At 37.1% G+C, this 72,089-nt stretch overlaps 2 protein-coding genes across 6 annotated transcripts in view; both read right to left on the reverse strand.

The window, feature by feature from the left end:
• Positions 1 to 1,254: 1,254 nt before the first annotated feature.
• LOC149077182 (solute carrier family 35 member G1-like) lies at positions 1,255 to 39,995 on the reverse strand. Of its 5 annotated transcripts, none has more exons than XM_089244919.1 (4): positions 39,906 to 39,995; positions 37,195 to 37,283; positions 9,856 to 9,914; positions 1,255 to 4,084 (listed from the first exon to the last, which is right to left on the reverse strand). In XM_089244919.1, exons 2-4 carry the CDS (start codon positions 37,250 to 37,252, stop codon positions 2,894 to 2,896), a joined length of 1,308 nt encoding a protein of 435 aa, XP_089101045.1. In that variant the 5' UTR covers positions 37,253 to 37,283; positions 39,906 to 39,995; the 3' UTR covers positions 1,255 to 2,893. The 5 variants fall into 5 exon arrangements, with proteins under 5 accessions (XP_089101045.1, XP_089101046.1, XP_089101049.1 ...); XM_089244920.1 differs by having other exon boundaries at positions 39,710 to 39,918; XM_089244923.1 differs by lacking the exons at positions 37,195 to 37,283; positions 39,906 to 39,995 and adding an exon at positions 20,214 to 20,341 and having other exon boundaries at positions 2,425 to 4,084.
• Positions 39,996 to 59,896: 19,901 nt separating this feature from the next.
• LOC149077183 (uncharacterized) overlaps positions 59,897 to 72,089 on the reverse strand; it is a 19,514-nt gene continuing 7,321 nt past the window's right edge. Inside the window, exons 4-6 of the mRNA XM_089244924.1 lie at positions 70,484 to 70,704; positions 68,431 to 68,635; positions 59,897 to 61,290 (exon numbers count right to left, since the gene is read on the reverse strand). Coding sequence (XP_089101050.1) covers positions 60,398 to 61,290; positions 68,431 to 68,635; positions 70,484 to 70,704 — 1,319 coding nt within the window. The 3' untranslated portion in view covers positions 59,897 to 60,397. The remainder of the gene's footprint in view (positions 61,291 to 68,430; positions 68,636 to 70,483; positions 70,705 to 72,089) is intronic.

Genomic DNA, 72,089 nt, shown 5'->3' on the forward strand with positions numbered 1-72,089 from the left:
CAGCCCAAGGGCGCTGTTTGATTCTTATCTACCCATCTTTAAATCAACATTTGCCCACATTTACCTGATTTGTGATTCATAGCTTAAGAAAATTATCGGCTGAAAAAAAAAAAGTATAAATATCAAATTCTGTGACAAAGAAAATTTGCTAAAACATGCGGCCTCATGTGTTGGCGACCTGGGAAACAGTGAAAGAAATTCTGCAGGTAGGGGCATAACCAATAAATACTTAGAAATATTTTGCATAACATGTATATATACAGATTTTATATATATAATTTTTACAAAAATATTTTTCACACTGATGAACAATACATATGCATATTCAAAACTAAACCATAAATGACATTGAAATTAAATAGAAAATTTTCTTTTGTCTGGGAGCGTATATAAAGCTGCGGAAAAAAAAAAGATTGCATCGCAAACTTAAGTAGATACCAGTTTTGAACATTCGTAAAAGCTTTAAAACAAATTAATGCTTGAATTTCTTGATCACATGCAGCTGACGCTTATCATAACAACCCACCATCATTCCGTCAAAAATAGAAGTTATATTGAAAGAAAGATATATAGGGTAGTCAAAGAGAAATAGGCCTCTTCTGGATATTATGTCGAAGTGAATTATGAAAGTCGCCTGAATTCTGTTGGGAATTGAACTCAGGTACTCTTGCAAACTGGGCACGCAAGCCATTGGTTTGCAAAAAGACCTGGGTTTGATTCCTGGCAGAGACCAAGACTTTTCTTTCCAGGTTCACCTCGACATAATATCCAGAAAAATGACTATTTCCTTGATGTATTGGTCTGAGGAACAGCTCTTTCTATATATATGTGGGATAGTCATTACATAAAAAAAAATATATAAAAGAGTAAGACAGTATAAAAGATAAGGTGATAAGAATGTAGTTACGAAGTTGGATTTATTTTCACTCTACCTGTTCTCTTTCACAAGAAAAATACATCATGTGTGAGGGCGAAAAAAATTGCTATCAGGGTATACAAAAAAACCGAAAGGAAAAATTTTTTAAGGTTGCAACAAAGCTTCGGGATGATCAGGAAAAAGAAAAGAGTAAACTTGTTTGAACTGGCATTTGGACGCAATATTACGTCCTTTGATCGTAAAAGGATTAAGCGGAGTGAGGGAGATGCATTATCAGGAGTTGTATAACTAGAGCCTGGATTATATGCATATTTTGGCTTTTTATAAAATCTTGCACTTTATTTTTTCAAATGAATAATGCTAATATTTTCATAATATTGTTTTTTTTTTTGCCCATGCAGATAATATTAAGTGATTTGTTTTCTCTATCAAAATATAGCACGATCAAAGTTAAAATATAATTATGAAGTTGAATTATATTTATGTAAGCACAAGAAATTGGATAATTTATAATAGTTTAATAAATGTGTGTTGCGAGCTGGAAGATTTTTCGAATAAACCCTCAGTAAGTTTTCACCAAATGGGCCACTACTGGAAAAGCCAGATGCGTTATTTGCTTGCCACATTTTTTGAGTCAAATGGTTAAGTTAAATATGAGGTAAACAAAAACTTGCTATTTTTAACGTCAATACCAGTGACAAACATTTTTATTACTGATATTTCATTGCTGAGCAGCTACGACTAACTAGAAAAATTTAAAAAATGTCTAAATAACAAATATATAGACGTTACATATACACGCGTGTGTTGTGTGGATATTTTTTGTGAATGAATGCACTAAGAAATGGAAAATATATGCATTTTAAAAACACGTTTTTTCTGCACGGCGATTTATATAAAACTCTTATTTTCTTATTTTTAATACACGTCAGAATTTTTAACTTTTTTCAGGTTTTTTATCGCATATTTTGGGTTTTGTTATATGCATATTTTGGTATTTTTATAAGTGCATGCTTGCATATAATCCAGGTTGAATTAATAACATTAGAACGCCATATAGAGGGCAATCAGGCTTTATTATTATTACTGGACCAGCGTTCTCTTGCTTCAATGCCAGAGTGAGCAGAGTCTGTCCGCAGAAACTGAATATGCCAAGCAGAACGACGAGCTATTGCTCCAAGCCACAGGCCGGAGCCGTGAATAACAGGAGCGAAACATCATCCGAGTGACCCACCAATGCAGTTTCATTGTAGATTGGTCATTAAAATGAGTGACACACACAACTCTTATTTCATTAAATTTGACAATTCAACTGCTACGGTATAATCCGACTCCAGCACTATCCCAATAGGGGTTTGTAGCAATGGATTAGATCTACAAAAAATTCACTGATAAAAAATTCTGCTTAATCAAAAGAATTCAGTAATCGAAGTTACTTGCAGTCTTGATTAACTCGTATTAGTGGAGCTCTACCATATTCCAATTTCATCATGAAATCCTTCAAAGTGGACTAAACTTACGGGAAAACTTGGATGTACTTTTTTCCCCCCCAATTTTTACACTTTACAGATACATCCAAATAAGACAAATCACAATTTATTAGTCTTTAAATTTATGAATTATCGCTCATTTACAATGAAAATTTAACTACCCGAAAAGTATTTTCCAATAATAGACAAAAAACCAACAAAAAACAGTCAATGGAAATGGATTGTTTGATAAACCGAATAATAAATAGCGTTTTAAGTATGTGACCAGACAATACCTGAATTCAAATATTTCAACAAAACTCAACCGTTACCGATAAATTATCACATACATTAGAATCTTTCAGAATATATATCTCTCAACAAATTGATTAGTTAAATTAGAATATCAAAATAATAACGGGAAAATAAAAATACAAAGCAGCGAATATGTAATGTGAAACAAACGAAAAATTAGGTTTTTTATAGATGTTTTTAAAAAAGACAAATAATATACATATATTTATATATGGACACATATATTGTTTTTTTAACGGGTTATGAACATCAATTTTCTCTTCAAACTAGAGTTTTCGGGCAGAGACATGACCCATTTACGTACACTAATTAACACAACGCAGGAACTCACTAGAAGTGCTCCCGAGATGCTGTAAGCATCCGGGATCTCGTAAAAGAACCATACCTGCCAGAAAAACGCTAGAATAATGTCTGTGGCAGCTCTCACGACAGCTACTGGACCAGCGTTCTCTTGCTTCAATGCCAGAGTGAGCAGAGTCTGTCCGCAGAAACTGAATATGCCAAGCAGAACGACGAGCCATTGCTCCAAGCCACAGGCCGGAGCTGTGAATTTGCCGGTAGCAAAAGTCAGTGCCACCGTTTCGATGATGGCAACCCATCCGAAATTGAACATAATGACGGAGTGGTGGATTCCAGTCATTTTGCGGATGACTATATATACACTCGCACCAAAGATTGTAGACCCCAGTGCACCGCACACTCCGTATATGTACTCTAGCGTATAATTTGCGATTTGGTCAGCCAGCAGAACGGGTAATTTAGTGATAAGGATGATCCCTAATAAAGTCATGAAAACAATGAAAGAATGAAAAAAGCCGCATGGCTCTTTGAGAAAAATCTTGGCTAACACAGACACAAAGACAGGAATACTAAAAACAATGACAGACGCATCTGCGATCGGGAGGTAACGGAAAGCTACGAAGCGGAGAAATAAACTTGTTGCCCCTACAATGCCCCTGAAGATTAAGAGATGGCGCATAGAACGAGGTCCGAAAAGCTCTTCTCTACTGTATATCACCACAGGTAGTGTGAAGATAAGGATGCCAACAAACCTCAAAACGGCCAACTCACCAGGAGGTATATCTTTGGCATACTTGACAATCACAGATGACAACGAAAAGAACACACTGGACAGTGACGAATACAACAGCCCTTTGTACAGAGACAGATTCCTCCGCCAACCACTTGTTTCTAACTCATCACAGGTTTCAACATCTTTGGTTCTCTCATAGCTGCTTGTTTCGTGACTGTCGGCAGCTTCTCCTTCTTCCAGATATGCATCGTATTGGTTACTCTCATCCGACACTAAAGGCTGCTCCTGGATTTGTGGTTGAGATTTGCGTGTCCAGCGAGGCATGTTGGGGTCATCACAATTCACGTCAGTAGTATTAGGACAGTAACTGCAAGATGGTGCACTGTAATCCTAAATGTATAAAAAGACACATAACTTTTTAAAATTTCACGCATATTTCTAGAATTCAAGTTACACATGTAAATTCAATTAGCAGTGCAACTTCTAATAAATGAAACTTCAAAAACTATTGACGAATACAGGCTCCCACGACTGGTGTCACGCTTAAAAGATATAGGCACTGAACAGCCATAGTAAAAAGGAAGTATTCCCAATCTGTCTATGAACAGCCAAAACGATTTCAACTATGCCTCAGTCTACAACAAGGATATTTGCTACAAACTCTGTACTATACAGTCGAATCCTGTTATAGCAAACTCTGAGACGGGAGAAATCACTTTGTTAGATTGAGACATCGTTACAAACGAATTCAACATTTTTGCATTGTTCTTTATTCTTATCTGAAGGATTAGAAAAGTGTTAGTTAAAACGAGAATTTGGTTATAATAGTTTTCCGTTAAAACAGGATTCGACTGTATATAATAAAATGGCTCTCTTCAATTCAGAATCTTCTAATCGTAAGAAATTAGAACCACTCATAATTTTGGCTATATATGTTACCAACAGCTGGGTAGTGGTAGCCATAACTCAGATTGTCTTTTGTTGGAAGATGGCTCAAAACCGATCATGCGACTGAGGAAATTGTTCTTATTGTGTTGGCAGGGCTGTCTTAACACTAGGACCAACATTTTAGTTTTACTATGACAGATGCTGGTCAAAATGAAGGTTGATTTTCACTATAAAAAAATCTCGATTTTCATGAGGTTGTTTAAATGTAAATGAGTGTAAGTAAGCAATACAGTCAGACCCACTTGTAGCAAATATTTTCCCTTTTCTTACCCAGTAAACACAAAATATAACATCTTTATGTATAAACATGTCAAACGTGTTTCATATAAAGGATTCCCTGATGAATTTCACGCAAATTTTTTTTAAATATTATACCTACTAAGGTAATATTATTCTGCTTCAGTATTTCAACAAGTATTAATGAAGAAAAGCAGTGGCGGCTCATGGTTGGATATTGGGGAAGGGAGAACAGATTCCCAAAAATTTACTGCCACCTATCAGTGAAAATATGTAGTCAAGTACATGCATTTACAATTAGTAAAGTATAGCACTGCAATGAAAACTTTGTTTATCTCAAGTTGTTTTTCACATTATCTGTAGGCCTATATCTATACAGTACAAAAATAATGCTCAATCAATGCAATATTAACAAATAGTTTGTGCAGTGAGATCAATTAAGATTGATAACTTAAGTTCAGCAGTTGAAATCTGCAATAGTTTTTTGCAAATTGTGAAAAAATTCATATTATTCTTCCAATATTATACTTGAGAGAATGAATAAGCAATTGTGCAAATGAATGAATGTAGCAAGTAGGTAAGCGCAAGTGGACAAAATCACTCACCCCCAAAGCAGAATATTTTACATTGTTCTGCAATGAGCCCTCGACTGACTGGAAATGTTCTGCCGTTCCCATAATAGTGTTTTCTACATTCTTCTTAAAATCCTTCCCAATTGTTCTGCAACGTACATCGCAGAATTCTGCATATTCTGCTTTGGGGTCACTTACTCTCTCATGCACTCACTTCTCACCCACTCTTATTTTTCTTGATTGCTCGCTCATTCAATCATTTGTTCATCCATTTACTCATGTGCTCACTTCACTCACTTACTCATCAACACTCTTTTGCTCCTTAACTCATTTTCTCACTCAGTTACAGGCCTCGGTCAAGAGCTCACTCACTTGTGCAGAACCATTTGTCTGAATTTTCTGTAAATTGCTGGACAACTATATTGGACAGTTTTGAATGAAACCTTTCATAATTTAATGGTGCAGCTACATGTGCATCATGCGCAGGGCCGCAAGCATGCTTCCTCTGGGGCCCTCAGTCTAGTTATGGACCTTGTCATGCATTGGCCTTGAGCAGGGCCATCTTAGGCTCGTGTGGCCTTGAACCAAGTAATTTATCAGAGGCCCTCTACCTGGCATATTCTTAAAAATTTCAACCAGTTCTCATTTTTGTGAGGTGGGCCTATGTGTTAAGACAGCACTGTCCTTGAGTAACGTGCTGAGATTTCCCATCCATGAGTACGACTGTCACAAAATATTTCGTGCCAAGCAATGTGTACTAGATGAATATCTAACTCGAGGACTCGCTGATGGATTCTTTATCGAAGGAGTTTACTTTGCCTTTGATTTTATACATGAGTGAATGCCAGGGTCTCTGCCACCAGACTTATCCTGTTGCAGAGATCTCTTCCAGCCCAGCTTCGTGGCAGAGTCTGGAACAAAGTGAGTGTGCACCTAATAGTCTGAGTGTGTAGCCAGTGTTGTGTTCGATGTTTCAGTGCTGCCATCTATACTTCACATTGTGAGTGAAGTGTAATGATTGAATATTTGTAATGTTGCAGGCCTGTTGCTCTCTGTGGCGAGACTTTTTAACGGGGAGATCGGCTCGCATTCGTACCTTGAAGTTGGGAACCACAGGAAACCAACTTCAGCCGACCACCACTGTGGTGCCGGTGGGGTTTGATTTTATACAGTGAAGGCTGCAGTCGGAACCATGTTGGGCTTGGCAAAAAGAAAAAAGCATAGCAAATCAAAAACCGAGTAACCCTATGTAAATATGCCTTTACATAGATCATCCAGAATACTTTACCTCTATATCCTGAGCTGATTTTAATGAAGCCGTGGGTATCCAACATTTATATAGGTTTTATTCTAGTATGAATTAACTATGGGGGTGGGAGACTAGGAAATCCTGGATCCTAGTGGGGGGGAGGGGGAAGAGGTTATAGAATAAAAGTAAAGGGGGCGGGGGTGAACCACAGGGTGATGGATATGTAGTTAAATATATATATCCCTATCTGAACAAAACCCTAAAGATGTAGGATACCCACAAATATATCTAATCCTCCAATACCCACGCCACATAACACGTATTGCGTAATACTAAATCAATGACACACACTCACAGCATAAATATATTTACAGTTGATAGTTCAAGGTACTTACAGAATTCATTCGTTAATTGCTATATATCGCAATAACCGAAGTCAATATGATTAATTTATGAATGTGTCAAAAAATTACAAAAGCGAAAGCTCTTACACTGTTGACATCTCAGGGCATAGTTGCCACTCGGATGACAATGGAAGGAAGCCAGCAGCATCCATTTCGCGAGGAGTGTCTCTCGGAAAAAGTTGGAGCCGGAATCGGGTGTCATAAATTTACACGAAACTGCCATGAGCGGGTGACATATGCAAATCCCTCACGGACATAAATCCGCAGCCTCATCTCATAAACGTCATTGCCCTTCTTCGCTGCTGAACTCGAGTAGGAAGAAAAATACTAAATCCTGGACGGTAGAGTACTCAAGGTCATCGATTGGTTAGTCATCTTTTGACGTCAGCAGTGGGATACAATCCCATACAAGCAGAACACCACGCCTTCTTTTCAACGTCACGGAAGAGGCCAATCAGCTGTGATTTGACTTGTTTTCCTTCTGTCCGTTTTCTACGGTCTAGGACTGGAATCTTCAACCCGTTGCTCGCGAGCACCCCAGAGTCCTCGACGCCCGTGTCCAATATCGTGCTCGCGAGCACCACCGCACACATCAACGTCCTAATTAATAAACACCTTGTACAAATTGCATTCAAGGAATGAAATCGTCCCAATTTCATGCTAACGTATGTCAAACTTGCCGTAAGGGTGCTCTTCTTTTTGATGATGGGTACAGGTAGCGCTCGCGACTAGAGAAAGGTTGAAGATGTCTGGTCTAGGATTTTGGATACGGTAGTGGCGTATTGGATCAAAAAGACGAGACATTTCTCCAAACTTGCCGTAAGGGCAGTGCCGTCTTAACGCATGGGCCTACCCGGGGGGCTCGAGAGAATAGGGGCCTCAAAAATATGAGTAGTAGTTGAATTTTTCGAAAATTTGCCAGGTAGGGCCTCAGAAAATCCACTTGGCCCGGGGGCCCATGATGCTTTTAAGACGGCTCTGCGTAAGGGTGCTCTTCTTTTTGATATGAGTACAGGTAGTGCTCGCTACTAGAGAAAGGTTGAAGATCTTTGGTCTAGGATTTTGGATATACGGTAGTGGTGTATTGGATGAAAAAAGACGAGACATTTCTCCAACACCAGCGGTCATCAGGAGATGAAACTGATACACGCACAGGGTCGTTGGAAGTATCTCGTATCTGTGGGTGCTCATCTTAAGCTTTTAGCAGGAAATTTTGATTTCTGAGCAAATTCTGGGGGATGATCGCTTGCGTGCCACAAATTCCTGTGGATGCTTGGTCACTCCGGCTCCGACGTCGCTGCAGAACAGCGCAACTAGAAACGAAAATTTATTTTGTGGTCCGGGCCAATATACATTTTGGCGCCCCCAGCCCGCCATGGGCAGATATACGGAGATAGCGCATGGTCCCCACAAAGGGGGAGGGCTGACAGGGATCTAGCCCTGGGGCCCGAAACAGTTCATTTTTTGGTTTTTCACGCTATAAATTAACTACAGAAGGGGCCCGTGAAAAGTCTGACCGGCGCCCGCAAAAGATTCCAGCCTGGGGGCCCCCTCTTCTAGGATGTGAGGGCCATGAGATAGCGTCAAAGGTGGGGTCGATTGATCTAATTTATTTGTGCGTATATATGAATTAACATCATCGTGCCCCCTCCCCAGACTTCCACGTGTATCTCCACCTAAGTCGCCCGCCCTCGTTGTGGCCCTGTGCAACGCCTGATGCACGGGGCCACAACTAGATGCTTCATCAGTCGTGGCAAGCTCGCATTTTGGCGGCCCCTTGTATTGTTGAAGGAGAGGTCAAAGAGTGAAATTTGAACACTCCCTTCTACGGGGCACCAGACTACTCAGAGCTGCCCTTAGAGATGTGCGAAAGGTGGGGGCCGTACCAGCCCCCGCGCTTTAAGGGGCCCCGCAATCGGGGAACAGATGAAAGAAAAGTACATTTTCCATTTTGAAATGAAAGACAAGGTGGCAACTGTTTATCTGTATGACTATAATTATAGGGAAAAATGATAAAAGGCTAAATAATACGGTGGGATGACCATATTTAACGAGAAAAATGCAGGAAGTGAATAAGGAGATCATTAGTTGCCAAATTTTTGGATAAATTGCCATTTTATGGTTAAAATTGCGATTTATTTGCAAACCAGCAATTTTTTCTGGGTCACGTATGGAAATTTCAGTGGCAACTGAAAGTTTAGTTTCGCTAACATTGAAACTTTTGGTCAGACAATTGGCGGTATCCCGTGTTAACTACGCAAATTTCCCGTATTTTTCGTGAATGAATATTGCTACCTTAGACATAAACCAAAGGATGCTCAAGCTTTAGGAGAGTGCGAGCCACTTCACTGGTTTGAAAACAGTTACGGAGCATTATAAGCGATCTGTAATCACCACAAAATTTGTAAATCGCGACAGTATCCAATTGTCCGGGGAAAACATGTTGTAAAAAAATTTTGTATGTTTTTTTTCCTTTTTTCGACACAAAATTAAGTGTTCCAGACTGCCACGAAGCGCTGGACTGGAAGAGATCTCGGCAACGGGATAATTCCAGTGGCAAAGTACTGGCGTTCATGCATTCAGCCATATCCTGGAACAAGATGTGAGGGGGGGGGGCACATTTGGCATGGGGACATGGGTTGAGCATATATGATATAAACAAAAAGGCTGTAAAATACGGGTAAAAACAAAATATCAAAGCATGCACTGGAAGTTATTTGAAGAAATGTTAAACAGATACGATAAACATACCTTTGATGCAGCGGATGCTTGCTCACGAGAATCTAGTCCATTACTTTCAACGTCATCATCTGAATTAAGAAGAAAAAATGTTTCCAATTAACTGTCTGATAATTTCTGAATTCATTGTTCGAAAAATGATCTCAATAAAGATCAATTCTGATAAAAACGAACGCCGAATTTGCATTTCCTCCCCGCTCCCCCATTGTATAATCGTGACAAACTGCAAAATTTTCGCGTCATCGTCATCATAACTTAGCTGTTCGAATCCAATATGAATCTATACTGTCATGTTCTGTGCAAGTCAAGTGAATAAATGTTCTTGATCGGAGTAACGATCAACCTTGAAAGTAGAATAGTAAAAAAAAAATTACTATTTATATATCCAATTGCTTTCGTTAATTATTAAACGTGACGCATCGCTAGATCATGTCAAAGCAAGACTATCACTCACGTGCAGTCAAACTCGGTTTTAACGACCAAGCTTGTAACGTCAATATTCGGTGGTGCCGGATTTTTCTTTTATACGGAGAATAATCTTAATAAACCTTGCTTATAACGTAGAGAAAAATGTGGCGACCTCGGATATAACGACACATTTTTCGTCACCGATTCCGTTTTCCAAGAAATTTCCAGAGCAATGTCCCGTTTTTTTTGACGAAGCTTGCTTTAACTCAAATACTAAAAGCAGTGATTAAGATGATTTGCACGCATAACAATTATGATTGTATCAAAAAAATATGATTGTGAACACAAAAACCCTCGCATATTTGTCGCGTAGAACTTTTTATTTGCTGTAAAATAATTTAGAATACCCCTTGCAAACTTGCTATAGCACTTTATTTCCAGCCGAGGGTTATTTATATGCAGGGGCGTAGCCAGACATTTCGTTCGGGGGGGGGGGGGAGGGGGGACCAAAGTGATAGAATAATAGATTTGGCCATCTTTCTTCCTTTTTTCGATCATTTTCACACATTTCGGGAGAGGGGGGGACCAGACCTCCAAGTCTCCATCCCTCCCCCCCTCGCTACGCCCTTGTTTATACGTAGAAATTGATAATTTTTCGCCTGAAATTGGCATGATTTTTGGCGAGAATGAGTGATGTCCCGTGTTTATCATTACCGTATTTTTCTCGATAAAAGAAATATGGTCATTCTCATCAAATAATTTCATTTTTGTATTTGCTCTTCCGAGTCTATTTTTTATATTTAAAAAATGTCAATCTCGATTGTAACGACAAGAGAACTGACAATAGTCCAAAGGAACAAAGAGTGCCGACAATCCTATTACTGGAAGAGAATCGTTAGTTGGTTCTGTTGCGGCGCCATTTGTCGTAGATAGAAGAAAGGTCACTGAGGTCGTGTAGCTTATCAGAGACCTACAACGGTACAAATATTCAATCCTTACACTTCAATTATAGCTTGAAAAACGGATGGCAGCACTAGAAATTAGCGCACAACAGTAGATACGCAATGAGAATATTAGGCACAGATGAACCCACTTCTGGCACTCATTGCTCACGAGTCTCTCCTCAGAGAGCAGGCAACACTACACTTGCATGAAAAAAAATTCAAGCATTTACTATCTTCACTTCAAAATATGAAAGACAGATGGCAGCACCAGCAATAACACGAAACAAGCACAACTCTGACAACATATAAGTTGGGGGCACACGTAGACTCAGAACAAATATTCCGGCGTGTGCCGATTCATTAGAAATTCCGCCAAGGAATGTTTACGAGATGCGTGTACGGTTAAGTAGTAGTAAATTGCCCATTGACTGGAGTTGTGCTCGGAAGAAAGAAATTTCAGATAAATATCTAGATTTGAGACGTATGCTAGTCAGTGTTGTCATTTTTTGTCTTTTTTCTCACCGAGCACCAGTCAGGTCTATCACCATAGGCAATTTACTACCTAGTGAGTTGTGCCGGAGGTGTAAGTGTGTACCTAACAGTCTGAGTGCGTATCTGGTGAAGTGTATGATTTTTCAGTGCTGCCATGCATATCTCACAAGTGAAGTGAGTGATGTGTAGTGACTGAATATTTTTACTGTTTGTAGGCCTGTTGCTCTGTGGCGAGTCTTTTTTACTGGAGATTGACTCGCATTTGCGAACCACAAAAGTTGGGAACCACAGAAAACCAACTTCAGCCGACCACCCGTGGTGACGGTGGAATTATTTCTCACTAATTCTGAATTTTGATCAATTCTGAGATTTTTTTCCTTTGCTTATTCCTGAATTTTCATTGTTGCTAGAATTCTCTTCAATTCGTAAATTTTCATTAGTTCGCAGATCATTAGGTCCTAATTTCCTCATTAGTTTTGAAATAATTTCTTTCATCATTTCGAAATTTTCTTTAGTTCTGAATTTTCATCGATTCAAAAAAGTTTCATTAATTTTTATGTTAATTTACATCCAATTGCTTTTTGTTTTTTTTTGAGTGGATAATATTTTCAGCATTCCTGAATATTCTGTGACAATGCATAAATCTATGGATGCCGATTCCCCCCAAAATATACATGTATGAAATCAGCCCCGAAATTTTCGCACCGGACCCCGTGTCTGATAAGGGTGGTCCCGTATCGCTGTAACTGATCGCTGTTCCCTATACCTTTTTTTTTGAATGACTAGACTTTAAACCCAAAAAAAAAATTGTTTTGTCGCTCCACGATAAGGAAGATGAGTCTGACCGATCAACACCATCTATAGCAGACAGCCTCCGCACGAAGCTCGTGACGTGACTGAAGTTATTGCACCTTTTAGTCATTGGATACACTGCAAAAAAAAGGGTAGATATCGCATTCGTCGGCCTGCTATATCCAATGACTACAGGTGAAATAACTTCAGTGACGCCACGAGCTTCGCGCGGAGGCTGCCTGCTGTAGATAGTGTTGGCCCGGTAATATTGGTGCCTTAGCCCAATCGTAGACCCACAACCAATTTCTGCTCAGTTTTTTTTTTTTTTTAACGATTAGACGTCACTTGGAGCGGCAAAACTAGTTCTTTTGTTCAAAGTTGAAGGACGTTGAGTCCGTCCTCCTTTCTAGGAGCCTTAACGCCATCTATGTTTCGAGTTGATAGCTCGTAGACAAAAAAAAAGTATCCCGTGTTTCAACTTTTAGAATGTGGCAGTTCTATGGAAGAAGTCGCATATATCAGTAAAGGAAAAAATCAAGAAAAAAAAATTCTCAACACTAAGAAAAGGGCGATGAAAAACCTGCCATTAAATTTATTTTCCCAAGACTCGAGATTATCTCCAATTCATAGATTATCACAAAAAAACATAATTATAAATCTATTTCTATTCACCGCTATCTCACAGATAACTTATCTCACCCGATATAACTTCCATATCTTAGTTTGAACGCCTTTTTACAAGTGTTATCAAGCATGTTATCGTCCGTTACACGCGCTTAAAAAAAGGGCACCCGAGTGTTGTTTTCCCTCAACACTCATCAGATTGTGTTTCCTATATTTTGTTATTTTTCTTCCTATCTTATACAGTATATTATTCTGGGAAGACTGGAACGGTTTTGATAAAGGATTCGTCAGTCATATTTTGAGTCGCACTAAAGATATCGACTCGACATGCACGTGAAAATTTGCTCAAGGTCAAAATATCAGATCATAGCAGAGCCGCCCTCTGGGGGCGTGCGGCAGGTGCGGTCGCTTAGAATGAAAAATAAACGGAAATGAAAAAAATATATATACATACGTATATCAAATGTTTTTATAGTAAGTAAACGAAGGTGCATCTTAAGCTCTGAATCAAACGGGGGAGGAGGGGTGACCAAAATTATAGAAAGCTTTTACCGATTCTGAAATTATTTCTTTCATAAATTCTGAATTCTCATCGATTCTGGAACTAAAAATTTAGAATTTTCGTCAGTTCCAATATTTTTATCAATTCAGAATTTTCATTAATTTTGGAAATATTTTTCATTATTTTTGGGATTATTTCTTCCATCAATTCTCGGATTTCTTTTCATTAAAATTTTTCATTAATTCTGGGATTATTTCTCCCACGAATTTTGATTACTTTCGGGATTATTTTCTTCCATCAATTCTGGGATATTTTTTCTTTCATTAAATCTGGAATATTTTTTCTTTCATTAAATCTGGAATATTTTTTCTTTCATTAAATCTGGAATATTTTTTCTTTCATTAAATCTGGAATATTTTTTCTTTCATTAAATCTGGAATATTTTTTCTTTCATTAAATCTGGAATATTTTTTCTTTCATTAAATCTGGAATATTTTTTCTTTCATTAAATCTGGAATATTTTTTCTTTCATTAAATCTGGAATATTTTTCTTTCATTAAATCTGGAATATTTTTTCTTTCATTAAATCTGGAATATTTTTTCTTTCATCAATTCTGGGATATTTTTTCTTTCATTAAATCTGGAATATTTTTTCTTTCATCAATTCCAGGATATTTTTTCTTTCATTAAATCTGGAATATTTTTTCTTTCATCTATTCCAGGATATTTTTTCTTTCATTAAATCTGGAATATTTTTTTTTCATTAAATCTGGAATATTTTTTTTCATTAAATCTGGAATATTTTTTCTTTCATTAAATCTGGAATATTTTTTCTTTCATTACATCTGGAATATTTTTTTCTTTCATTAAATCTGGAATTTTTTTTCTTTCATTAAATCTGGAATATTTTTTTCTTCCACCAAATATTTGGGATTTTTTTTCGGGATATTTTTCTTCCATCAGTTCTGAGATTATTTCATCCACGAATTTTCGGATCATTTCTTCGATCAATTCTCGAATTACTTCTTTCATTGAAAATTTTCATTAATTCTGGGATTATTTCTTCCACAAATCGATTAATTTTGAGAGATTATTTCTTTCATTAATTCCGGGATTATTTTTCTTCCATGAATTCTGGAATCATTTTCTTCCATCAACTCCGAATTTGGATTAATTCTAGGATTATTTCTTCCACGAGCAACTATAATCCATTCACTATGAAAATTAACCTGGCCCTGCCTATGTCACGTAATATAGGCCTACCATGACCCCACACCTTCAATTCCAGGTGGAGCAACCCCAAGAAAAGTGCAACCGACGTGCTGAACATCCCTTTGTTTATTATCCTTGCTATTTATAGTATCTCGTAATTTGTGAACCGACCTCATGACATTAAAGATTGGCAGAGAAATCAGAAAACTTGGCGATAATCCAACTAGCATCTTATATATAAATGTGAAAGTATGTATGTTCTTTATACAAATCTACAGTTTTAGACCGATCGTCACCAGATTTTGCATATATACCAAACAGGACCGGATTGAACCGTAGGCTACTTTAAAAGTTCGTCAGAGCTGGGCAAATGGGCGAAAAACAGTCGGGCAACAATGGTTTTGGGACCTCAACAATTACTTTCGGAACGTTTACTTTGGTTACCGTGGTTTCCAACAATGCGTTTCAGACGTGTATATATATGCCTTTACAATGGTTTGTGACACCTTTAATTCTGTTATAACAGTTTATTCATTTTATAACGGTTTGTCACTTTTCCAATCCTCCCAGTAATTGAAGAAAACCAGGAAAGCGTCGGGTATTTCTGCTAGCCTATATACAGCAATGGCAACAGACTCTGCGTGAAGAAATTGCACAATTACATCATTGAAGTAACGATTCTAATTGGATGTGCCAAAGGAGAAGACGTCTTCATTTCCAGTATCCCAATCATCACTGAAGAAATGCCATTCACTTTAAAGCGATTACAGTTCCCGATTCGTTTAACTTTTTCCATGCCAATCAACAAAGCGCAAGGCCAGTCGTTAGCAGTGGCAGGTTTGAGCCCTGTATTTCTCACGGACAGCTTTTTGTTGCCTGTTCGCGTGTTGGTAATCCCAAAAATTTGTACATCTATACACCAGATGGGAAAACAAAAAATATTGTGTATCCACAAGCTGAAGTTTTTAATTAAAATATTTAAAAATAAAAGTAATTTTTTCTTACTTGATGCAGAAATTTTTTTAAGAAATAATAAGCTATAAATATAAATTTTTTACGGGGCGGGCAACGTCGCCGGGTATCAGCTAGTACTTAATATAATGGATCTGAAATTCCTATACTTTTCGCAAGAGATTAGAATTTTAATTATCTCACGATATTCCTGACCAAACCTTCAAACAATTTGATGGCATTCTCAACTGGCTGTGCCACGAAAGGTTGGGAATCACTGCGGTAGATACTTAATCAGTCGATTCCTATTAGCAAAGACTATGTGGAGGAGTGTCTTCTCGTGATGGCTGAGTTGCATACCTTTTCTCCAGATATCTGAAAATAACTTTTCTATTACTGTCGGGTGTTTCTGAACTCGTGGAGCAAAGTAACGGGCTGATGAAGCACACGGAAAAATTTTTTGGTTTAAGAACGGGTGGGAGTAAGTTTAAAAACTCTGGTGGTCTGTTTAAGCGCTATAAAATTATGACGTTAGTTGAAAACAACGAATGAACTGCTGTAAATTTCTTATACAGGGTGATTCTAATTTCATGGGACAAACTTTAAGCGGTGATATAAGACTCCTAAACAAGCAGCATGTTTGGTCATAGAATTTGCGGTCGAATTGCAATAGCAAAGTCGATAGAGGGTGTTGTTAGAGAGCGCACAACAGCACTTCACCAAAAGTAAATATATTTTTCTGACGGATTTGCTGCAATAAGTACAATCAACCATTCGAGTGTGCAGGATATTGTAACGTGGTAGGTCCCATGGTGCCACCTGGATAACGCAAATTATACAAATACAACGCCACAACAGGCAAATTGTCCAACGAGGTGGCTGACTTGAGAACATCATGGATCCCCGAGCCATTTTTTGGAGGCCCTACCTACTACTGCTACACCACACATACACTCCCCCCCCCCGCGGAACCCCCCAACGAATCGGTACATGCGGGAATGTGCGTGTACGTGTAGTGCAACCTGACGTAAAGTTTGTTTCTGTGTAATCCTTGTTATGTGTAGTGCTGTCATCTGCCCCCAGTTTTTCTAACTATGAGTGAAGTGTTATGGTTGAATGATTTACCGTTGTAGGACTATTGCTCTCTGTGGCGAGACTTTTTAACGGGGAGATCGGCTCGCATTTGCGCCTTGAAGTTGGGAACCACAGAAAACCAACTTCAGCCGACCACCACTGTGGGGTTCGAACCCGGATCCTCGCATCACGAGTCTGGCACTATAACCACTCGACCACCACAGCGGCCACAAGCCGCGACTTGTCGCTTGTGTTATGCGACAAGTCATTATACCGCTTGATCATTGTTTGGAGCAGCATAACCTTGGTAGTCCTTGCATCAACACAAAACAAACTCAAATACGAAGGTACATATGCATCCTCGAATGGTTGATAGCACATATCGCAGGAAATCCGTTGGAAAAATACATTTGTTTTTGGTGAAGTGCTTTTGTGTACTCTCTAAGAGCATGTTTACCACCTTTGATAATGATTCGACCGCACATTCTATACTTGTTTAAGTGTCTTATATCACATCTTAAAATTTGTCCCGTGAGTTTAGAATCACCCTGTATATAACTTTCCTTATATTTGAAATATCTTATCTGCAAGGTGTTTTTTCCGCCAATAGAAAGCAGTTTTTCTTGGCGTGTTTAAAAAGAAATTTTTTTTTCCTCCTAAGTTAGTGATCCCCGTGATGGAGATGTAGATCTTTAAATTAAATAATGGGTCTGGCGCTCTACATAACTTTCACGGTCACCGTGTGTTTAATGCCTTCGAGGAATTGGTAAATAAGTAAATAATTGGTAAATAAGTATGGGTTATATTTACTGTCTGAAGACGGCACCAATTGTGTCGAAACGCGTTAGGAATTTCGTAATTTTTATTTTATTTGCTTTTTTTTTGTTGATTTCTTTTTGTGACAAATAATTGCCATTTACGAAATTGCAAATTATTACCCTAGGTTAATTGGACGAATTTCACATCAAAGGAGAATTTTTTAAGAGTGTCAGACCAAACGGTGTTTTTCACCGGTGAGAAGACGCGTTTTTGACTTTCTGAGCAAATGAATACCGAAAATTTCCATTTTTAGCATGTTCTGGGCTGTTTTCACGTAATACCAATTGCGCCCGGGTAGACCCATAGAGACTATTCACATGCTTTACACTCATGTATACTGTGATTAAAAAGTATTTTAGTGTGCTCTATCGCCCTCCTTTTTTAAATTTGTACCATGAGTTTAGAATCGCCTTGTATATAATTGCGCATATAAACATAGCTTCAGAGGTACAACGGTACAAATGTATTCTAAATAATCATAATATTGAGCAGGGGCGCACAGCTCTTTCAGTCCGCAGGCCAGATATGCTGTAACTCTGCAGCTTGCGGGCCAGAAATTTGTTTATGCAGGGGTGACCCGTATTTTAGGGGAAATTCCAGTAATTTTGGTCGTCCCAACTTTTTCATAAAAATGTGCTGTTGCACTTATTTTCATCGAGGCTTACTTGAATTTTTAAGATAAAAATTATTTTCATGATTTATAAATAATATTGAAAATAGCCTTGAAAATGCCTTTGAAAATATTTGTTTGGCTGTTATTAGCAACATTAGTGCTTTTGATTTTTTTTTTTTTTTGGCTGTGATTGGCAATCTTACTTCCCTTTGACAATTTTTTGGATGAAATTGGCAATTTTACTGCCTTTGACATTTTTTTTTTGGCTGTAATTGGCAAATTTATTTGTTTTTAAGAATTTTTGGGCTGTATTTGGTGACTTGAGTTTGAAAATTGTTTTGACTAATTGGCAATTCTACTCGCATTGGAAAATTTTTTTGGTGATAACCCGTATGGATCGTGATCTCACGTATTTTTATGAAGGAAATAAGGTCAGCTTATATATTTACCGTGTTTTTATTAATACCTTTCTACCGGAGCACCTTTGATGGGACGCGGGCCGGAGATTGTGCATCCCTGATATTGAGTTTTATCAAAAATGACGAGAACGATTCAAATATTTGGAAATTGCTAATATAAATTTCTTATTGGAGCAGTTTTAATTATCTCCAATAAAAATGCCAATTTTTCTAATATATAGTACTATTTAGATATAATTTAATTTGAGTCGTCTAAAAACCAGATAGATCCATTTTCTTCGGTTTTCAGATATGTTACGTCATTTATATTTAGTTTTCCTATCAGTAAGGGTGAGAGAAGTCATAAATTCAAAAAACCAGCTAGACGCTATTCATTTCGCTGTGTGAAAGTTTGTGAAACCAGAATAAGTAAAGAAATGTGTTTCAAAACAGATAGGTCAAGATGCTCGTAGGTATAGATGTCGATCCCATAGCTTGGTTGTAAAACCAGGTAGATCCAAAAGAAATATTTTCTCACAAAGTGGTATTTTATACAGAGCTAAAATTTGGTTATAAAGACCTTAGTCTATCTAATACCAATTTGTATATGAAAACATAAAATTCTTCCATGCAATTAATTCGTGTGTCTCTTGGAAAGCCTGTCAAAAGTAATCCAATTTCGAAAATAGACGGCTCATTTAATAGTAGTGAAACCTCGATATAACGGTATTCAGCGGACCAAGGAAAAAATATCGTTGTAGAGAGGTTATCGTTATATCAAGAGCAAAGCCGCAACTAGTAATCTGCAGGGGCAAGCATTTTGGTGCCCCCTTGTAATTTTAAAATAGAGGTAAAAGTGTGAAATTTGGGCTCCTTCAGGGCCAGCTCCCCCTAGTTGCGATCTTGATCAAGAGGCAGTATTATCCTTACGCGTGATCAAATTTATGCGCTGCTGTTACCTTTTCTACATCGCATTGTTAATATCCCAGGAAATGTGCTTTTATGTATTTATTCCCCGCAAAAAATTTTATAATTAGTTTATTAATAAAATTCGCTTTAGATGTGCATTGCCCCCATAAAGAAGTTTACCGCATTGTACTTTGTTGTCACATAGAAAACAGCAATACCAGTAACTTACTTTAGCTTTTGGTGCAAAAAACTGATGTTATTAGACTCCTTCAGAAGAACAAAAACAAGTGACAAAGTTGAAATTAAATTCAAAACGATTTTGAGCAAAACAAAAATAAAGTATCGTTATAGTGGTTTCAAAAATCGCCTAAAAATATCGTGTTAGAGTTTTATCGTAGTTAAGGATATCGTTGTATCGAGGAGTTTAATAGAAGACTATTGGCAATTCCAGACAAGATTTGGAAAATATCAGTGGTGGAAAATTGTAGTGGGATTTTAAGTTACATCGAGCATCGTTGTAGTGAGGTTTTTACCGTATATGTGAACTAGAGAATTAATACTTTCACCGGTGCTAAGAATAAATAAATCATAAAAGTGCTTAAATATATGTGATATGGATCAAAAATACATACCAAAAACAGTTCACATCAATGGATAGAAATCGAACCCAATTGGCTAATCAGAGAGAGAGTGTGCTCCTAAACAATCGAAAATTATTTTTAACACCCTTTGCGATTATCATTACAACTTATATCCGGCCGTGGATATTCCAAAGATAATTTACTTACATATTTTTTATCCCCAATCGCCAGACCAGTGATAAGTGAGATAACGTATAATTGGACTTTGGACCTTCTCCGAACGTGATTATTGAGAATAGGAAAAAAAAGTGATTTCTCCGCTTTTCACTGGTTTTTTTTGTCGATTCATATATTGACTGATAGAGTTGAACCTACATAAATTATCTTTTGCTAAAACTGGAAACGTCCGCGTTTTTTTTTCCACTCGAAATGAGATCATTTAAGGTAAATCGGTCTTATCATTGAAGGTGAATTTACATTGAAGCCGATATGCATGTTGTCTCTCTTCGGAATTATTGATATACACACATTGACTTTGATTTCAGAATAAAACATAGCCATAAATTACAAATGTCTACCTTATGGGGGGTGTGTATATTTCAACCTAATAGCTACAGCAGTATTATTGGAAACATACAATGACAATTTAACAGGCGAAAATTAGTATTTCAAAAGGTATTTGGTGCATAGCACAAAAATTCATACATCGACTGTTGTCATTTCCAACTTAGAGGACAGATTGCAGCACTTTTCAAACATCCCAACTTCGAGGCGTGAATGCGAGCCGATCACCCCGTTAAAAGTCTCGCTACAGAGCAACCGACCTACAACGGTATAACTTTTCGCTCACAGTTCAAAAAATAAATGAGGAATGACAGCACTGTGTGTAACAAGCGTTGCACAGAAACAGACTTCATTTTGGGTTCACAACACGTACACGCACATTCCACCATTTACCGATTTGTTAGAAGTTCCGCAGAATAATATGGACGAGGTGCATGCGTGGTTTAGTGTAGTAGCATCTCAAACTCATAACATATCGTAGATATTAATGCCTATACTTTAGGGAATATATACATGCTCATTTTCAAAAGAGAACATTTCCACTTTCTTCCGAAATGCACTTTTTAATGGTTTATGAATATTTGGGATAAGCTCTGCCAAATTATGCAACCGGGATTATTCTAACGGGAATATTTTTAGTAGAAATCACAATGTAAAGTTAGTCTCGTTTCTATCAAAAGCAAACATACTCACCTATATCATATACTTCGGTATTTTTCATCTCTCGATAACGGACGCCCATGGGACCGAAAACTTTGTCCGCTAACAAAGAGTATCCGTTAATGGATAGTAAGATTGAGTCTCAACGATGTAATTCAAAATTGTGTCCGTCAGTGGAGGTATCTGCTAACGGGAATGTCCGTTTACAGTGGAACCTCTACTGTAGAATGATCGTGTTTATGTTAATGACGAGAAAGCAGTAAGGGTACCTTCCTGTGCTAGTAAAAAAATGTTCTGGAATCAATATGGGACGTAGAAATTTTCAATTTTTTAGACCTTTGACCAGTTCAAATTTTAATCAAAAGGTAACATTTCTACTAATTTTCTTTCAAAACGGAACATTTCCAAAATTCAAATGTGAATAACTCCCTTGAATGTTGATCAAAAAACATAGCATTTAAATATTCTTCTACCATTCCTACATGCTTGTGCTACCTGTAAGGCTATTTTCTACTTTTGTAAAGTAAACATTCAGGAGGAATGTTTTTATTTCAGCTGTAAATTTAGCAAAAGTGGAAATGTGCATTTGAGGAGCTTATTTTCAAAAGAGAAAAGTTAATCATTGAGTGGGATTGAGCTCAATATCTCAATAGATATCTATTGAATATTATCAAGATTCTGCAAATATTAGGGGAAGAGTTCGGACAGTGCCGTCTTAACATTGGGCACGCCCGTGGCCTCTAGTGCAGTGTTTTTAACCTGTAATCCACGGACACCTGGGGGAAGGGGGTCTGTAAAGTACTCACGGACCCCCCCCCCCCATCCCGTGAGTACTGTTATCTTATGAAAATGATTCCGTGGACCTTACCTTTGTTGTAAGTACTCGCGGTAAGGTCCACGGAATCATTTTCATTTACTACGATTGAGTGAATGACCTATTTTGCTCTGTGAAATTGAAGTTCATTCTATATTTTTATGATATGCAATGCATTTGGGATTTTATGGGAGAGCGACGTCGAAATTTACCTGACGCTACAGAGGGGTCCGTGGAACATTGGCCTTCACTATATGGGGTCCGTGATATGAACGTTGGTAAACACTGCTGTGGTGTATAAGGAGCCTCCTGGTGAAATACAATTTGTAGTAACAAATCGAATTTTTAGAAACATTATGTAATTTAATACGCATTGTAGCCTACCTCTAGCAGGGTCCCCAGAAGATTTTGACGGGGACCCTTGCTGATATTAATACGGTCTTGGGGCCGGACCCATGACCCAATGCAAGTTTAAACCTACAAATCACTTGTGCCAATGTTATAAATTTTGAACTGCTGTCATGAAACAAAAAACTGGAAGGATGATCTGTACCAAACAAATCCCACAGGGTTCAAAAAACTCGGATCTTCAGATAAGATATAAAAAAGGTGGTGATAACGAGATAAACACATGTATGTACTGTAATAAATGAATTCTCAAGTCACGAGGGAATAGCCATCTGACAAAGCACTGCTGAGAATTGTGAATAGCGTCGACAATATAAAGCAAATCAACTAAGCTCGTCTCGTGACAATATCTACAAAAACGCCTTCCTCCCTATTTTTTCACACTTTCCGGGTGAATGTAGAAGATTTAAAAAAAAATAGCACCGTAAATAAACAAATGAATGTGTTTGACAAATAAAAAATTGTATAACGATCAGCGCGATGACTAGACACTACTGATTGATGAAAAAAACCTCATCCAAAGAATGGCGCTGTTACAAAACGCTACTCAGTAAAAGCAATAGTTGGTGTCCAAATATCGTGCAGCTGTATTCTGTGTAAATCGTAGCTTGCACACACTAAAACAGGGGTATTCAATCTTATAATATTGTGGGCCCATTAAAAATTTCAATGAAGCCCGAATGCCCACTGAGTCACATTATTACTGTTAAATAACCGTATATGCAGCTCGTAAATATTTCTCAGGAATTTCTAACGACTTGATGCATGCCGGAATGTGTGTGTGCGTGCGTGGTCAGAGCTCTTTGAAATATCGGGCTAGCCTATGAGCGAAAGTGTGACATCAGCATTATCCCTTTAGCCAAAATCGCTCTGTTCCCTATCCTGATTTTTTTTTAAATTATTTTTGAGGCATCACTTGGAGCGGCAAAATATGATGCGTAACCAGCCCGCTTTCTTTTATAGCTGCGTTACGTGACCCTAGCGTGCTTAAGATGTCAGATATATAAGTGTTTTGTCTTCGAGAAGTGTTGCCATCTGGAGTCTTGTATTTTGGTGGGGAAGAGCAGAGATTTTATTCGCGCCTCGAAGTTGGGAAACTAAAAATTGAATTACTCTGCTGTAATTAGAATAGTAAACTCAGCTTCAATAACATAGGTAAGAGTCGAATTTATGTAATCAAAAACAATACTTATTCACTAAATGCTTTTGCAAAAACTAAACTAACCACTTCAAGTAAAAGTTTTTGGCGATAAATTTGGATTATCTTTACTTCACGAATCGGTGATAAATTTGGTAGCCTTGTCCTGAACTAACCGCACGTTAGAAAAAAGGGGAAAGGAAACAATATATAAAAGGAAAATTATAATACAGCGAAACCTACCTGTCTTAAACGGAATCAAAATGCAGTCTGTTCTATGATTAGTGCTTTTATTTGCACCTTTATGAAACGGAAATCTGTCTAAAAAGGAATATTATTTCAGTCTGTTGACGTTCCGTTTCATACAGGTTTCACTGAAGATAAGAGGTTTTTTTACTCTTTCACCCTCACCCTACGTGATGTCGTTCGCGCTCACATGCATTTAGTAGAAAGATACATTATGTGTGGGAAAAAAAGTCATTTACAGGAGTATAGAAAGAAAAGAGGGTAAGAAAGAGTAACTTCCGTAGAGATAGTTACTATAAACCTTCGTAATGGTGAAGAGAGAGGAAAGAAAACACAGAACTTCAAATTTATTCCGCTGGAATTCGAACGCAATATTACGTCCGTGATTGTACAGGAGCTAAAGGGACAGGGTTCTCCAACTTCCCCCCCCCCGCAGTGCCCCTTTCCCCTATTACTTATCCAATGCTTATCCGTGAGCTCCGCCAGCTCCCCAGAGTTGTTTAAGAAAGAATGAATCTCTTCAGGAAAACCTTAGTCAGACTAATCGATCTGCGGTGTTCCTGACAAAGGTTGAAAGTGCTCCAGGACGCCGTGGTGGGTTTGAGAACCCCTGGGTTAAGGGATTTCAAAATGGTCGGTGGACTACACAGGATTTGCGTTGAACACTCCGGCATTTGAGCGAACGAACGAGATATCCGTAATCATGGAAGATAGTTGCTACAAAGTGTGGCCCGCAAAATTTCTGAAATTTAAAAAAAAAAATTAAAAGCTCACCTACAGTTCTTGTTTCCCCCATCGTAATTACAATAGAAAACGGATCGTGGAGAAGAACAGCATTTATATAGAACTTACTCTATACAAATATTAGGAATGGAAATTACAACCGGAAAGAAATTCAACCAAAAAACACTGGCCCGAAAAACTAAACATAATGAAGGCGCGTATGTGATTACAATTACGCAATATTAACGAAGAGTAAATATGTATTCGCATCTGTGTGAACAGAAAATTGCCCAGCAGCGCGTCGCGACCTTTAAAATTTTCAGATAAATATTCGAATTTTCCTTCGTCAAAAAATTTATTTCCGCGGATAGATGTTATAACTAGATTTCGATGATGTATTCGGATTAAAATATCGATTAAATTACGTTTAATTTATTTAGAATCCATTATTTTGTATACATTTTTCTATCGGATATTTGTTTACGAAATTCAAGGAGACGCTAATTATTGGAAATTTGCATCGAATGAGCCCGATACTGATTTATTAGTTATTCTGATTTTGAAGTTTTCCCGTGACAACTCAAAAATCAGCCGGGATCTTGAGTCGCAGGGTCCTACTACCCTTTTCGAAGTACCAATTTACATACACATCATATAGTTCCAGATTTCCTTATTACATGAAATCTGATCCATCTAGTTATTCCTCGCTCATAATACATCACATCGAGTAATTAATTATAGGGATATCAGTTTCAGAAATATAAATTATCTATTTTTATGGCAGCAATAATGAATAGAAAATACTAGAATAACCAGAAGCTTTTGTGTGTGTACGACGCAATGTGGTGTGTCTCTCAAATCTTATCAATATCAAAAATAAGTTATCAATTCGATAACTTATTTTTGTCCATCGATCTGATTAGAGAATTTTTTAAGAAATAACTTATCTGAAAGAAACAACTAGAAATAATCTTATCTTATTTTTAAGAGATTATCGAAATTTTCCACTCACAGTATTTATTGCATTATGGCTTTTGTTGTCAATTGTCGAGCTGATAACATAAAGCGCATCTTCAACTTTTTCCAAGTGCAATAACTCATTCCGTGATAAGCTGATCATAGATTCGATCCCGTCATTTGGGAGAAGCCGCGATTCACGTGCAATTGACTCGCTGCACGAGACATGGTGGTTTTTTAATGTCTCTAAAATGTTATCAATAAATTGCTACAGATTGCAAAGGAGATGAAGTTTTCCGGCTGGTGGTTTTTCTACGTCATCTTCTGTAGACCGTGAAAAAGTTTAATTACATTCATTGTGGCGGGATTGTAATTCACCTGAAATTCACTGGTTTTTTAGACGTTCATGCATTTAGACGTGGATCACTCATGTACACACCCTGTACACGACAAATTACAGGATATTTCCTAGACACCCAATTTAGTATGGGTATATATCACGCAAATGAGGTATCCTAAATGCGGTTGCATGACAAAGAAAAAATTATTGTCAATATGGGATGTTGCACTTTAGGACAAGTTGGCAACTTTAGGGCTGTATTTATATGATTTACGTATATTTGAATAGTTTAAAAATGTCATTTATATATAATTGTTTGCAAACTTACTTTTTTAACATTGAAGAATGTATAACAATGTGTCCTACATGACATTATTTATTACATTATACAGTGTAGAAGGATAGATGACAGCTTATGGAAGACAGATAACGGCACTTCTCTAACACGAAGCATGAAAAACAGCCATAAATACATAATGACACACACCACATTCAATACACAACTTTCTGGTATTCACCAATATGTACAGTGTACATACAACTAATAAACATTCCTCTGGTGGGAGGGATTTCTAACAAATTGGTACATGCCGGGTCAGAAAGTTGTGTATTGTATGGAGAGGGGGGGGGGAGGGGGCTAATGTATTCATGTCAGATTTTTGCGTGTTTCATGAAGAGCTGTCATCTTTCATATTGGAAATGAGTGTGTGGCAGATGCCTCAATTTGTGTTATGTAAGTATCGTATTTAAGGTAAGCATTCTGGAGATAGTGTAGGATACCAAATAGAAGAGCGGGGTGTACTCGATTAAATGTAAACTCCATTAATGAGCTCTAATGAACAGCCGAATCCTCTTATAAGGATCTTCCATTTCAGTGAACAGATATACTCTTATTTGTCAGGGTGTACTATCTCCTCGTCCTTAATGATAATCCAATCCCAAGCGGAAGCTAATTTTTTTTTTCTTGTAAGAATATTTAAGGGTCTGATAAAACATCAATGCGAACTAGATTTGCAACGGAGCATTTTTTGATCAGTGGCTAGGGAAAGCAGGTAGTGGTTTCAACGCGTGCGTGCGTACATACATACACGTGACCTAGCCTACTCTTAATTCAGTGAAAATGGACGGCTAGAAATTAAATACCCACAAAAATCCAACGAATTATGGTCTGGGAAAGTCTAAAATGACCGCTCACTTTTCCGGGACTGTGCGTGTTATAGGGCTTCACTGCAAATAGCTTTAGTATTGATGCTAGTAACCTCTAATTTTTGAAAAAATTCGCGATATTGTGGTTAGAAATATGAAAAGGACGTAGCCGAGGGGAAGGTAAGGAATGCAATGTTGAAGTGAAGCGATTTATCGAAGGACAAAACATTAAAGCATTTCTAGTCTCGCGTCACTGATAGCGCGTTTACTTATTACAATAAGAAAAAAAAAACTGAGAACAGACGTGTCGAAGAACTTCGGAAATGCGTATTATACGAGTCTCAAAAGGCTTAAAATAAAACCAGGAAGCTATTTTGGATCTTTTTAAAACCGACATTAGTGATTAAATTATGTAACTTATTTCGTTTATGGTAAATTGACTTTGCAAAACGAAAACAATTATAACATATTGCTTGGCAAACGCTTTCACGTTCCGGTTTTTGATACCAAGTAAATAGATCCTAGAACATGAGAGAATCACACTTAAATTTATTACATTATTCGCACGAACTTTCATACTTTTTCTAAGAAAACGTCGAGAAATAAACGAGTCTTAAATTTCGCAATTTATGCAAATGAGTTGCGGGACTAATATTTAGTTATTCGAAACCTCACAAACGGGCAATTAATGGTTTCCAAGGTCAAGTTGTGCTGAAAAAAATCTAAGAAATTGTTTTTCTTGATTTGAATCTTAAAAAGAAAACTGAAAAATTTATGCAGCATTAAAATATTTAAAATAAAAAAATCGGGTTTAACATTTAGTAGAATTTCACCAAATGTAATACAATAAAACCACATTTTATAGTATTTAATGAGACAAATTTTCCTTATCAAAATCATTGATTTTTTTTAAATATTAGACCATCTCTGTGAAGTTCTTTATATTTTTATTGTAAGAGCATGAATAACGTTCCAGACCTTGCATGCACACAAAATGTGGTGGCTGTTTTTTTTGCGCTGTAGCAAGGTCGCAGCGGGGGGGGGGGCGACTGGGAGGTCTGGTACCCCAGAAATGACCGGAAAAAGATGGCCAAATCTATTGTTCTATCACTTTGCCTCCCCGAACGAAATTTCTGGCTACGGGCTTGCGCTGTGGAATATATATATACACATAACATCAGGGCTTAAACCCTAACTTAAAGGATTCTTTAAGTTTTGAGCTAGAAATATGGTGAATATGAACTTACGGGGCTTTCATCAGAGGGCAGCACTCAAGGTTGAACTTTCAGGGGGGGGGGGGGTCTCTTCCAGGAGAAATGGAAAAATGTGATTACACACAATTTTGCAATAAAATTCTGGAAAAATTGAATATATAAGTGATGAATATACCCTGCATCACCTTGGCTGTTAAAAAATTGAGCGAGAAGTGAATTATTTCACTTTTTCAAATTTTCAATTTTCGTTTTGTTAAAGATTTGCTGACATTTATGTTTTAATGTATTTTTTGAGTATCAGAAATGCAAAAACATCTTTAAAATTCCAAAAAGTGAATGCTCGTGTCTTAAAGGGTTAAAGCTATATTGTGCCTTTTTATCGAACAGGGAAGTTGAAAATCTATCAAGATCCTCAGTCTGGTTTTTACCGTGTAATCTGTGTTTTAAATATTTATACAGGCTGTATAAAATGGATGACCAAAAATTGAATTAATGGCGCTTAAGTTTTTTTCAGGAAATTAAAGTGATACTTAAAAGTCTGATCCCAATCGCAGCACTACGCACCTTCAACCCACGGAAAAACCACTTTTAAGGTGAGGCTAGTACAGCGCGGACTATTTTAATAGTCGATTTTGCGTAGCGACCCCTCTAAAGCCGGTTTTGCGCAGCTCAGAATCACGTAGCGTGGTTGGTGTGGACCCAGTTTTATGTGAATCAACACACTTTAAATTTTAGAGTTGTATGGTCTCAAGTTACACCCAAAACATGTTTGCTCATGCGTGAATTTCTTCAAATCTCATCTAACGTACCGTATATAAAACCATAATCAGATAAATACATGTGATAGACAGCAGATTTTGGCCCATAACCTAAACAATACATGGCAGAATATCATTAAAATTTTATGATGCTAAAATAGATTTTAATTAGAAAAATGATTTCTTCCAGAAAATTAGTAGAAATCATGTTTCATATTCAAATAAAATGGCAAAAATAGCATACTTCGGAAAACGCGTTTGAAGTTTTTATTCACAAATTACTTGCATGTAAAAACGCAACACTAAAGTCGGCGTAGCGTCTATTCTGAGCCTCATGTAATTTTTTTTTTTCCAAAATGGCGTTTTAAACGTAGTCAGATATTTTAAGTCAATTGACTAGTTAAATCCATGAGACTAGTGGGATATGATTAAACATCATAGTCAACTACCTTCTAACCAGATTATGCAGTGTCCTGAAGTGCTAATGCAGCCTTTATCTCATTAACCGTCCGTCGTAGAGGTATGTATGGTTTTAATTTCAAAAGGCGTTCAAAAATTACGCTGTAGCAGTTTTCATAGGGAGAATACAGCGAGTCACAGAATAAAAAGGCTGAATTTTTATATGGTGCCCTTGTCTCCTAATTTCCAATTAAGTTATTGCCGTCTTTTCTGAGCCCAACAAAAGAATCCCTTATTTTTAACAGCAATATTCACCTAGATACTTTAATTCCAAAATCGGAGAAAATTTTGGAAATAACAGCAAAAACTAACGGACAATTCCTTTCCCAACTTTTCTCCGATTTTCGAATTTGAATATCTCGCCGCATTAGCAAATACATGGCCGCAACAGGCAAAATGCCCAACGAGATGGCTGAGAAAAAAGTTGCCTATAACATTGATGTCATATTTCTAACATACAGCAACCCAATTAAAAATGCAATTATAAAAACTAAAAACTGTACATACATGATAAAATATTATACAATGCCCATAAAAAATATTTATGGAGTTCTTATTCTATATAAGTATGAATAGCTTCCCGATTTAAACGTGTCAGGACACCCTGTAAAAAAACGGTCCACCGCTGTGTCCCAAAGAAGAGATAAGTAGATGGTCGAAGATGTCATGGGTCGAGATACACGACATATAATTAATAATGAAAGCATAGTTCAACTAAATACTCAAGATTGGCATTGTGCCACATTTAACTTTCAATCATTTAATTATTAAGACACTTTCATCATAAATTTTACCAGACAGAAATTAATCACTAAACATTTTCCTCAACTCTCACCCCCCCCCCCCCACACACACACAAACAAAAGAAATAACTAATACAATTTGGTCCCTCACTACCTGAAGACGTTTATTAATATTATCGTTACTCGATTTGTCCCCCTCACTTAAAAATCACTAAAAGGCACATCATTAAACCACCAACCCCACCTCATTAGTAGCGATTCTGCGCCTAAAAAACGCGCTTTTTATAAAACCTCACTTTCTCATGTCCCTGGAGTGAGTGTGTGAATTATCTTTCACAAGGATTGATTGATTACAGCTCACACCCAGAACTGTTGTGCAAGACAACTTCCTCTCTTCACCTAGGAGGCTGGGTCGTGTCGGAGGGAGCATCTTCTATTCATTCAACGAATGAAATTATATGCATTCTATTGAAACAATCCATCAGAAAACATTGAGCACGGTACAATCTTAACATAAGAGAAAAGTGAAACAATAATGAAATATATATACAAAAGAAAATAAGATCAAACACACGCTGATTTACACAGATTAACTATGTATATTTACATCTGGATGTAACTGGGATACAGAGGGTATCTCCGAGGGAGGAAGGGCTGACTGTATTGATCTTTCTTTACTCCTGAATCTCGTGATCATAAGTATGCTGGCTAGGAATTTTTGGTTTTGATTCTGAAGCGCTATATTCGGAATCGTTGAAATCGTCAGTCCGGTGAATTGGACGTCTGAATTCTGATTTGCATGCTTCAAGATGTTTAACAAGTTTTAATGTACGATTTGCATTCGTGGGACTTATGATGCGTCGTTTCCAGAGTGCTTTTTTCAACGCATACCTGTGTTATTGTTAATATGGTGAAATATTACCAATGTGGGAGATGAGACTAGTGAAAAGTGAGCTTGCGGAAAAAAATCCCTCTTCATTCTTTTGCCGAAATATGCAAATGCTCAAGAATATGAAAATGTTTTAAATTCTAAAAATCGTGAAAAAATGCTTTATCGCGTAGAAAATGACGAAACATACGAAATCATTCAAAAATTATGTAAAGTCATAGAAATCCGAGTTCTTGTAACGACCGAATATTTGTACCGTTGTAAGTCTTACAGTCATCGACCCGACAGCCCACTACCATTCTCACTTTGATTCATTCCTTTACCTTCAAAATTTTTGCAGAAAATCATTCACTGATTTAAACCAACTAAATTCAAATACGATTTTTTGAAAGAACAATTTTAATCTTTTTTTTTCGGGGGGGGAAAAAAAGATATTCCAAGGACAAAGGTAAAATGCAATTCTTTGCTTGAAAAAACACGAAAAAAATAGAACTTTCAGAATAACTTAATATCATTTTACATAATGTCATGAATAACGAGAAAAAGTTTTCGACGAATAAGGATAAAAAATTTTGTTCGATTATTTTGAAATCATCATTACACCACTGTTAGAGGAAAAAAATTTTCTGTGTTTTAGAGAACGACGTTTTAAGTCCGACTCGGTTTAAGTGTTTTTCTTGCCCGATTTATAGTTTCAAAAAAATCTAATGTTTTTTTCGTGTATGAATGAATTACAAAAAAAAAAAAGACATTAAACGGCCTTCACAGTCACGAGCGTCACTAATGTAAGAGCGTAATGTTTATTCAATGAGAAAAGAAAAAGCTTTTACGTGTGAATAATTCCCTTTGTTCTTCTCCCTTCATTTTAATCGCAATAAAAAAAACACGAAATCGGTTTTTTCTCAACATTCAGGTTTCAAGGATATTTTCTGAAATTACCTGAAACTGACCTTGATGAAGAGCAAACTGTCGATTTTATTTCGAACTATCAAATGCACAACATTATCTCAAGCATGGATACAACTTTGACTTTTACAATAGCATTAATATATTCATATTAATCCTTTCGCGTACAAACTGCTGGCGATAAATTTGAATAATCTGTATTAGACGTCTAGGCGATAATTATGAGCGTATCCATGAAATTTCTGGTGACACCCTTTACCATTCTCATGGTATCCTTAGGTGCCGCGGCACACTTTTCAGAACTGAGTTATTATATTAATCAGATAAGGCAGGGGTCTTCAACCTGTGGCACTCCAAGCTTTTTGTTGTGGCCCTTCGACCATTTTTAGAAAATAGCCACTTTACATAGAAAAACGATTTAAATTCCAGAAAAAAGCCTCCAGACTACTGAAACCTATACTACTGTACTTAGAATTGTGAAACACATGGAGAGGTCAAATTTGGCATCCAAAAGGTACCCTTTTAAATTTCTGTAAAATAATTGCAGAATTTATAGAAATGCTGAAAGACACCTTAATAAAAGAAATAATTTTAGAATTATTGAAAAAATAATTTCATAATGAAAATTTATTAATGAAAAAATTTCATAATGAAAATTTATTAATGAAAAAATTTCATAATGAAAATTTATTAATGAAAAAATTTCATAATGAAAATTTATTAATGAAAAAATTTCATAATGAAAATTTATTAATGAAAAAATTTCATAATGAAAATTTATTAATGAAAAAATTTCATAATGAAAATTTATTAATGAAAAAATTTCATAATGAAAATTTATTAATGAAAAAATTTCATAATGAAAATTTATTAATGAAAAAATTTCATAATGAAAATTTATTAATGAAAAAATTTCATAATGAAAATTTATAATTAATGAAAAAATAGTTGTAGAATTACTGAAATAGTTGCAGAATGACTGAAAGAAGTAATTGTAGAATTACTGAAAGAAATGATTGCAGAATTTACTGATAGAAATGATTTCAAAATTATTCAGAACAATTTTAGAATCATTAAGAGTAATTTCAGAGTTGTCAAGAGTAAGGGTGCGAACATAGTGAACGCTGGCTTCCTATTCTGCAAGTCCCCACCGTTACGGATTGGTTAAAGAACCTGAAATTCAAGTTTTTAACCAATCCGTAACGGTGCGGATTTGCGAAATCAGAAACCAGCGTGCACTATGTTCGCAGCTTTAGGGTGAGAACATAGTGCATCCGTATTTCCGATTCTGGAAACCCGCCTCGTCTCTGACTGGTTAAAACCCCGAATTTCAAGCTAAAAAAAGTTGAAATTCGGGTTCTTAACCAATCGAAGACAACGCGGGTTCGCAAAAAAATTCGCCGCCCCCCCCCCCCCACATAAAAGGGATTACCGTTAACGAGGGATTGGAAATGCATATTTTTATTTTACAAGGGGAAATTATTATTTGTCCGTAAAAGAGGTGTGACAGCATATGAGGGGGGGGGGGTTCCGTTAAGAGGGATTTTACTTCAATTCATGAAGGATTTTTGAAAGAAATGATTTCATAATTAATGAAAATTTTAAATTAATGAAAAAAAACGATTTCAGGATTATCGGGACAAATTTCAGATTTAATAAAAAGATAAATTAAAAAGAATTAAGAATGAATAAAGTTCATATTTAATGAAAGAAATTCAGAGTAAATAAAAATGTCCAATAAATTTGGAGAACCCTGTTTAATAACTAAGAATACCATGGTATGAATTGGTGGCCACGGGCTTGGTGGAGTTAAGTTTAATTTGGCCCGCAATGCCTGAAAGGTTGAAAACCCGAGATGAGGCATCAAAATGACTCGCATAAAAGCATTATTGCTAAAACAAAAAGAGTGTCATTGTTTTTCAAGTAGGAACTTGTTTGAATAATAATTTATATATACGAAATAAATTTGATCAGATATCAACATTAAGTCTAAAAAAAAATCTATTTGAGATGAAAATAAATTTGAATATTTGCCGAAAAAAGTTAAACACTCTCTCAATCTGCCCCCATTTTGTTTATGCGCCATAAAAATTGACCATTCCGGACCCTTACGAAATCTGTGGCCGTGGTTTTTTCACACAATGAAAACTAATATAGGGCAAGACACTGTCTCACAGGACAAGTTTTTCCACTAACACTTCATTTCAAGTGATTTCCACTCCCCCCCCTCCCCAATGAAAACAGGTTATATGACAGATATTGAAATATTAAAAAAAAATAAAAACTTGTTTTCCATTAGAATAGTTCCTTGAGTGTGTGAACGAATTGATTTCACAATCGTGACCGAAAACTATGAAAAGCTCTATAACGGGGGAACTCCATTTTTTTTCCAAATGCCAGCATCATCTACCATAGGTTCCCAAACTTTTCGAAGCGTGACTCCTTTGACAATTTTGTCGAAGAACCACCATAGATAGCGTGACCACGTGTCCCGGTTTCCAGGACATTCTTCATTCTTTGTTAACGTGCTCTAATTTCCGTAATCAATGGCGATCGAAATGTAATTATTTTTTCGATATTTGGCAGAACAGTTTTATTATGAAATTTCAAACTACCCGCCTGTTTGAAAAAAAAGATATGGTATTTTTTCCTTTAAATACCATCTCTTCATACAAAAACGCCAACTGGGACGAAAATTACTGTAGTTAAGGAAGGCTGATATGATTCCACTCAGCGCTTCCCGCTACTAATGCGTGTTAGAAGTAATTGAAAAGTGTGTGTATGGTGTATTGGTTAGCGCACTTGCCCGGCATGCAAGGGGACCCAGGTTCGAATCCCGGAGGAGGCAAATCACTTTTCTTTCCAAATATCAGTTTCGGCCAGAAAATTCAATTTTTCACCCACATGCTTTTTAGCTTTGAATCATGCGAACGGTGTCATTAACAGAGCCGCAAGTTGGAACGAAATGCGTATCTTGCGCATCGTAATGGTGCGGAGTGGATAACTTAATAACCCAACTCGGGGTCTCCATTACAAAAGCAGGGCAAAGAGCAAAAATATTCTCGGGTTCTTTCACAGGGAATGAATAATTTTAGTTGATTTGATACATTTTGAATATTCATAACACTCTCATGGTTGTGGCACAGACCAGCACCTCCTAGAGATAGGCGGCCTTCTGCTTATGACGTCAGTAAGCACTCCATTTTCCCTCAGTAAAAATTCAGGAAAAAAATTGTGAGCCAATCAGGATGACTCTACGCCAAAATAAGAAACGAAATAGGATGCTAGAATTCCAAGATGTGGTAAACTTGCTAGGTAGTCTGAATGATGTTCATGGCAAACCATGCAGAGGGCTATCTCTAGGAGGTGCTGCAGACACCCCATACTTTATTATACAAAATTATTTCTCTCCCCTTCAACTACAGTATGTATTTCGTATTAACACGATTACCCGGGGTACAATATTTTTAACCAAGCACCCCTCCCCGGTATTACCAATAACGTCACTTCTCCATCAAAACAGCTTCGTAAACAGCACACCAGTGTTATTAATTGCTCATAAACTAAAAAATGTAAACATTTTTCCCTTTACAAATTCGTACAGGGTGCACAAAAAGTCTGTAGAAACTTTAAAAATTCATAGAAACCGGAAAAATAACCGAAATAAAAAACGGCTTGCAGGGTTAGCAACAAATAAGCGTATCCGTTACATTCGAGCAAATGTATTCAATAGGCTTATCGGTTGTTTTTTTTTTCAAGTTTTCTAAAAGACCATTGATCAAACGTTTATAGTGTAATCCTGGCCTCAGATACGTGTCGTAAGTAGCCGTTCAGCTGGGTTAGGCCGGGATTACACTATAATAAATGTTCTTTTATAAAACTTGAATGAAAACTTGAGTGAACGTAACCAATAATTTTGACGTATTTTTACTTCCGTTGCGAAAAATGCAAATATGAAAATAAAATTCTCCAAAATGAAAACGTTCGAACAAGAAAATCTCGCGACCACACACTTTGGGAAACACAAATACCATTCAGAAGAGCACCTTGGTTGCAACTCTTACATAAGCTCAAATTCAAATCAACATTAGGGCGACTATACAAGATGTGTCAAATTGTTTTCACAGCGGATATGTCTGCAACCGCTGACTTTATAAACATAATTACAAAAAGTTTTCGAATAACGTGCAGTTACTCAACACTTCAAAACATTTTTAGAGGTCGTATACATAAAAAAAATTAACGTTTTATACAGTTCTCATGTGCTAAAACTTTCAACTATTTGCAAAGTACATTCTGCTCTGAAAATTAATTTGCAAAAATTCGTATTTTTAAATGCAATATTTATCGAGATATCAGATATATATATAAAAATGAATGTTTCGGCAACTTATCACTGTGTTGGTAAGTTTTCATTGCTCGACAGTTGCCGGAATAGACACTGCATACTAATAGGACTGAACTCAACCATTTCATTGTTTTTACTCGCAATAAATAACAATCTCATTTTGACAATTAATTGACAAGTGCAGAATTTTTACAACTTTGAATTTATGTTTCGCAATTTGTGAACCACACCCTCAGTCATTGTCGATAAATGCTGAAAACTTCGAAGTCAAATATCTTCACTAGTATATATTGCATTTAAAATATGAAATTTTTTATAAATGACTTTTCAGAGCCACATTTACATTTCCCCTAATTGATAGTTTTAGCACACACGGGTTGTTCATAAAAAGTTAATTTCCCTTACTTTTCATGACTTTCCAATGGGTTGCATACAAAAAATTTTGAATAGCCGCACGTCATTTGAAAATTTTTTGCAATTGGATGCATGTTTCCAAAGTCAACGGATGCAGAGATATTCGCTGTGCAAACAATTTAGGACAGCCTGTGTAGAAAAGTCCATCACAGAGCCGAATCATGCATAAGCATCGAGAATTCTTGGGTGCTTTTAGAGAGCACCTAGATACTCGCAAGGCTGCTATACAGTATGCACGAGGCCAAAAAAGCACTATGAGTGTTTATAACAAGGTAGAAATATATTTAAAATAATCAATGTCTCACCATCCGTCGCAGCGGACATCATCTTGAGAGAACCTTCCATAACCCTTCTAGTAGCCATTTACAATGAGACGTGTATATTCACACAGCACCTGTAATGAAAAACAAGCATGATCAGATATACCAAAATGAAAACTCGAGAACCTAGGAAATCGAAATTGGATATACTAGGTGTTCATATATCCATATTCAAAGTAACTATCGATGGTCAATCCACGATTAACATTTTCACGCATGCATTAGAGCTGATTAGACACGCACTGTCAACAGGGTATCGAACCCTATTCGATCACACGTTGGAGAATAATCATCCTCAATCATCATACATGTGAGGCATGATTTAATATAAATTTTAGTCTCATGGACTATGTTAGATGTCAACTACTATGTACCCCACAAAAAAACAAAAAACAAACGCCATTCATAAAAGTGACACGTGATTACTCACCTGCCATCTTGAAAAACGTTGAATTATGCAAAATTGTGATTATTTTTAATTCATGATTCACGTGTCAAGAGACAAAACACGTCATTAAGCGACAAGCGAAGACAAATCTGTCGCTTTGACTCGTCACTATCACTGGCGTATAGCGTATGCAGATCGCATGTGTACAATTGATTTAATTTTCTTTCTTCTCCTGTCGTTCATCCAGGTAGCGTATAGAAAATTTCATTTCGTGATGATCAACTTTGTTTGTAATGTATTTTATAGAAAGAAAAAAACTTGTTTTGTTTATATATTTTTCTATTGGAAGTTTACTATAAAAGCTTTTGTTTTTCTTTTCCTTGGTATAAGGAAGTTTTTTTTGCTGTGGATGGACAGCTGTTTCCTGTTACGAACAGTGGCGTAATGCGTGGATACGGACAAGTTTTCAACATCAGTTCTCGACATAATACACAATGATCATTGTCTTGATTTTTTTTTACTCTAGTTGCACGTAAAGATTTTATACGACTTTTCACCACGAAACTTTTTTTTTCTCTCACTCTCGATGATCACACGTGTTAAAAGGACGTATTTTATTCGAACCTTGAACCGCACAACTAAATAAACAATCAGACACGGATATAACGACCTCGGTTGTAACGACAGCACGGCTATAACGTCAATAATTGGTCGTCACAGTCGATTCCCATAGAGAAAAATGTTGATGAACCTTGCTTTAAACGGCGATGACAATCACCTGGGATACAACTATAAATTTTCTATCACTTTCGTTCTTGTTCGATAATTCTCAAGATTAGAGCTGATCACATCCAGGGAATGTTCTTAGGTTGTTCTATTTATACATAAGGGATCATTCAAATATTACGCTAGCATCGAGGGGTTTCGGATTTGCTGACGGGGGGGGGTTTGAAGGTTGCTTACGTCATCAACCCCCCCTTTTTGAAGATATGAAATATTCTAAGCTGCTGACGAAATTTTGCTGACAGGGGGGAGGGAGTGGTCAGTGTTTTGCTGACGAGGGGGGGGGGTCAAAAATGGCTGAAAATCTGCTTACGTAATACTTGAATGGCCCTAAGGTCGGGATTCCACTATAAAAGTTTGATAAAACATCTTTTGCAAAACAAAAAAAACCAATAAGCCTATTGGTAACCTTCGCTCAAATGTAACCGATACGCTTATTGGTTGCATTTTTCAAGTTTTATAAAAAAAAAACTTTTCTAGTGTGATCCCAGCCTAAGGCCGGCATTATACTCTAAAAGTTTTGTGAAAGTGCTCTTATAAAACTTGAAAAATACAATCAATAAACTGCATTTGCTTGAATGTAAACGATCAGCTGATAGATTGTATTTTTCAAGTTTTGTAAAAGCGCTTTGATAAAACTCGAAAAATTCAACCAATAAGATCACCGGTTGCATTTGCTCGTTTAAAACTACGGAAGGGGTGGGGTGAGCTTAATATACGTTTCATCCGAGTGTCACATAATACATTTCTATTGCTTACTTGCAGCCGCAAAACCGGACATAAAAAAAAATCAATGAAATCAGAAAAAAATATTTTTCCCATCTATAAACACACACAAATATTCGTTTCGGTAAGATTCGATTTGGCGTGACATAAAAATGTATTTAGATCATCCAGATTATGGTTTTTCAATAAGCGCTTACTCATTGGTCGAACACAAAGATAACCAATGACACCCCCTGCCCCTACATCACAAAGGCATAAATTTATTGGATTTATCGGAGGGTTCAAAACCCAAATTTTTATGGAGATGGTGGAAAATATATCGGAGAAGAGAGTAACTCTTGCCCATGGGCCTGATACAAGTTTACGCCCATGCTGTGTGTATCGCGAGTATGGATTTTGTACAATTTCATTCGAATCTCTGCTTTTATCGGAAACAAATTTCGTGTATCCTTTAGCAACAGCTAATCCATATATCTCAACCATTTCTCGTTTGAAATTGCAAACTACAAACATATAAAGGATTTTTTTAAAACCTTATAGTTGAACCTCAAAATCTTCGTCAGAATTCTCGTTTATGAATAGTTCTGAAAAATCACAAATTACCTGATCATTTGACGACGTGCTGTCAACAACACTTGCTAATACTGCAGTTTATGTCACGCTTGTGAGGTTTTTACTCAAGAAATTTCACCATTACGATGGGATATATTTATGTACAAACTATTAGGTTATTGAATCAAATATGCAAGTCATTTTTATCGAAATTCATTGAAGATTTTCGTAATAATACGTTACTTACCAAAACACTATCGCGACCCCGGTGAAGATGATGGACTTGGATTCAGTTCGTTACGGACGGCTTGATCTTCTAAAATTGATTTCTTTCTCCCTCACTAAATCTCAATAGATTTAAAAATGGTGTTTTTTTGTATATTTTTACGGCAGTTTAGGTTGTATGGGTCTTTTTACCACGATTGTATTCATAACCGAAACCTTAAAAAAAAATTCACACTTCATTTACTTTTTAATCAACTGAGGGCTAAAATTTCAGAAACTGACGTGTGAAGAATTGCACAAGATGGGATATTTATTTTTTTTTACTCAATTCTCACAAAAAAATATCACATAACTTTTTCACTAAATCTTCATTAAAAAGAGTGAATTTTTCAGAAATGACAGTTTTAAACACAAACTTACAAAGTAAATTTTAAAAAAAGCCTCGAAAAAAGAGTAAATTTTCCTCATATATTTCCGAAAATTTCGGAAATTGAAGGGTTTAACTGAAAGAGAAAGTGACATTTTTTGGATGATTCGAGTTTTAAATCTTATCATAGTGTAAAAAAAAAGTTGTTTCGATGAATACAGAAATCACGCAGAACCAAGCTTTAGTTTTCAAAATAATCAACGGTTAAGATGGATGTCTTGTTCGTCTGTATCAGAGTTTTCTCAACATTTTTTTCCCACCTCCTTCTTCAAATTTTTATTCTCATCGCCCCCAATTCAAAACAGCCCATACTACCCATACCGCCTTTAATCCGGATTATTTCATCAATCCCGAAGTAGCGATATAGCCCACTTCAGGAAAAACTAATCTGGATCAAAAAGGGCAGGTCCGGAGGCCGCTCCGTTCCTTACGAGAAGCATACAGCTTCCCCGTCAACACTAATAAGGCCGGTCGTCCACTGGAAGCTACTAGGAGCGAAAACAAGTCGCGGAACAGTCGCGTATATGCGCAAGACCGATATATTAGTCTTGCGCAGACACGCGACTTGTTTTCGCTCCTAGTAGCTTCCAGTGGACGACTGGGCTTAAGCTTCCTCTTCAAAACCAAGCACCACTCTATGCGGTCATTCAAGTATTACGTCACCATCGATGGGATTTTCGGGTCTGCTGACTTCTGATGACGGGGGGGATGGGGGGGGGGTTGAATGATGCTTAAGTCATCAACCACCCTTTATAAAAATATGAAATATTCTTAATGGCATCTTATTCGGTGTGCCAAAAGTGACAAAAGTCTTTCGCTAGTTTGTGGCCACCTGAACTAACATTCTTCCTATTGATCAGTTCTCTACAGAGCCACTTTAGTGATCACTAAATGTTCCGTGGTGCCTTCAAGTGATCTGGAACGGTGTCCAGGCCGCTCAAGTGTTCTAGGAAAGCGTTGCGGGCCGCTTGAGTGCACTAGAACTATGTCACGCGTCACTCAAGTGATCCGTAATTATGCCGCGGATCACTTAAGTAATCTGGGAATGTGCAGCGGGTAACTTGAGTGATGTAGAACTGTAATACGAGCCGCTTAAGTACTCGAAAACTGTGCCACATGCCACTTAGGAGATCTCTAAATGTGCCACGGACCACTTAAGTGTTCTGGAACTGTGTCGCGATTTACTTATGTGATCTGTGAATGTGCCACGAGCCTACTTGAGTGATCTGAAAATGTGCCACAGGCCGCTTAAATGCTCTGGAATCGTGCCATTTAGTTAATTTCTACATTATTAGGTTTGAGGAGGCGGGCCGCTGCAGATATCCCTAAAAGCCACATTTGGTCAGTGGATCATAGGTTTAGGGGATATGGGTTAGGGCATAGAGCAAGCATCTTCAACCCGTTGCTCGCGAGCACCACGTTGCTCCCTGAAACACCCAGAGTGCTCGATGCTCGTATCCGATTTCGTGCTCCCGAGCACTTGATCAACTTTTCAATTAAACACCTTGTACAAATTGCATTCAAGGATTGAAATCACCCTGATTTCATGCATTCATATGCCAAACTTGCCATCAGGGTGCTCTTCTTTTGATGATAGGCACAAGCAGTGCTCGCGAGTAGAAAAAGGTTGAAGGCCTCTGGTTTAGGAGGTGGGTCGCAATGAATTTCTTAAAAAAGAAATTTTATGTTCTTAGCCTTCGAATATTAAAATTAACAGAAATTGACTATAACAACATATAAAGATAATATCCTAAGAACTTTTTTTTTAAATATTTTTTGCATCAAAAAATCAATTTTTACTTACCGAGTCGAGACGGGACGAGGGCACGAGCTTCCGATCCCCCCCCCCATGTCTCCGATCCCAATATGCATTAGGAGGTAGGGGCATAGTTGAAATTTTTCTGACGGAGCGGGGGTCAAAATGGCTAAAAATCTGCTGACGCAATACTTGAAGGCCCCTAATGTTTGCAATTGGGCAATTTAAAAAAAAAAAGACCATCTACTACATTATGATAAAATGAAATAATTATCATGTAAATTTTTATAAGGTCATTTTAGTTCTAATTATAGCCTTAAATAAATAATTTTTTTTCCAAAATTTTTTTAGTACAATGAATTAGCCCTGCTGTAATGTTCACATTTACCCTACAGTTGTAACGTTCGGGGTCAATATGACTCGACTTGTTTGTTGTCACTGTAGTGCTTGTTTATTATTGAACAAAACCAAGAACTACAAACCTTTGAATCAATTATATACAAATCCAATGTTATTTTAATTTAGACATAAAATTTAAATTTCCAATCGCATTAAGTAATTACAATTAGAGAGAGAGAGAGCTCAATTTTAGTGGACATTATAAGAAGGCGTTATAAGCTCTAGTTTCACCGCAAACAATTTTACCTGTTTTCAACACACAGACATTATACGCCAAGAACTCGGTTAACATCAACCCCTTTTAACGTCACGCCGCTTATGAGGTCATTTTTGAAAGGTCAGTTCTGCTGACCAAAGCTCAACTGCTCATGCTCTCTGGGATCGGTCCCAAGGAATACCTGAGATGAACGTAAGTTAACTCTGATTTCACTAGCTATGTTGCTGATCCATAATTTTTTTTAAAAATTAAAATTTTTCGATAATTAGTCTCACATATCAGAAACGAACTAAAAATCTATGGCAAACGTTGTCAGGAGGAAAAACGAAACTAAAAATGAAGAATACGACAACAGATGGCGCTCTTAAAATTTAACATTTTGTATATATATATATATATAAGGAAAATCTTTTTAATCTAATTTCAGAGAGATAAAAATTTGATCTCGCATTGATGTGTTTCTAGGTTGTAAAAAAAAAAACTCATTGAACATATTTAATTTTGTAAATTTCTTTATAGATTCTTATAGTTGCCGATTTACCCGTCGGAAAGAACTTCCACGACCATATTGGTAGCGTGATGGGCTTCGAAGTAAATGACAATGCCTCGAAGAATTTAGGCAGAGTGTCTGAACCAGATTTTAACAATCAGTACATACAAAACCGAACAGGTAACACAATCATAATATTTCCAAATAAAATTTCCTATCCATATGACACGTTATATTCAAAACGCTTATTGATATATTTTATGCAAGGTATCTACATGAAATACTACTGCAATAATGTAGGCATTAACATGATCTCTCTACACGTTGGCAGCACATAGAAACGAAAAACAATTTTTTATCATTTTTACTGCTATAAGAATTGAATACGAAGATAAGATGAATTCATTGTTCATCAATCTATCAATAGGTTGGGTATTTAACTTTTCAAAACACTTAGGTTCCTCCCCCCCCCCCCTCTTTTGAATCCACCAAGTAATGTCGGTTTGGCATTTCTCCGGAGCGATGGATATCAATCACCGGAAAAAATACCTGTCCACCAGCTATACTTCTTTGAGATCTCGAAACACGGACCAGGCTTACAGCCGAAGATGTTACTCAAACCAGAGGTAACGCTTAAATCAAGGTTTCCTCAACCATTTTTGACCGCTACCCAAAATTAAACAACAGGATCAACTTCTCAAGCCATTGATCCCATTTGGCTTTCGAAAATAATGAAACCAGTGGCGTAATAAGCGCATTTATAAAAGGTCTGTGGGTGGAATTGTACAACCAGTCTCAGGAGCCCCTGCAACCACGATCAAGTTTAGGTCACGATCATGGTCCTCACATCTTTGATCCGGGCTCCTAGGTCGAGATTTTTGACTATAGTGAATTTATAGTGTAAAAGAACAAAAACAATGAGATTTATCTCGAAGTTCCGGGCTGGAGCCCCATCAGCTTTACACGTGAGGGGAGGACTAGTTTCATGGTCAGGATCCGTAGGTTCAGAACCTCTGGTTTAAACTGTGCGGCTATATACAAGTAATAATTTTTCTTTTTTGTACATCTACGTTGGTATTCTGTTATTTTCATTAATTTTTCTAGGTATACAGTAAATGTTTATGTTCATACGAAAATAAAATGCTTCACTCATGCATTTCGCAAATCACTCTTCCGACGATTCATCAAACTTCCATCCACAGACCCTTACGAAGTTCCCGCGATTGATCCCAACTATTTTGACGATCCCAGAGATGGTCAATACGTAGTATAGCTGGCTAGTATTTTCCGTGGCTTTTTATACAAAATGCTGGCTGGTAAAAGCATAAATTTAATATTTTACCTTCAAAGTTCAGGTTTGAAAGTCTGCCTGAACGAATCCAGAAGTGCAACTATGCAAAGTCTGGGATCTAAGCCTCTAAAGACTTTACCACCCGAATGCGAACAGTATGAAGACAATAAAAGAATTGGCCCTCGAATGCTACGCCAGGTCCATAGTGATTTCGTTCCATCATCCTGTTGGCACGGCTAAAATGGGTCGCATCCGTGATCCTACGACAGTCGTAGACGCGCAACTTAGGTAAACGCATTCCTTTGAAAACAAAATGTACCGTAATCCGGAGCTACTTTGCACCTGCAGGGGTGACTTTGCATAAATGCTGAAAAAAAAGGGGGGGGGGGCAAAGGGGCTTCAGAAAAATCACTCGTCCCGTGATTGGGGGGAGCCCATGACGCTCTCAAGACGGCCCTAGTACGAAGTGCATGTACGGTTGAGTAGTACTAGTAGTATCACCATCTTTTAATAAATTAGTAAAAAAAACATATTATAAAGTAATTTTTACATATTTTTTTCTCCTACAGTGAAGCGTCTCAAAGGGCTACGAGTGATTGATGCATCCATCATGCCGAAGATGCCTAGTAGTAATACGAACGTTCCGACCATGACGATCGCCGAAAAAGCATCGGATATCATTAAGCAAGACAAAGTGCCGATAGATGGCTAGAAGACACTCTTCTTAAGCTTTTCAATTGCGTTAAATACGCATTTTAGTTTTGAGTTTCGGGGACAAAAATATTTAAGTGCGGATTTTGTTAAATGATTCAATTAGAATTTTCAAATCTTGGGGGAGGGGGGGGGGGAAATGAAATAAAATCACATATAGTATCACTGTACCTGTTGTGGATTCGTTGTCGTTGTTCTTAGTTTGGACGATGGTCCCTGTATGACACGGATAAGGCACGAGTACCTTTAATTACCCGTAGATTATCACGTGCATATAAAGAGCATGTTGTCGAAAGTCACACAAGAAGCTGACACGTTGTGTGTCAGCGAAAATAACACCGGGGGAAGCCGCAATCGCATGTTGATGTCATAAACTAATAAATTACGATCATGGGGAGAGGTGTTTGCTTACGTTCATCACACTCAAAACGCGCTCCAGATCACGGTTAGCATGGACGGTTGGACGCCATTCGTGCCATAGATAAGATTCTTAAGTCGTCCAAAACGTGCTTATGATTTATATTTTGAAAAGAAAAAAAAGGTGTTTTCTCTGATAAGCAGGGTTACACATCAAGGGAAAAAAAATTCTGTTTGTCTGGTTTGAGTAAGAGTTTGATAATAGCTAGAATGATGGGTGATGAATCCGTATTTAGTGTATGATTTTCAAATAGGGGATGTTCAGAGGTAACAGCGTATTATTCATCACACGTAAATCCACTTGTGAAACGGTAGAAAATTTCTTCGGATATTATTCGACGATGAATCGAATAGTATGGTGACAAATTGAAATATTGATCTTATTTTAAATAATTGTAGTGAAATAATAGTAAATTTTCTAAGTATACGACAACTATGTGTATAAATAGTTTCATACACTCTATAATCATTACTTTTTTCCAAGTTACTCGAAAAAAAGCGTAACATCCGAAAAATGACCACATCTCTTTCTTCGTTTTCAATAATGATTCACATTTGTAATTCGTGTTTTCGACAGCCTACATATTGCTAAAACAGGGGGTTCTTGAATGTTTGTGGTCCTTGAACCCCTTACGGCAGTGGTTCTCAAACCTTTGCCACCCGCTGTTCCCTTGCCTTCATCCGAGGCTCTCTAGAACTGTCTCGAAAGGAGCCACTTCATGGCACTAAACATCAATATAGACAGTTCATCGCGATGCCCTCCCAGGAGCCGCGATGCACACTTTGGGAAACGCTGTTCCACGGCAACGAGATAAAGGACATGGACCCTCCGTGCCAATAAAACGAAGCCCACGGACCCCATAAGACAATAACATTCGGTGTGCAACACAGGCGGAGGTAAACTTGAAAGTCTGGGGGAAGAGTACGGTCACACATTATTGCTAAGAGCACACAATTCATATCACACACATACATTAGATCAGTCGACTCCACCTTTGACGCTGGGGGTGGGGCGTATCTCCGCCCGTGGTGTGCAATAATGTAAAAACAATGCGTTTAATTGTTTTTCTCATCCAAGGTTCATGAACCCACTGAAATATCTGGAAGGAGCCCTCTCTGAGCCACTGCCCATAAAATGCCGAAAAATGCTGGCTTTCGGATGTGACAATCTTTACTGGCTGATGAATGACCTATGCACCTACACATTTATATATGTTTTGTTCAAGCTACAATAAATGGTTTGGTTTCCCGGAGACATCTGAGTCCCTTGGGACAATGTGCTTACATCCAGGGCCGTCTTAAGAGTATCATGGGCCCCCGGGCCAATTGATTTTTCAGAGGCCCTAGCAAACAAATTCTCGAAAATTTCAACCAGATCTCATTTTTGTGAGGCCCCTTTTCGCTTGAGGCCCCCGGGCCGTGCCCGGGTGGGCCCATGCCTTAAGACGGCACTGCTTACATCATTTAGTGTGACAGAGCCTGGCTGTCTCGATTTCAATCACTGAGAGCCGATATCCCCGTTAAGAAGTCTCGCCACAGAGAGCAACAGGCCTACAACGGTACAATTATTAAATCATTACACTTCACTCATAGATAGAAAAATTGATGACAGATGCATACGCATTACACAGAAACAAACCTACTTCATGGTAGGTTTACAACACGTACACGAACATTCCAACATGTACCTCGTTAGAAGTTCCGCAGAGGAACGTGGAAGAGGTGCATGTGTGATTTAGTAGTAGTTTCAATCACTGTCATTTAGAGCGACTTGTTACGCAGAGGTGGCTCCGTAGCTCGGAAAATCCTATCGGAGATACAAACAGCGCAGTGAAAATATTCATAGCACTTGGAATACAGCCTGTTGTCGGAGTGTGGGTCTCAGACCTTAGCCTGGAAGAAAAAAGCCCTTGGTATCCCTATGAACTTCCGTCGCCTGATAAGTCTTGTCAGGTTCCTGAAGGGGAATTCGTATCATAGCTGGTGTCGCTATTCAACTAATTTTTTTTGTGGGTTGCATAATTTCATTCCACCGCTAATTTTTGTTTTTATATTTTTCAGGGTGAGATCAATGTACACTCATTGCCATAAAAATTTGCGCACCAAGAAACAATTGTGGGATAGAAACGAAAGTTGGCCTGAAGGTACATGTCGGGCAGATATGCAAATGATTAGAAATGCAGTGTGATTGCGCATTGCGTAATGCCACTAGAGGGCGTTGAACTTCGTTCTCCTTGGAGTATAAAACAGGTAAGAAGAGCTTGCTGGAGTGTATTTAATCGTTTGCAAAGCAAGTACTGAGGTAGACGCCGCCGTCGAAGACCATATGAGCAGTTGTCAGAGTTCGATAAGGGAAGAATCATCGGGATGATGGAAGCTGGGTGGTCAGCTCGGCGAGTAGCTCGTCAACTAGGCCGTTCTGATTTTACTGTGAGGAGGTGTTGGGACCAGTGGACAGAAGAGACGTCATTTACACGGCGACCAGGTTCAGGACGCCCTCGACAGACCAGTCGTCGAGAAGACCGTCACATCATCCGAAACACACGCGTAGAGCCAACTGCCTCATTGGCCGATATCCAGACACAGACAGCAGCTTCACTACGGGCCCCTGTCTTTCCGAACCATCGCAAGGCGCCTGGCTGAAGGACATCTGGTACCTCGGCGCCCATTACGTGTGCTGCCAATGACACCCACCAACGCCTCCGTTTGGAGTGGTGTCGAGCACGACGGGATTGGACTGCAACGGAATGGAACCAGGTCGTCTTCAGCGACGAATCGAGATTCAACTTGAGCAGTGATGACAATCGTGTTCGTGTGTTGAGGCCCCGTGGTGAACGCTTCAATCCTGCCTTCGCTTTCAGCGTCACACCGCTCCCACAGCTGGTGCCATGGTATGGGGTGCCATTGCTTACGATACACGGTCACCCCTAATATTGATCCATGGCACAATGACAGCCCAGCGGTAAGTCCATAACATCCTTCAGCCACATGTGTTGCCACTCGTGGCAGGGCTCCCAGGAGCCATTTTTCAACAAGACAATGCTAGGCCACACACAGCAAGGATGTCACAAGACTGCCTCCGCCACATTACCACCCTTCCCTGGCCTGCTCTATCCCCAGATTTGTCACCAATCGAGCATATCTGGGATCATTTGGGACGGCAAGTTGGACACCCTACGAGGTTGGTCGAACTAGAGGCGCATTTACAGCAACTGTGGAACGAGATGTCTCGGGACATCATACGGAACTTGTATGCCTCAATGCCCGCTCGTATCGCATCGTGCATTCGCGCTAGAGGGGGTCCAACAGAGTACTAAAACTTCTGTTCATCTGTACTTTTTTCTGCAATAAATGATCCTTTTTCTTGGATTTTCTAATCGCTTACTTATATCAACGTAATACTTACATGTGTAAAATTTCGTTTCATTTTGACGACTTCTTCTGGGTGCGCAAATTTTTATGGCAATGAGTGTACTTGAAATTTTCTGGGATTTTTTTTTTCATATCTCTGCGAATATTGCACATACAAATGGGAAAATTTATTTTTTTGTTGGCATCGGGAGAGACATGGCAGCAACATTCCTCATTGTGTTTTTGGGCACAGGGTGCCCGTATAAGAAGTTAATTTTTTTTTTAATTTTAATAAGTACACAACCCCTTGCAACAGGAATGATGCCTCTGAGTTCTATCCGTTATTTGGATACTTTTTATAGTTGGAAGTACGCCTCTAGGATCAACAGTTCGCCAGTATATAGTGGTGCCAGCTGGTATCAGTGCAGCCTGTTTATTTACAGGGAATCTGAAAAGGGTCACCGCAACTTTAAAACTGAATATCTTGAAGGTAGTGAGAATGATTAAAAACTTAACTATTTGTGCATGTCTGTGAACAACCTGTAAAATTACCATGTTTGATGGATATTATGCGGTTACAGATTTCCACAATGGATGGCTCTGTTTTCGTTGAAGTTGCATTGGTCCTCAGAAGCAAGTTCATGCACAGTGTCCCGAAATAATTGGCCGGCCCATTAGAAAAATGAATTTAAAAAAAGGAAACGTAGAGCAATGCACTGCTTACTGCATTGTGCTTGGGAAACCAGTAAATTTTTAGTCAGACGAATTTTCATGATTAGTTACATATTGTTGCAACAGATGACACTGCATTCTGTGGGAAATATACGATATTTTAAAAATATCTCTTGTTTGCAACAACATGGTGAAGTCTCAAAAATTCACAGAAACCAGTGAGAACGTCTCAGCTGGGATGGCCTGATTGATTCCAGGCAGAATTTCAAAATTAGTTAAGTTCGTTAATAGATAGCGCTTTAGTCTGAAAACTAAAATATGGTATTTTCAAAATCCCGGCTGAGACGTTTGCACAAGTTTCTGCGAATTTTGTTCTGCCACTATATCATGTTGTTGCTGCAAACAGTGAACATTTTGAAAACATCGTATTTGTGTTTTTTTTTCTCAGACTGCAGCGTCATTTGCTGCGCAAATGTGTAACTATAATTTCGAAATTCTGTCGCTGATATTTTACGGTTTGCCCAAGCATAATGCAACAAATGATGCATTTCTATCACTTCCTGTGCATTTTTTTTTATTCGTTTTTCAAATGGGCCCGTCAGTTTTCGGATACCCTGTATCGACTACAAGCACAAACACTCACAGTCACTAAAATTCACATCAGAATATTTCATAGGCGTAGTAAAGTACGTAAGTTCTGCAGTGAATTACGTTCCTACGTGTTAATTCCACATAACGGCGCAATTTCTGTACATTGGAACTTGCATATGTGATATTAACATCATTCATCAAATTTTCATTAAGAAAGAAACCTGTTTGATACTGAAAATTAATGAACTTCAAGGTTTTACTCAAACTGTCAGCACCAACTGACATAACGGGGCTAATAACGAGAAAGAGAAACCTCTTTAGCCCCGCCACTATTACTGCGAAGGTGAGCTTTGGCCTAAGTCAGGCTAACTGTCCATGTGCGGCCCCGTTCAGTGCACACGAGCTCTAAGGAAAGAGGATTCATTGGCTTGGTAGTCCAGTGCGCTTGAGAGGACGAGGGTTCGATTCCCTGCAAGGCCAGTTGAGTCTTCCTTCCTGGATTAATCTTCGCATCAGCCAGCTGTCGAAACCTTCGCAGTAATAGCGGAGAGTGACATCACATCCTCGGACAGGGTCATCCTAACTCTTGGGACCGTGTCCATAAAGGGCGTACATGATATCTAGTACAGTAAAACCCCACTTAACGAACACCCCTCAGATGCGGCCCCTCCCCTTTTTTTACGGAAGAATTTTTTTTATCCCGTCGATGTCCGAAAAGAGGTTTTTTTGTGGTATGATTTTCGAGTTAAGTATGTAAATATTTAAGCTGTTACGTCCAGCTAAGTATGCAGTGCCGCAATATCATTTCGCCTGGGGACCCATGGTATTGAAACAGCCATGAGTAGACTCAAAGCCTCCTAGAAGTAGTATCTAGGAGGCTCTGGTAGAACCCCAACTCCCTACAAGAAGGAAGCTCATTGAAGCTTAGAGTAGGTGCAGATCCAGTGTTCCTGTATTTTACATAGATATATTTTTCCCAAAAATTCGCTCTTGGGTGGGATGATCACCCCCTCTTGAATCGGTGAACTTATCAGATTAAGATTTAATATTACGGCTAATTTATCTTTTACAAGTCGATTGATGAATAAAGAAAGATCCATGATTTTTTTGGATAATCGGCGTTTGTGTAAGCTAAACATCAGAAAATGGAATAGAAAAAATATATTTTTTTCCTTGGGCTTCCCATTTGAGCTAAACATACCCCCGCTGTCTGCACTTGATTAGAGTTTAGATTCTTATTAGATTTTTTAAAGAAGGGATAATTTGAAAAAACGTGTTCCTTTCTTATATTTTTTTTTCGAATATGCCACTTGGTTTACGACTACGAGTTAGCTCCGTACGAGAACAAGACTCTGTACTCCCGAGTCTCTCAGATCATTTCAATCTAATAAGGCGTCGATCTTGCAACGCACGACCCTCTCCCCTACAGCGGTTCAAATCCGCTCGTGGGTACACAAACTTCCTTTGTGTTCGTTGAAAAAACCGATTCCAGGTAGGTCCAGTGAAAACGTTACTGAACAACCAATTGCGAATGCTTTCATTGCATGATCCGTGCGCTAAGGTATACGCGCCTTAAAAGTTATGGATTCATCAACCTTTGATCGAAAGATCCCCGCGCAGCTCATTTGATTGATCCTCAGTATATTTGTATATAATGATCGGATTCGAATTCTCTCAAGTTTAATTTGCATAAATTTTAATTTTTGATTACTTCAGTTTTTTTTGTATTAAGAAAAGAAAAACTTAAAATGGAGCCCGAGTCCTGTATGGTTTGAATAGTAGTTTTGATAGCAAAAACCACCTATCACACATGTAACATGAAATTCATAATTTTATTCATTTTATTTACATGTTTTCAGTTAAAATACAGAGCTTCTCATTTTATATGCCATAATTTATTACTTTATCTTGCGTTCACTCATTTGAGCTGCGTAATATATACTAAACATGTACATAATATATATTACATTTTTTTACACCTCTTGTAATATCTCAAATAATTTATTTGGTTCTCGTCAGAATTCATTTCTTTTTTATATATCGAAAAATGCTTGCTCTGACACAGATTAAAATATATTAAAATCCAATTTATATACAAAAACTTCTTTATAATAGAACCTTCATAAGAATAATGTATAAGCTAAAAAAAAACAAACATCACAATTCATCCACTGGTAAAAAAAAAAAAAACACACACGTCATGCAACATTGTGAATTTTTAGTTCAGTGCATTGAAATTAAACAACATACAGTGATACCTCGACTTGCAAGTAATCCAAGTTATGAGCTAAAAATTTTAGTCGTTAATGCTTTGACTTGAGAGCAAATATTCAGCTTATAACCATGAAATATAGTCATTTGATATACAAAGCTTAAGAACTTCAAAGTCAAAAGCTTGTTGGATAGTACTACTACTAAACCAGACATGCACCTCGTCCATATTTCTCGGTGGAGCTTCTAACGAATTGGTACATGTTGGAATGTGTGTACGTATAGTGAACCTTCTGTGAAGTTTGTTTCTGTGTACTGCTGCCATCTGCAATCAATTTTTTGAAACTATGAGTTTTTCCTCAACTCGTAGTGATCAAAGTGGAATGAATGACTAAATGAATGAATCATTGTAGGCCTGTTGCTCTCTGTGGCAAAACTTTTTAATCGGGAGATCGGCTCACATTTGCACCTCAAAGCTGTTGGATAGTACTGTGTACCACATTGCGTAAGCAAATCTGTTATTTCTCTACAATGTGTCACACTGATACTGTAATAAAGCTAAGAGATTTATATGATTTTAAAAATTTAAATTTTTGGTCCCTGTAGTTTTTTTTCTTTTTTCCAAATATCCCTCCTTCTTTAGTATTGATGAGTTCTACCAAGTGGTGATAAAAACTGGAAAATGTTATAAGTTATCAGATATCAACTCTTCAAACACTCATAGCAATGCTGTCAAGATCAAAACATGTCCCCAAACAAGTCTTTGTTCAAGTCTGCAGTACACACTACAGTAAGAGTCTCAAAAATCCAAGCCTCCAAAGTTCAATTTTCTGGACAGTCTAAGACACTGAAAATGTTAGATTTTTTTTAACCTCCCCTTTGCTTTTTCTCCAAGAACCCAACTTTATTTTTTCCATTTTGCAATACATCTGTATTGTACAGTAATTTCAGTTTGAAAGGGATTAGACAGCTCCCAGCCCTATAATGGGTAACTGATTCAATAAAATATTAGACTCCCTTGAATGAATGTAGAACATTTTAACTTTTCAGGAGGGGGGGTCACTGAGAAGGAGAAGCAAGTTTGACCATATTCTTTGTAATGGTAGCATCGTCTCCAAATCACTTACGTAAAATCATTGGAAAGGCAGTTGAAAGCTATCAATATGTCTCAGCGTCTTTCACCATTGATCCCATCTCCAACTCTTTTATTTGACTTGAGAGAAAATATTCAGTTTATAACCATGATATGAGTGATACTCACCATCTTCGCACCCTTTTCATTCTTCATTTTTTGAAACACACGTATGACATCAATATCTTATTCAAGAATGAAAAATACAGTAAGTATGCTAGTGTTGCTTTTTTTTGCTAGTCTAAGTAAAAACCAACATTTAAAGCATTTTTTATTGTTTTTCGGATAATCCAAGTTTTTTCTATAATCTAAAAGGTGGCTTCAGTCCTATCCCCCTTGGGTTAATGAGACTACTGCAAAAGGGGGAAAATCCATTCAAAACATTCCAATAGCTTAGTGGAAAATGAATCATTGTCTCTAAGCTTATAATGAGCTTAGACTTTCAACTATTCTAATTTGCCTAAAGTATGGAGCAAGTTTTATTTCGTTTAGTCAGAGAAATCTCCTCTTTTGATATATTCAATAGCATTTTTCAAATCTCTCAAAGTCTCTTTCTTAATGCTAAACTTTACTATAGACTTGAAGATGCATGTTCCTTACGAGAGACAACTAGATATAGTTAATGTAAGTACTGTGGTATTAGCTTAATGTAAATTAAGCTTGCAAGTCGAGTTACCACTGTGCACCATCAACCATAAAAGGAAAATTGACAAGTCTGAAACAAACACACTCAAAATCATTAAAATCTCACAGATAAAATAACATAAATAAATGTATTTATATTAAAACAAATTTTGTAATAAAATTAGTAAAAATACTAGTCATTAAAAAAATTACAAAACAAGTTTTGCACAATCACGACGGTTGAATCTCCGATTGCATAGTTTGAAATATATATATATGTCTGTCCTCATTTCTTTCATATCAAAACATCTACAAAATCTAGTAAATCATAAAAAAAAAAAAAAAAAAAAAATACCCACTTATATGCAGTCCTATAATCATGTTCTATGACAATGTCAATGTGATTCATATACAATTCTTCTTTGCTACTGGTTTATACACCATACGTAATTCCACAGAGGTCTCATCAACATATTTAAAACAGAGCAGAACAAAAAACATTTTTCACGTGAAGTGACCATAGCAAAACAAATTGACCAAAATTTAAAGGGTATTATAACACAAAATATGAATAACTGACAATATATGTCTCATTCATGGAGGCATTCTATTCGAAAAAAAATTTAAGAGCTGAATGAACAAATCTCAGCATACACTCACTGCAAGAAAAGCTATAAAATCAACATGCAAATATTTATTATTTCTAATGGATACATATATTAGGACCAAACATCACTCCTGAGCTGCTCTGCATTTGTGAATTAATAGCTAGGATGTTTACAGATGTCAAAAAAAAAGTCTAAACGAATTATCAATTCCCTTCAGATAGGTTCAAATGTGTACGGGAATACACTCTTCAATACAATTATTACTTATGATAGTAATATAACACAATATAGTAATCAACACAGCTGAATTTCATTTCTAATTGGAATTTCATTTGTTACGTTCACTCCTTTTTAAAAACTGCGATCACATCTCTAATACAGAAGGAAAGCTATAGAAATACAAAACGAAGTTCCTACAAATATGCATTCAAGTCAAAATTGTGACGTAAATCACACAGAGGTTATACTCAATCTGCTCTATATTTAAATTCCAACTTAAAGAAATAAAACCTTAGGGGTACTTGATACAAAGTTTTACAATTTGAGTGAAAGCAAATAGTTGTACTCTAGTGTGTGAGCATAATTAATTCCGTAAAAGAGCTCAAAATACAAAACACTCATGTATCAAAGTGAACTTTCCCCATAAGAAATGATGGAAATCCCCAAAGCAGAATGTTTTGCACTGCTATACAATGAGCCCTTGGAGGACTGGAAATTTTCTGCGGTAAAAAATTTCCATAATAGTGTTCTCTACATTTTTCTTAAAATTCTTGCCGATTGTTCTGTGACATACATCACAGGTTTCACCTTATTCTGCTTTGGGACGGAAACTCTCATGATTTTTTCAACAGTCTCCCTCATCCCAGCCATGATTTTTTTCAATCAGGTGCGAGTTGATTCATTTAATATTATTGTATTTTCACACCGAAGGCTCAAGTATTTTTAGAATGATACAAAAGAGCAGGAGTATCATTTTGAAATCCATCCCCACTAGCAATAACACATAACGATAGTGTGAGACAGTCGTCTTTCATGGGCTTATACTATGATAGCCAGTAGTATCTTAATGAATAAATCAGGCCCGGGAAAGGACCCTGGTCAATCAAAAGCCAAGAAACTATTTTTTCATTTTCTGCACATGCTTACAATATATTTTTCACCTGCTTGGGCCTGGTTTCTGAACAAATGTATACTAGAATCCTGTCACTGCACTTAATCCTGTTACCAAGATATTTCAGCCTAGCCCTTGATATTGTCAAGATGACTATGCCTGACAGAGAGAGAACAAGAACTGTTGTCTTTTTCTTAATACTGATCACATGATGCTTAACAGACAACGCCAATATGCAAAGCCTCTTATAGACTAACTAGTCTTCATCTGTGAAGCTTTGATATATGTAATACTCATATTGTAAGATACTGCTTGATCAAAATATTTGCTAATCTCACTCTTCTCAACCACGTAACTCGTTATCTGAAGTTTTATTGAACAAGAAAACATTGAGAATCATTTAACACATTGTTGTAAGTTGCATATCAGGTACAATGCTAAGCGCTGGACAACTATCGGTACAATAAATATTGCATTATTCTCAGACCAGACAGAATTCAGCAGTCACAAATAAAACTTTTTTAGGCACCTAAAAGTTATCTTTTCAGCGTTTTGCTATAAAAACAGCAGAAAGAGGATCGAAAAGGCAAAAATTATTGCTGGCGAATAATTATGCAACATGATTGTTATTATAAAATGATTGGTATGAGGTAGTTGACATTTACTTCAGAAGTTGCAGCAATAAGGCACGATGTGTGTGAACTGGAAATTCTCACACCATTTGCATAATAAAATGATTTGTATTTCTGGTGGCAAAAGCATCATAAACAATAGACAAGCTAGATAATGACAACTATATGGACAAAGCGTATTTCACTTTTCTTTTTTTAGTCTTTCCATTATGATTTTTGCAACTTTACTGTACTCGACATCCATATAAAGCAGGGGGGGTTCTCTAACTTTTCCACCTGTGGCACCCCCCACCTTTTCCCTAATAAATGTTTGTCAATGGCTTCACCCAGAGCTATTTAACAATGGATCTCTTCGATAGTCTGGGCCACCGCAAAGCAGTGCCCCCCCCCCTGACAGAGATTGGTGGCATACAGCTGGAGAACCTGATATAGAGGCATTCTTTTTATTTTTTCTACCCATCCAATTGAGCAACTTGCTTGTTATGGCATTTGCATTCATACTTGTTTTATTTTATACATATTATCCTGTGCACGATTGTTGTGAATGAGAATGCTCATATAACAATTTAAAGAAATTCTGAACATAGCATGTGGAAAAAGTTGTAAGATTAATATACCAGGGGAGGTCATTCAAGTATTACGACATCATCGATGGGAGGGGGTTTCCGATTTGCTGATTTTTGATGACGGGAGGGGGGGGGTCAAAAATGGCTAAACATTTGCTTACGTAATACTTGAACGGCCCCCAGGATTCAATGCACCTCACTGCATGTGTCAACTTCATTATATTCCCATGGTAATAATTGAAAAAAAACTTGAGATGGACAAACCACTTTCAATGAAGAAATATCATTGATGATTGTTTGCAAGATGAACAAAAAATAAACTTTGCAAAGCAGGAAATCGAAAAAGTAACTAGGTTTGAAAAATAACTGGTTTCAGTAGTTCATCCACTGGGGAATCTGTGGTGGTGTTTTCCTTCTCTTTTAGAGATGATACATCATTTACCGGTTTCACAGAGATACTCTCAGAGTTACTGGGCTGTTTTATGATCCAAGATCAAATGGTTAGAGATCGAAAAATCAAATTCAATGTTTGACAAATCGAAAAATAATCTTGACCCCCAGCCAAATTTCTTAAGGAAACAAGTTTTTTTTCTTTTAGACTTTTCCAGAGCTTAAGGAGCCTTTTTCCACGTTGGTTGACACACTTAGATAATTTCCATGTTAGGGTTGTTAAATTTATTGTTCACAGATTTTGATTTAGTAATTACATGCATTGAATTTCAATTCCTGTAGTAATCAGATATTGGGGCACACAGTGATAAGATGTTCGTCTACCGCAATGAAGGCTTCCTGTGGGAACCACGGGTTCGATCCTGGGAAAGAACATAGGAGGCAAGTTTTTTCCCTACCAAACCTGAGGTGATCACTGATAGACAGCATCTCAATATGCTCTCACCGGAAGTCCCCCCGTCAAATATGAGGACAAAAGCATAACACAACTTTCTATATATAGAAAGATTTTCAACCAGACTCGATCAGTAGTAAATTGCTAAATGGTAATATGGCCAAAGTTGATGTGTGGTAAAGTAATAATCGGATATGTGATTTACAGAAATTTGGCATTTTGGAAAAATTTAAATCCAAAGAAACAGAAGCTTGACTACTACTACTTAACCGTGCATGTGGACATCGTAAGCATTCTCCTGGGGAATTTATAACAAATCAGTACATGCAGGAACAAAATGTGTGCATGAGTTTATAAGATCCGAACGTATTTATGTTGTCAGAGTTATGCTTGTTTCATGTTATGTTGGTGCTGCCATTTGTGTTGCATATTTTGAAGTGAAAATGTAGAATGTCTAAATTTTCAAGTTATGTAAATATCATGTTTAATGTTAGCCTTTGCTCTCTGAGGGAAGAGACTATTTCCCAAGTGGGAGACCTGCGCCCTCATCTTTGCACCTCAAAGTTGCAAAAAACACAGAAAACCAACTTCAGCCAACCACCACTGTGCCGCCAACAGAGTTCGAACCTGAATTCTCATGGTGAGAGTCTAGTGTGATGACAATGCAACTGCACAGCAGCAGGAAATTTGACTTATATAGGAGCAAAAATACCCTATGAATATGTGATGCTACAATTTATATGATTAAACTGAAATACATAAAAAGTTATGTACATGGAAACAGAACATTAAAACACAAATCACTCTGCCATTGCATGACTTGTCCTCAAAGTAACCAGGTGGCAGCATTGTATTTTCATTTGATAACAAATGTCAAAGGTAGAGGTCTTCGACATTTTTCTAGCAACGAGTGCTGCCTGTACCCATCATCAAACGAAGAGTGCCCCTTAAGGCAAGTTTGGCATAGGTATACATGAAAAATCAGGATGATTTTGATCCTTGAATGAGATTTGTACAAGGTATTTAATTGGGACTTTGATCAAGTGCTTGCATGCATGAAATTGGACACAAGCATTGATCACTCTTGGTGCTTCAGGAAGAACCACAGTGCCCTCGAGCAACAGGTTGAAGATGCCTGGTCAAAGGGTTAAAACAAGAGAAAGCTGCAATATATTTTGAGATCACTCATACTCCAGCAAGGATCCGCTACTTCATGTGAGACCAGCAAAAAACTCAGGTGCCAGTCAAAGTTCTCAGAAAAGTCAAGTTCCCTTTCTAGAAAGACTGTCTAAAACAGTGATTCCCAATGTGGGCGTTAATGGCCCCTTGGGGTGATGGAAAGTTCTAGGGGGCAGTAGAAGCTACGGGTATAAGATAGGATCCTATAGTTAGATTGTGTTGGGGCGATGCAAGAAAACAAAATTTTGAAGAAGGGGGTGATGGGACAAAAAAAGGTTGGGAAACTACGGTCTAAAACAGTGGTTCTCAACCGGTGCTCTATGTGCACTTCCCAGGGGCTTCATGGCAACTCAAGGAAAATAAAATATATCAGCAAATTTGATAGATAAATAAGAAAAAGAGGTCTGCCATAAAAATTATTTACAAAAAAGGGCTGAGCGAGTCAAAAAAATTGAGAACCGCTGGTCTAAAATAATATTTTTTTCTTTTTTCAAACTTTTTCTACAGACCTAGTGACCTTTCTCAATATTAATAGACACGTTGACATAAAGTATGATAATTTTAGGAGCTCACACAAAGTTTTTAGTTGCTATGGTGACCTGGATATAGAAAATTATCATGCCATAGTCTACTACAAAACATGTAAACATGAACGAAGGAAATTCAACCCACAACTTTTGAGGTTTAAAGACTATCATAATTATAAAGCATGGGGGGGGGGGGAATTATAGAACTTGTATATCGTTCTAGAATAGCATCATTAACCGAATTTTTTTTTTTTTTTATAAATCTATCATATGCAGCTGTCACTTTAGTTTTCAATAATAATACGATTTCATTGATAGCTGCATCATATAAAATACAATCGAGCATTCACAGAACTTCGAACAAACTAGATGAACGTCACATTTTCTATTACGCTGAGATTAGAGCAAAATGATAATAGAATTGACATATTCTCTATACAACTGACATGAATAGAAATAATAATAAATTTTCATTTAGACTTTCAATTTTTATGTTGGCAGGCTACTACAGTCATGCTTAAAATGAGCGATAACCTTATATTTCTTTCTTGAAAACCCTTGTCTCGACAACGCAAGAGTCAAAAATGAATTTTTCAAGAAAACAATTCAAATAAATAAATATATATATATATTTTTTTTTTGCGTTTCTTGGAATAAAAATTCCAAGATAGGCAGGCAGTAGATAGGAGTTTTTGTTTCGATATCACAACCAGTAAAACATTGTTTACCTTCGTAGTCTTAAAAAACAAAACAAACTCTTATCTCACTTTCAGCTTACGTTTCTGATGCCGTGACCTAGTGTTATGCACAGCATCTGAGTCTCGAGCCATCGTTGCACAGTCAGAAGGACTGTTTTTCAACCAGGAATTCCCACTGAGTTTGAGACTTTTGACAGGAGAAGGTGAACCGTCTTCTTCCTGAGATCGTCTCTTATGTGTGATTGACAGTCGCGAATTTTCTAACGATTTCGCCAGCTGTGAACTTTCCTGCACAACTTTGTTTTCACTCTCTTCTACTCCTGCGACGGGCGGCCTCTGTTGCTCCTTCTGACAACTCTCAGTATTCTCCTGAGGTACAATGTTGTCCACGACACTCAGATGCATACGTCCGGTTGCTCCAGTAGAGCTGTGGGGTGACATGACTTTATTCGAATCAGCAATTACCGGACTTGAAGTACTCTCACCAGTTTGGTTGTCTGACTGACAAGGTATAGTCTCCGATGCTTCTGACGATGATGAGCCTGAAGCAAGACTGTTTTCAGAACACGGAATAACTTCTGATTTGTCTGCAAGATCAGAAGAGACAAGATCCTGGCCGGCTTTGATGGGTCGACACCGTGCCAATAGAGCCTCACAATCATCCTCAGCACTCCATGTTGGTACTGTCGCCTCTTTCTTCTCTCCGTTATCATTTGCAACCTGAGGAGTTTTGTCAGATGATGATCGTTTATGTTTCTCTTTATGAGATGGGCTCTTTGAAAACACTCTTCGGGGAGATAGAATAACTGGTTTCGGCAGTCCATCCACTGGGGAATCTGTGGTAGTGATTTTCTTTTCTTTTGGAGATATATCATTTGCAGGTTTCGCAGAGATACTCTCAGAGTTACAGGGCTGCTTTATGAGAATTTTTGCCTCGCTGCAATCAGTTTCAACTGTGCAAAAAATAAATAAAATGAGTTACTTGGAAGAAATCATAAATTTGTTTTAGAGAAATGAACACACATTATCCTAAAGCAGGGAGTGGAGAGTTTTTGGCAGTGTCAAAAACCTGCCAACCCTGGTTATGAATTGTTGAAAATTGCCACTTTATCTGCATTACAATAACCCTTCAGATCATTTAATTCTGATATTAGTGAATGAATATGACTACAGTCGTGACATTAATTTTTTGTCATTTTTTCTCTTAGACGTTTTCATACAATTTTGTATCAGAGTTTCAGCCGATTAACTGAGCAACTGAAATTTGTAGTTGCCATATCGCTGCTCACTTATGGCTGAATGGTTTCGTGAGCATTTTCCAGCTAATTTGAACGTTTCTAAGCACAATTTGTTCAACTGCTCGAAACAACTTCAGACCTGCTAACCTATAAAAGGTAATCTCATTGATACATCCCTGTCCCACCCTATTGGGTATCCAGGTAACTTTCGTAAATCAGACGCAGCAGTCCGGCCTAGTAAGATACTTGGCAGGGCAAAACGGAAATAATTCCAGAATGCGGTCTGATTTGCAGGGGTCAGCACGGATCATGGCCTCAAAATTAGTGAAAATAGTGACCAAAATGTTTGAAAAAGTGACCAAATAGTGACCGAAATGTTTAAAAGTGACCAAATAGTGACCAAAATATTTTTAGAGAGAGAGACCAAATGGACAATGAATTTTTATTACCAAATTGAATGAATTGAAATTGAATTTAGTTTCAACTTTGCATTTCAATAGAACTCATTGAAATTGCTTTTTTTACATAATAGCGTGAAATAATTAAATCAAACTCAAACGCATTCTGCTAACCAGAAAAGTTTTGAATAACTTATCAAATTTATCAACAACTATGTGTGAGAGAATAACTACATTACATCCTTTTTAAGTAGCAGCAGCAATGCCTTCCCCCATGTTGCTTTCCACAACCCATCTTAAAATCAATTTAAGCAGGAAAAACTTCAAAGCGGGAAAAATTTTTCCCTTTCAAAGAAGGGAAAAAAATGAAATAACACAAAATTTGATGAGAGAATTTGTCCCATCTACATTCCAGTGGATTTTTCATTCATATTATGCTATGAATGACAGTATACAAAATGTACTCAAACGTTTTTTAACTAGTACAAATTTGATTTACATACCTAGGTTTGTATAATATGTTCCAACAAATTTTAAGAAATTTACTTAATGATTAAAAACCATAAAATTAAATTTTTAACACTTTAAATTATTAAATTACTTAAATTACCGAATTATAAATTATTTAAATTATTAAATTGAATAAAATATTTAAATTATTAAATTGAATAAAATATTTAAATTATTAAATTGAATAAAATATTTAAATTATTAAATTGAATAAAATATTTAAATTATTAAATTGAATAAAATATTTAAATTATTAAATTGAATAAAATATTTAAATTGAATAAAATATTTAAATTATTAAATTGAATAAAGTATTCAAATTATTAAATTAACTAAATTATTTTAATTATTATATGTTGAGGGAGGGGCAATCCACCCTCCCCCCACAGCGTCAATGGCAGAGCCTACTGATGTATACATAGAAGCAACGTAAGATCTTCGGGTCCCCCCCCCCCCGAAAGGGGGAGGTCCAGGGCATCTCCCGCAAAACCAATATTTATTGATACGTCAAAGATATATATGATGTATATCAATTGACATCGTGCCACACCCCTAAGACCTTAAATTATCTCCACCTATGGCTGGACTGAGAAAAGTGGGCGAGTACTATTTTACAGGCGGGGCACCAAAATAATACTGTCCTTGGGTGAGGGAGAAAATAAACCAGTTTTGAAATTGTTTGCTTTTCGAGAGAAAAATTTGTAAAAATATATATTTTCCTTTTTTTTACACACAACATACACCCCTGCAAAAAAAAAACAAAAACACATTTATTCCTTTACCCAGAAACACAGGGGTGGGAAGTGATAAAGTCCATTTCGGAGCAGCTTTGAAGCAGCAAAATTCAGGATTCGGAGCAGCAAATTCAGGATTTGGAACAGCAAAATATAGGATTTGGAGCAGATATTTATTGGAGCAGGGAAATTAACAAGAATATTTTCGTTAACCCTCATCCCTTTTCAAAATAAAACTGCACTGTCTTTTGTTATCAAAAATCTTTTCATCAGCTTGTTTTTTGTTTTTGGTGTTTCAGGCTTTTGACACCTTGTTTGAAAGAGAGGCTGTCATAAAATTTTTCACACCAGTCTATTTAAGATGATTTTTGCTTACTGAGGGCACTATTTGCTGTCTCGAACAGCAGCACTTCAAATGAGCAAAAAGTTTTCTTTAAGTTTTTTATACTCGGAAAGAAATTGTTGCAAAATGGGGGAGAATTTCGGAAGAATCAACACGACGTTTGGCGATTAAGTACGCATTATTTGGCGAGATTAGCGATCTGACACTCGTTATTCGGCAGTTTCTAAATTAACATTCGTAATTCGGCGAAAACACACTTTTTACTTCCGGAATGGAAATTTTTTTCACGAAACATCTGGATTTGACGCAATGACGATCGACTGCAGTAATTTCTGCTGCTTCCAGTGGCGACTTTTTTTAAACGGCAACTGACTCGCATTTGCACTTTAAAGCTGAAAGACCATTGCAAACTACCTTCAGTTGAACAATCGGGGTTTCACGATGGAAAGGCCGACAGTTTAAATAAGGCGTACAGTGGAATATATATATAAAACACGCTCTTAGAAAGAATCGTTTCACGGTAAGCAGGAGCAAAAAATTTTTGGCGTCCTTTAAGAAATTCTGGACATACGAAGCAAAATTAGCTATTTGGCGCAGAAAAATACGAAAACACTATTGGAGCAGGATGGCGCAAGATGTTAATTTTGGCGCAGTGTTCCTACCCCTGGAAACAGTATAATTTTGGCCTTCCCCCCGTAATTTTTAACAGAAAAAGAGACTCAGCGGCCTTCCCCGGTAAATTTCTCATGAACCTTGTAAGCACCAACGTGGCGACTTTTTTTCGCGCCAAGGAATCGCCGTTTTGCGGTAGGCAATTCAAGATGGCTGACAAAGGGCACATAAAAAATTACAAAAATATATATAATTTATAATATGAATTAACCTAATATGCGGCAATATGCGAAAATCGATAGAAATATATCGGGAAATACGGAAAATTAGGATGAAATGAACAGAAAAATCGAATCAACAACATACGGGGTTTATAAATGCTGCTGTCAGGGCTACCTATTTTAGCGCGAAAACAAGTCGCCACGTTAGCGCTGACTGCTCCCGTAACTTTCAACGAACAAAAATAGTGAATTCGTCCCCATCCGGAACACCCGATTTATCATGGCCGTAATAAAATTGTTTTTTCTGGAGGGGAAACGTAATTTTACTGCCCCTTGACTGTGAAATTCGATAATTTTGCAAAGGAATTTTTATTGCCTTTTCTTAAATATACCATTCCATCAAAAACGCCGTCCAAGGCATTGCCCCCCCCCCCCCCCGCTTTTGGATCTGATCACGGTATGTAGCAATCCGGGTCGCAAGTACGAACGAAAATTTACTATCGCTCGGGGCCGGTATCCACTCTTTTTAACAGAAAATGAGTAAACTCAGCACCTTTCCTCGTTCAACACCCGTGGAACCAGACCCTCCGCCCTCTCCTATTGCGGTCATAACAGACTCGAGACAAAAGTTTTAATAACTTCCGAGGTCTAAAAATAAGATTTTTTTACACATCAAGAATGGCGCGCAAGATGTCGATATTTCTTGGGGGGCAGAGCGTACCGACTGAGCTGAAGAAAAACAATGATCAGAAGTTCGTTTTGAACTCTTTTTCCATAAAAGTTGCAAAAACAAAAAACAAGATCATTTTCGTTCATCAAAAATACGGCCGGCAATCAAAAGAGAGAAACAAATCGAATCCCGACATACATCCATGCGGAAAAAACAGACATCTCACCTATAGAGAAAAAAACCAGTCTATATATCCGTGCTCCCGTGAGGGTACGCCGCCGCCGATTTGCATACAGCGTCGGAACAACCGGTTCCCGCACGTGCATGGAGAGAAAAAAAAAGGAAAACAATCCAACAATATTAAGTCAACAATCAGTATCAAAGCTGCATTAAGAGTTTCAAGCAGCTAAAGCGGCTTTGATCAGTATCGTGAAGATGCTCTAAATTAAGTTACGGCCCGGGCATAAAAAAAATTAATATTAGGCCCTTTAAATTAGGAAAAAAATGTGAAGTAGGGGGCCAAAGGCGCGCTCGGTGTGCCCATCGTTAAATCCGCCTTCAGTTACGGCTCGCATGCACGTTAACTGAGTTTTTATCAGCCTGATGACAAATTTTCATCTGATTTGGAAACCCTTGTGTTAAACTAAATGTTGAATTGCAGGATTCTGTGATGTTTTCATAAATAGTTCTCCTTTCGATCAAATTTGGGGGTGCGGTTTCGTGCTGAGATTTAAATCCAGTTAGAAAAATAGTACGAATTTTATTTGTCGATAGATCGCGATTTTCAATCGGATGATTTTTTTTTTATTGTAAGTAAATTCAAAATACATGCGAGCTTCTTTAACCTTGGCCAGCTACAAGAGTATTCTCCAAAGCGTATTAATAATACGTTTAATACGTATTAATAATACGCGTCTTTAATACGCGCTTTGGTATTCTCCCGCTGCGCGTAAGTTAGTTTCTGCACGGGCTCTCTAATCGTCATTTCAAATAACATTTAAAAAAATTAACAAAAGTAACGATAGAACAAACAACAAATGTAACTTGCTCGATGATCAGAGAAAGGAATTTGGCCCTTAGGACTAAAACTTTTTAAAACAAATAAAAATAAAGGATCAATTTTAAAATAAGATGAAAATGAAAGAACGAGTGGGGAAATAAGAAAGAATGGTAGTATAGGGGTGAAAAAATTCTTTGTTGTAAGTACGCCTTTTATGCTAGTTTTTTTTCCGACCGGCTTTTCCATAAAATGACGATTCTTTAACCAAGGAGCTTACTTTTTCCAAGCGCCTTGAAATCAAGTTATGCTGACGTCACACGGTATGCTCCCGGGAAGATAAGATGCCTTCGATCGTAGTTCAATGAAGGGAGGGAGAAAATTAGCGATATTGAACAGGTAAAGTTCCTCCTTGAAGAAAAGAAAAACACTGACAGCAGAAAAGCGCGCGAGACCGAGGTTTTTTTGTTAAAAAAGTGGAAAAAGTGACCTGGGCCTGAAAATACGTAATAAAAGTGACCAGTTTCTAAAAAAGTGACTTTTAGTGAAAAAAGTGACCCGTGCCGAGCCCTGGATTTGGGGGGCTGCCACCCCTCGTGATGTTTGTCGTGGAGTTTATGCTAAAGATTCCAATCGATAGTAGCCTTCTGCCACCAGGGCTCAGCACTGCATAATGGTAGCATCAAGCTCAAGTCTCACCTACAACAGTAGGGTGAAACTAACCTAACTCACGACAGTCTACAAAAGGTAAAAATCAGGTAACTTCTTACAAAAATCCTGTAATCTACCTGAAAATCAACCAATGTACTAGTGCATGCCAAATTTTTTATATGGCTATAATAAAAACATAAAAAGAGGTAAACATAAGGTGACTATATTATCCATATTTTATGGGACATTTCCGTATTTTTTGTTATCATTTACTGTCCGACTATTCTAAAACATTATCCACTGTTTTTCACAGATGCTTCCTTGAATTTGATATTTATTGGACATTTATGTTATTAATTTATTGTTATGTTAAAGTTTTTTTTTCGTGAAATCATTTTAATTAGCCAAGATTTGATTTATAGAAGCCCCCTCCCCCCCAGCATCAGCAATTTTTAGCAATAAATTAGGAATTTCTCCCATAACTAGACGATGTCCATACTTTCCAATATATAAATCCTGATTTTTACACAATTTCTGCTAGGAAATATGGCAGGCACAGCAATGCCTATTTAATTATCTACCTGTTGTCTGGACATCAATGTGAATGGGCTACCATGTTTGTTTGCGTTCATAGATTTGGGCGGCTTTCACCACAGTTTATTTAAGGTACCGCACCCAGAGTTTAAGTGATATGATGTGAATGGGGGTCACTTCCTGAAGGAAAAAGAAAAATAGCGACAATAGAAAATAGCAAACTCTTTTTTTTTTTAAAGTTTTTATTCTTCCCAAGTTGATAGCAATAATTCAAATCCGGCAATATGAATTCATAAAGCCCTGAAAATGTTGCGAAATCCAGCATTCCCAGGCTAAATCTGGAAAGTTGGCAGGTCTGTGACTTTATACTTAAAGTGCAGAGATTGAATAGGCCCTGACAGTGACTGTCATCTCTTAGTCACTGAGAGAGAGATAAAAGTTGAATAAAATTGCCTCTCACAGCACCCCCCCCCCCAATAACGAACGTGCAGGAGAGAGACAGGAGTTTATCCCGAACCTCCCATAGGAACTAGTAGAAATTAATTCAAAGTATTTAGCTAACCATAACTAACATAAACTTTCCCACTCAGAAATCCATTTCCATTAAGGAAATGGATTTCTGAGTGGGAAAGTTTAAAAAATGGAAGAGTTAAGAAGGTTAAAAATTTACCATTTCTGTGTACACACTCTTTGTTGAAGCCCCCCAGACTAATGTTTCCGAATAGCATGTAAGAGTCATCTTTAGTTTAATTTCTGAAGAAACAAATAAACGCATGTGTTTTTATTTCTACCTTTTCCGATTTTTTTCATGTTCTAGGGAAAAGCTTTCCCATTTTGAACTCGCTATAGTAGAGTATTTTTTGAATCTTTAACATTATCTTTTTGACTATCATGTGCAAATAACTCATTATAGCCAGAATCTTATTATAAATCATATTCATTATATCAGACTTTTACTGTAATTCTGCGACTGATCATCCGTTTAATTCTATAAATTCATAGAAATATTCAGTAATTTCAACATCATCTTACTGTAATGTTACTCAATAGATGGCAAGACAACTAAAAATTTGAAAAGTTCCCGATCAAGCAATGCTCAAAGTTATTAATTACTCTGACATACAATTCTAAATTATCGGGAACTTTATGCTAACGTATAAGATACACACAAGCTATTCAACTAACCTGGAGACTCAGGTTCTCCTTGCTCATCCCTTGGACGTAGTTTTTGCATCACTTTTTGTCGTAAAAGAACTTCGCTCTTTGGAGGTCCTGGCGGGTCCAGAAGTACTGTAACGACGCTGGTGTTGTCTGCACGCATTCGGAGCTGACACCACTGTCGCAGAGCTTGGTCTACCAACAGCTTCGATGGATTCTTTGATGTTGTACACTGTAATTTAGGATGAGGTGAAAAATTTTCAAATGCTAAAAATACTGGGGTACTGGTATGTTATCAAAACAATCATTGCTACACTTTTTTAAATGGTGTGATTTAGAGTACTTTTGATGGTAGTTTGGATAGTTCTTTCATTGCCAATTGGTGTTCCTAAAGGAAACAGACCACAGTATTGAATGAATGAATGAGAGAGATCGAACTCTACCACTGGACTTATCCACTTATGCTGAGATCTCTGCCTTCGAGGCATAGCCTGGAATAAAGTGTGTGTACCTAACAGTCTGAGTGTGTACCTAGCCTTGTGCCTGATTTATGTAACAGACCAGTACTAAAATATGTTCTTACTTCACATCAGAGCCAATACATACATTCAATATTTATATGTATAATTCTAAATGAGAAAATATAAATTTATTAAGAATATTAGGGTCTACACAATTATTATAGCAGTTACATAGTTCTAATTTTCTAACATGCAGACCAGGAATTCTTAACCTTTTTTAGACATGACCCAAAATCAAAAACAAGATCAGCTTCACACACACAATCCATGTGGGTCTTTTAGTTTTTTTAAAATGGTAGTAGACTGTAGGTGGATTTGTATGACTTATCAAGGAAGCTTGACCATCGTGAGATAGGTTAGTTTACCCTACTGTTGTAGGGTGAGACTTAAGCTTGGCACTGCTGTCATGCAGTGCTGAGCCCTGGTGGCAGAAGGCTATCAATTTGTATCTTTAGCATAAATTCCATGACGGACATTAAGAGGGGTGGCACCCTCACCTCGAAACAGACCTCATTAGCACTCGACTCAGATTTCTTTCCATTTCACCCTGCCAAGTATCCATAGGCGGAGATAGACTTGGAAGTGTTGGGGGGAGGGGGCACGGTCATTATTGCTGCGGGGGGCAAGATGATGTCAATTCATCTATACATATATACATTAGATCAGTCGACTTCACCTCTGATGTTTGATGCTGGGGGGGGGGGGGAGATCTCCGCCCATGCAAGTATCTTACTGGGCAGGACTGCAGCATCTGATTTATAGAAGTTACCAGCATACTCCTTCGGGGTGGGACAGGGGTGTGTCAACAATTGCATTACTTATTTATTTATACAATATTGTTGGCCCTGGGACCTATACAAGAAAGCAATATATACCTAACATACCTAAATCAAGGAAGCTCCAGCGAATCAAGTTTAGATCATGACCCATAGCTGTAAGTATATGACCCATCTTGATAGACCCAGTGCATCAAGTTTGGGTTGGGACCAATAGCTTGAGAATACCTGGCTGTAGGTGGGTTTGTATGACCCATCTCAAAAGCCTCTGCAACTCATCTGTTAAGAACCCCCTGCTATTGAGTTTTAAAGATCTAGCGTTAAAAAACACATAGGCCCAGTCTGACATGATCTGAAAATTTTATTAAATCTCAGAATTTGTTGAAAATTTGGGCTATCTCAACAATGATATAATGATTTTTACAATTGGAGTGAATAAAAATGTTTTTTATCGAATTCGTTAAATGGGGAGTTCAACTGTATGTAAACATGTTACCGATAGCATACAAATGACAACCAAGTATAAATCATTCCATCCAACTCATTTAAATAAATATGGATCTCTTACCAGTTCTTATTTAATTTTGTTCCCACTGCACAAACAAGTTTTTAAAAAATCCCATTGTTCAAAATTACTTAAAATGTGTTTCAATGTGTTTAAAAAAAAAACAATCAAAGTTTTTTTTTTTTTTTAAATCTCGGACTCTTCTTAATTCTGCACTTGAAATCAAGATACTAATTTTTTTAATTTTCTTTGGCAGATAGATTCTATTTATTGCTTACCCATCCACCAGATTTTCTTCCTTCTAATATAATCTGTTCGTTTTCTTCTTCTGCGTGTTCAACAACGGTAACAGCTGTGACTACGTTCACAACGTTCCAAAGCCCATCAGAGGCCAAAATAATGCATCTATCTCTTCGAGGATCCAATGTCAATACAGACACATCTGGCTCTGGACTAACAACAAATTCTCTACGGAGATAATTGTAGCTCCAAAGATCACCTGCGCCAGAGAAAGAAAAATAAAATAAATCTCAGATTCATAAATTGAACTGGCAAAATTAATTAATACTCAAATTGCTTTTCAAAGCATTTCAATCCAAAATGGGAGTTTATGATGCAGGGATTTCTGATTGCCATCTATTAATTGGTTTCATAAAAAAACATTTACCAAATTATAATGGTAATAATTTAATATATAAGAAAAAATCTTGTATCTGCTATGAACTATTTGATAATTTCATTAGAAGTGTGAACTTTATACGTGTCTTTGATGAAGCTCATACTGATAATACCTATACACACTTTTTGAACATCAATTTAAATTCTAATTTATTTACAAAAAAATGAAACAAGACAATGATTGGATTACAAACGACTTGATCAAAATGATAAATATGGAAGAAAAATTTTATATTAAGCACCGCAAAAAACCATTTAGACTTGACGATAAAATTGAATATAAACAATATATGAGGTTAATTTAAAAAATAATGAAGAAAAGTAAAGATGACTATTTTAAAGAGAAAATTCACTATCTTAGGATCGAATAAAAGAAAAACAATGGAAATTCATAAACTAATAAAAAATATCACTTTACCAAATTATGATAATCCACACAGACTAGCTAACTCTTTTAATACCAATTTTATTGATCGGGTGAAAAATGATGATATAAACAATCAAGAGAGCAATCACTCATATTGAAAACTCTTATATTAATTCATTTGTTCAAGAAATTGATTTCACAAAACTTTTGAGATAATTTAACTAAATCAATAATAGAAACCCTGTGGGAAGTGATGGCTTAACACCCAGAATGCTCAAAATTATCTATCACCACCACCCATCAGTTATATATAATTCATCTGATCAACAAATCTCTAAGTACCGGAATTTTTTTTACTGAATTCAAAAAATCTATTGTCACACCCATATACAAAATGGGTAACGAAGAGGATTTGAACAACTACAGACATATTTCAATATTATCTGTTATGTCTAAAATTCTAAATTAATAGAAAAATAGGTTAAACAACAACTTAATTTTTATTCAAAAGCTATTAATTATTACTCGCATTGTCAATTTGGTTTTAGAGAAAAAATTAACACTGAAATGGCTACGACTAAATTTATGGATTACACAACAAATCATATAAATAATCATAAAAAAGTAGCAGCTGTGCTTATTGATACTGCAAGGATTGTAGTATCCCAATTGATTCAGTCAATTGGAATATTTTATTAGAAAAAATTAAAGGTATTGGAATAAGAGGCCTTCCCTTTGACTGGTTTAGATCTTTTATAACAAATAAGAAACAGTGGGTAAGAATTAATAACAGTGTAAGTGATTGTAAAATAATAAATACAGGTGTACCCAAGGGATCG

This window comes from Pholcus phalangioides, unplaced genomic scaffold, assembly GCF_987345545.1.
Source record: "Pholcus phalangioides strain wild (caught in Gottingen) unplaced genomic scaffold, Ppha-v1.0 ptg000015l_1, whole genome shotgun sequence".
Taxonomy (NCBI): domain Eukaryota; kingdom Metazoa; phylum Arthropoda; class Arachnida; order Araneae; family Pholcidae; genus Pholcus; species Pholcus phalangioides.

Excerpts from the sequence above, each read along its gene's own strand:
- LOC149077182 (XM_089244919.1), bottom strand. The coding sequence starts at position 37,252 with ATGGCTACTAGAAGGGTTATGGAAGGTTCTCTCAAGATGATGTCCGCT. Across the intron at positions 9,915-37,194 it reads GATGTCCGCTGCGACGGATG|ATGATGACGTTGAAAGTAAT; the intron begins GTGAGACATTGA and ends TTCTTAATTCAG. Across the intron at positions 4,085-9,855 it reads AAGCATCCGCTGCATCAAAG|GATTACAGTGCACCATCTTG; the intron begins GTATGTTTATCG and ends TTATACATTTAG.